At 44.1% G+C, this 72,089-nt stretch overlaps 1 protein-coding gene across 1 annotated transcript; it reads left to right on the top strand.

Annotated features, from left to right (window-relative positions):
• The first annotated feature begins 21,970 nt into the window (after positions 1-21,970).
• On the top strand, positions 21,971-52,715 carry LOC102573888 (ADP-ribosylation factor-like protein 8B). Its single transcript, XM_059725922.1, has 7 exons — positions 21,971-22,195; positions 28,158-28,238; positions 43,991-44,064; positions 45,306-45,399; positions 47,769-47,836; positions 50,152-50,222; positions 52,329-52,715. The coding sequence occupies exons 1-7, from the start codon at positions 22,073-22,075 to the stop codon at positions 52,376-52,378; spliced, it is 561 nt and encodes a 186-aa protein (XP_059581905.1). The 5' UTR covers positions 21,971-22,072; the 3' UTR covers positions 52,379-52,715.
• The last annotated feature ends 19,374 nt before the right edge of the window (positions 52,716-72,089 follow it).

Below are 72,089 nucleotides of genomic sequence, written 5' to 3'. Positions count from 1 at the left end.
GAATGGTTAGCAGTGAACAACTTATTCAAAAATGTATCTTCCTTCTGTCCTTTTATAATATTTACAGGAGCACTGAGATATATCCAATAATTGGATTTATTGAATGACTATTTTTCTTTTAAAAAAGTATTAATTTTACCTGATGAAAGATTGCAAACTATTCATGTCAAATATTTTAGATGTGTTTGTTTATTGTGACTAGTCATAAAATCCACATAGTATTTTTATTCCCTCATTGGATGAGTTAGTCTCATATTCACAAGGATGGATTAAAGAAGTAGCTAGATCTTTGAAATTCCATGGAAAAGAGAACAGGTAGGGGTGAAGTAGGATTGGGGAATTGTTAACCTTTTCTTTTCTGGGTCTCTGCTTTTGCTGAAGCATTGTTCCTAGAAAAAAAAGTGATTAACATTTAATGCTTGGGCACATACATTAAATTTAATTTTCTCTCTCAGATTCCCAGGTGACTGGTACTGGCCTGGGATGGGTATTGTTCAATGTCTGAACTAATAATTTGAAGATGGAATTGAGCTTGTACTTAGTACATTTAGAAACAAAAACAAAGTTGGATAATAGCTGTAGTGATCATTGGGTTCAAGTAAATACAGGCATACAATGAATGAGAAGAACTAAACAACAAACTTTAATTGTCAAATATTAGGCAACTTCTACAGGCCCTTTGTAACTCTAACTAGCTAAATGCTCCCTAACTGAGGAATCATCTCCTAATAGCCAACTCCCTCAATCCCCTGTTAGGGAGCTGTAGCAAGGTGTGGGTTCCAGGGGTAGCTATAACACCCTCTGGTGACCCTTGCACTCCTCTGGCTCTAGGGTGCCCTCTCCTTCTTGCTTTCCTGCTATGCCTTAATGTATTTGTTTGATCAAAAGGGAGGTTGTCTAAGAGTCCTAGAGTGAGCCCAAGTTCTTCTGGCCACTGGCAGGTCCCTCCCAGACCCCACTGGTCTCAGTTCTGCCCCTCTTGGGCTAAATGGGCACTCCTGACCATCCATGCCCCACAGGGTACCTGTAACATTAAGACTTCATAGACTTCATAGACATTAGGGCTGGAAGAGACCTCAGAAGATCATTGAGTCCAGCCCCCTGCCACAGGGGCAGGAAGTCAGCAAGGGTAATAGGATCCCAGCAAGATAAACATCCAAATTTCTCTTGAAGGCATTCAAAGTAGGTGCTTGAACCACCTCTGGTGGCAAGCTATTCCAGACCTTGGGGGCTCAGACAGTAAAGAAGTTCTTTCTTATGTCCAGCCTGAAATGGTCATGGAGGAGTTTACGCCCATTTGACCTTGTCATTCCTTGGGGTGCTCTGGTGAACAAACGTTCACCCAGATCCTGATGAGCACCCCTCATAAACTTATAGGCAGCCATCAGATCACCCGAGCCTGCACTTTTCCAGGCTGAAGAGTATCATGTCTCTCAGCCTCTCATCATAAGGTCTGTTTTCCTGACCTCTGATCATGCGTGTGACTGTCCTCTGGACTCTCAAGCTTCTCCACATCCTTTTTGAATTGTGGGGTCCAAAACTGGATGCAGTACTCCAGCTGCAGTCTCACCAAGGCCAAGTACAATGGGAGAATGACATCCTGGGATTTGCTTGAGAAGCATCTATGGATGCACACCAGCACAAGGACTATTCACAGCCTCCAATCTTCCCTACAGCCATGCCCATGCCTTGCAGGTGTAACTGTACAATCACTCCCTTTTTGGCAGCTTTGGCCTTCTTGGTCTCCACCCCTTTTCTGTAGCTGGGCCATCTAGGTTGGGCCTACTGTGCTGGACCTGGTTTCTAGGATCCAGTTCTTGTCTCAATAACTTTAGTCTTGGGGCAGAAAAAAGAAAAGAGGAAAAAAATTGAGGTCTAGAAAACATGACACATGAGGAAAGGTTGAAAGAATTCTGTAGAGGGGAATGCTGACAGCATAATTTGGTAAGTCTTCAAATACTAAAAGTGTTGTTACAGAGAGGATGGTGATTACCAATTCTCTGTTTCAGCAGGACAGGTCAAGAAGCAATGACTCTAAATTACAACAAGGGAGACTTGTGGCAGATACTAGGGAAGGGTGGTAAGTATTGAAACAGATTCCCAGAGAAAGTGTAGAACCTGCTATTGGAAGTGTGTAAGTGCAGCTTGTACAACTACAGTATTTGTTTTTATCCTTTAGACAGGAATGCTTTTGCCTCATGTGTAGGAGGGTTGGAACTGGACTCAGTGGGTGTGTCTACATGAGCTGCTCACTGTGCAGTTGTTATTGAGCTGTCATTTAGTACTTGCATTTCTAAATAACTGTGTAGTAACTGGTCTTACTACACCAAGGCTATTTATTTCATATTGGGAGCAAATATTTTCAGATTTTTTTTCATGGTACAGCAAGACCTACTTCACATTAATATTATATAAATTATTACAACAATTACAAAAAATGGCCTCCAAAGATAATGAAGGTTGAGAAGTTAAGTACTCAAAAGTTAGAGAATGTCAGAATCAAGGTTACTTCTGCATCCTTAATTTGCCCTCCTCTTTGAGGATATCCACAGTTTTTAATTATATGTTCACATTATATTAATGAGATCAATAATTTATTTTAGCTTCAACATTTGATATATGACCCATTGCCGTATTTATTGCACATTAGACCTGCTCTAAATACAGAATTATTTTTTTCCTCATGGACCGTTCTGTGATGATCCTCCCTCTAGTATCTTAGTGCTTCAAAAATGTTAATGCATTTATTTTCACAAAATCCCTGTCAGGTGGGATGGGAGAGACTCCAATTTATAGATGGGGAACTGAGGCACAGAGAGATGATGGTGAAAAATGCCCATCAATTTGCTTTTTTAAGTGCCCTGTTTGTGGTGACTAGCACCTTCATTTTCAGAACCCTTAGCATTATATACTTTTTAATATGATGAAGGCAGAGTTCTCTTATATCATTGCAGCATGAATGCTTGGCCCTTTTTCAAAGCAGATTTTTAGGACTTAGTTGTACCAGAGGCTATGGACAGGCATCACATTTATGCTTGTAGAAAAGTCTTTTTTTCCTGGCACAAAAAAGAGTATACAGCCATTTTAAGGGGTTTCTTGTAGAAGAGAACTGGCTCTTAGCAAGAAGGTTAGATCACTTCCAGCCAGAAAGAGCTCTCTCCTCCTACACTAACTTGAATTGCTGTATGCTTCTCCAGGGCAGTAAGGACCACCAGCATCCCATAGTTCCTCATTCTTCTTCCCTCCCTCCAAAGGAGAGAGAGGGAAGAAGGGCCCTGAATCTTTTGTAGCCTGCCCAGAAGCAAGATGTCAGGGAGCCCTATGAGTCCCCTGTTGTCAGCGTCAATAGCTGCCAGCCACCGAACAGACCTGGGACACATTAGGTCTGTGCAAGGGTGGGGGGTATTTCCTGAGCCTGGAAACACAAGTGCCTGGTGCTTCTTGAATCTGGGGGGGACATCCGCAGAAGCCGCCGCTCTGTTGGGGGGGCATCAGTCCTGCCGACAGCATCGGTGTCAGCCATCGGGGGGGGCACCGGCCCTGTTGGGGGGGGGGGGAGGGACGTGCACCCCTGTGCACCTCCTACCAGTCATCTATGGCTGGAAAATGTACCTCTGAGAAAGTTAAAGCAAACCTCCTGCACATTCTGGATCAGTCCAGCTGTGTACAGGCTGCAGGATGGGTCTAACTGTGCTGCTTCTGCATCCCGCTTCCTGCACCCTCTGGGGTGAATCAGGAGGATGTACAGAGCAGGGCTATCCTCCTGCAGCTGGAACCACTCTAGAGCAACCGAACAGTTTGAACTGTGGGAGAATACCCACTCCTCTTCCCCCCAGCTGATTGGAGGGGCATTCTCCCAAGGCTGAACCATCTCTGTCTGAGATTCCCAGGTGATTGGTACTGTCCTGGGATGGGTATTGTTCAATGTCTTAATAACTTATCTCTAACTAGCTAAACGCTCCCTAACTGAGGAATCATCTCCTAATTCCCAACTCCCTCTGTCTCCTGTTAGGGAGCTGTAGCAATGTTTGGGTTCCAGGGGTGGCTGTGACACCCTCTGATGACCACACAACCCTTGCACTGCTGGGCACATCTGCCCTGGGCACATCTGCCTCCTGCCTTGTGCACCTATCCAGGGTGAATGTGAGGGGTTCACAAAGCAGGGGCCTTCTCCTGAGGCTGGATCTGTCCAGATGTTCAAAGGAAACATGGGGTTGTGTGGACGGAGAGAGGGATTATTCCACAACTGCACTGTCTCCTTCCCCCTTCATAGCTCTGAGGGCAGGGGGTAGAGGCAGATTGGAGACAGCCTGTCTGCCCTGGGAGCAGAGGGAGTGAAGGAGTAGGTCCCATATCACCCCCTGGCTGGAGAGCTTGCCTTTGAGGCAAAATTGTTGCTTTTTATCAAGAATGCTGCAATATTTGTACACTCTGTCTCTCACCAGGCTTTCAAGTGCTACAAATTTCGATAAAATTGGCAGTGCTGGAATTTGAATGCTTGCCTATACTCATCTTTGCAGAGCCACATGCATGAGCACATTGCAGAGCCACAGCCACATGTGTGTAGCCATGTTGTCCTGTCAGAAGCTCACGACATTGTGTCTTGATGAGACCTGACACTTGAAGACCCCCTGTATGTAGGGTAGCAAGAAGGGTTTCTAAAAGTATGTTAGCAACAAGAGGAAGGTCAGGGAAAGCATGGGTCCCTTACTGAATTGGGGAGGCAACCTAGTGACAGATGATAAGGAACAGGCTGAAGTACTCAATACCTTTTATCTCAGTCTTCATAGGCAAGGTCAGCTCCCAGACTACTGCACCAGGCAGCACAGTTTGGGGAGGAGGTCAGCAGCCCTCAGTGGTGAAAGACCAGATTACGGACTATTTAGAAAAGCTGGATAAGCCGGACATGTACGAGTCAGATGCATTGCATTCAAGGATATTGAGAGAGTTGGGTGATGTGATTGCAGAGCTGCTTGCCATTATCTTTGAAAACTCATGGTGATTGGGGGAGGTCTTGGACAATTGGAAAAGGGCAAACATAGAGTTCATATTTAAGAAAGGGAAGAAAGAGGATCCAGGGAACCATAGACCAGTCAGCTTCACCTCAGTCCCCAGAAAAATCATGAAGCAGGTCCTTAAAGAATCTATTTCTAAGCACTTGGAGGAAAAGAAGGTGATTAGGAACAGTCAGCATGGGTTTGCTAAGGGCAAGTCATGCCCTAGTATCATAGTATCATAGTAGCTAGGGTTGCCTGACCAACCTGATTGCCTTCTCTGATAAGATAAATGGCTCTGTGGATGTGGGGAAAGCAGTGGGCGTAATATACCTTGACTTTAGCAAGGCTTTTGATACTGTTTCCCACAGAATTCTTGCAAGCAAGTTGAGGAAGTATGGGTTGGATGAATGGACTGTAAGATGGATAGAAAGCTGGCTGGATTGTCAGACTCAACAGACTCAATATCTAGCAGGCAGCTGGTATCAAAGTGGAGTGCCCTAGGGGCCAGTCCTGGGGCCAGTTTTATTTAATATCTTCATTAACAATCTGGAAGATGGGATAGATTGCATCCTCAGCAAGTTCACAGATGATACCAAGCTGTGGGGTGCAGGAGATAGACTGGAGGGTAGGGCTAGGATTCAGAGTGACCTAGACAAATTGGAGGTTTGGGCCAAAAGAAATCTCATGAGGTTCAACAAGGACAAGGGCAAAGTCCGGCACTTAGAATGGAACAATCCCATGCACCACTATAACCTGCAGCAGCTCTACAGAAAAGGACCTGGGGGTTACAGTGGACAATACGCTGGATATGAGTCAGCAGCCTGCCCTTGTTGCCAAGAAGACTAACAGCACAGTGGGCTGCATTAGTAGGAGCATTGTCAGCAGACAGAGGAAAGTAATTTTTCCACTCTATTCTGCACTTGTGAGACCGCATCTGAAGTACCGTGTCCAGTTTTGGGTCCCCCACTATTGAAGGGATGTGGGCAAGTTGGAGAGAGTACAATAGGGAAAAACAAAAATGGTTCAGGGGCTAGGGCACATGACTTATGAAGAGCAGCTGAGGGAATTGGGTTTATTTAGTTTGGAGAAGAGAAGACAGAGTGGGGATTTGATAGCAGCCTGTAACTACCTGAAGAGGGGTTCAAAAGAGGAAGGAAGCTAGACTGTTCTCAGTTGTGGAAGATGACAGAACAAGGAGCAATGGTCTCATGTTGCAGCAAGGGAGGTTTAGGTTGGATATTTGGGAAAATGTTTTACTAGGAGGGTGGTGAAACACTGGCACAGGTTACCTAGAGAGGTGGTGGAATCTATCTTTGGAGGGTTTTAAGGCCAGGCTTGGCAAAGCCCTGACTGGAATGATCTAGTTGGGGACGGTCTTGCTTTGAGCAGGGTGTTGGACTGGATGACCTCCTGCGGTCCCTTCTAACCCTAATTTTCTATAATTCTATGTAGAGAAAGTACCCACTGCTACTTCAGTAGTGTGCTGTGAGCATTCCCCTCCTCAGCCAGTATGGAGCTGGGATAAGTTTATGGAGGGGATACAGAATGGGGAGTTCTGACTGTCCAGGAAAGAGTAGTGTGTGGAATTATGCTTACTGTCTCCAGGTTGCAGAGCAGAATGGAACATGTTTCATTTTCCCTTGCTTCTGGGCTTTGCTGGTTGCCACATGGGGCTAGGAAGGAATTTTTTCCCCTTTCTACAGGTGTCAGGGGTATTTTTTCCACTTTTGTCAGAAGCAATGGGGGTTGGCTGCCACCAAGACTGAGGATGTAGACTCAGATGTTCCAGTACTGCTGGAACTAAAACCTTAGAGGTTCCTGATTAGAGGGTCCTGCCCCTCCACTCAGGCTCAGACCAATCACCACGTTTTGGATCAGAAATGAATTTTACACCATAAGGTCAGTATGAACTATGGGTGTTTTTACCTTTCTTTGTAGCAAGGGGCTTAGTCCTCTTCCTTGGATTTCTTAAGTGCATTTTAACAGTCCCCGCAGCAGCAGGACACTGACCGCTGTCATCCCCCTGTGGTTGTATAGCAGGATGGATTATTTTAGTTTTAGGAATATATTAGACAAGGATTTGCATTTGGATAGCGCTGATCTTGCCTCCAACAGGGGGTTGGACTAGATGACCTCTGAAGCCCTACTTTTCTGTGATTCTATAAATTTCTTGATTTAAGGAATTTGAATCTCTAGTAACCTCATGTAAAGTCTATGTTGTGAATTTGAGTATGATTTGTTTATAATCAGTACTAACATTAAAGGCATGCAACTGCAGTTTGTTTATAATAATATGGTTTACTGTATTGTTATGCCAGTGCTTGACTGATGAATCAACTAATAGATGAAGGAAGTATAGCCACTGGCATGAATGAGTTAAAAAGAAAGGTAGTGTATCTGAAACTACCTGCAGCCTACATAAATCATTACCTTCCATTGATACAACTTCCTTCACTAATGGAACTTTCAGTGATATTGATATAGTAGCCCTTCATTTAAAAAAAAAGAAAAGAACTAATGCTTAAACCTAGCAAAAAATCCATATCATTCTTACAATCCATTGCCTTCAGATTTTCAGGTTGTCAATCCTAAGAGACGTGCAGAAAAATATAGGGAAGTTTTAGATTTAATATGGATAAATAATGTTCTTATGGCTTTTGGACAGCAAGTTATCATGACCAACTGTCAACTTTTCCATTGCAGCTAAGGACTTGAGTCTACCAGGCAAAGGCATTTCTGTCATTAATGTTCCAAGTATAATCATGACTTATATAGTATAGTGGACTGTTAGACAGAAAATAACTCGTGGTCTCAATCAGCCTCTGGACAAATATACTGACTTCAATGGATTCTTTAAAAAGGTCATTACACCTTGAGTGTGTGGTAGTCACAAAATATCTGAATTTATTCATGCTTTCTAGAAGACAGCCTCTATCTCTCCTGTTGAGAAATCTATCCAGGTACCATCAAGGCGAGTTTTGAGGCATGAAATCTCTCAAACCTCAAATAATGGACATTTAACAGGTAATATTTTATAAGCCATAGACAAGAGTTTCGGAATGTCCATAGTTACATAAAAGGCAAGCTACAACAGCAGTTCTTTATCACACTTAAAATTCTATACCGTCCTTACTTTGTATCTCCCTTGAAAACACTTTTCATGTTGACAATACTGAGGGACATGAAGAAGCTGTGTTTAATCTGGGAGGATGATACAGTTTGAAAGGATGAGGCCAACTCCCTTGCTCACAACCACTGTATTCAACTTTTTAGAACGTAATTGCCACTCTATCCAGAACATCTGGATCTATTTACAGCACTGTTTATTACAAGGCACTTTTAAGGGAGGTGGCTGTTGGTATTTAGTAGAATGTGGGGAGAATTTGAAATTGGAGACCTATGACTGCCTTACTGTCTCTTGATTATTTGTACTCAAAATAAAAATGTATACAGAAATTTTGAGAGACAAAGGTCAATAAGACCATTTTGTAGACAGACTTGATGTGACTAGCATCTCAAGAATCCCAGGACAAATTGTCCCTGCTTCTTCATTCATATTGCAACATTTTGTATATACAGCAGGAAAAAAAAAAACAAGGAAAAATCAGAAACTAATGAAATTCACTTGAATTAAGGTCCCAATAAATCCTATAAACAGATTAGATCTGTATGTGCATCTACCCAGATTAAAACTACATAGATTAATTTTAAGCACAATAAACAAGGTAAAAAGGGCTATTTTTTCATAAGAACCATTCAAGTCATTAAAAACACATGGTATTAAAATGCTATGAAAAGCAGTTTATGCCCCAATCCTTCAAGATGCTCTACACTGGCAGATACCTGTGCTGATGAAAAATGGTTTTAAAAAATTGGATCATAGTTTTCCATTAAAAAAGATGGTAGTCATGCACCAAGAACTTCTATTATAGGGCAAAGAGCAATTATCATTTTACTAAACAATTTTCACTGCCCTGAATAAAGAGATTTATAGCTAAATTAAAACAAAAAGAAATACAAATCAGTCAATATTACGAAAACTATGCAAGGAGAGGATCCTCTCTTAAAGTAATACTGTTATTCAATCCTCACACACCTAAATCTGCACAATCCCACTAACATCAGAGTATACTTTCTGTGACATCTTTAGAGTAGGGCTGTGCAAAATTTTGCCAAGTGTTTCATTTTGAAGCTGTTTCAACATGTTTTGAGGTCAAAACAGTGAAATTGAAACAAAACAAAAAGCTTTGAAACCATTTCAAAATGAAATGGGGGCACTCAAAATGTTTCAAAACTTTTGAAATGTTAAAGTTTTGAAGCAGCTTGGTGGTGCGAGAGAGGGGAGAGCCAGGGCTGAGCTCCGAGCAGCTCTGCAGCTCCATGGAGCTCAGCCTGGCGGCGAGGGGTGGAGCGCAGCCCTGGCTCTGCCTGCCTCCCGCTGCCAGGCTGAACTGCGCAGGGCTGCGGAGCTGCTCAGAGTGCAGCCTGGCAGCGGGAGGTGGGGAAAGCCAGGGCTGAGCTCCAACCAGCTCTGCCAGCCTCACAGAGCTCAACCTGACTTCTCAGTGCTGCCAGACACCTCCCAGGGGTGGGGACCACCAGATCTGCACACTGGAAGACAGGAGGCTGCTGCTGCTGCCTGGGGCCAGTGGTGACATCAGTCTTCCCTGGTACTGGACACGAGCTGTGCCCAGCACCAGTCCCAGGTAGCAGTGGCAGCCTCCTGTCATCTGACACAGATCCAGGGGCCCAAACTCTTGGGAAGAGTCCGGCACAGCCCCACAGCCCTCCAGGGGGTGCAGGCCCCTTGGATCTGTGCACCAGATGACAGGAGGCTGCCGCTACTGGCAAGTGTCACGAATTTTGCTTTGAAGAGTTTGAGGTGCAGTTTCCCTTGAAACATGGCAGGCTTCATGCCCTCAGAAGGGGCTCCCATCCCTGTAATTTGTATCTGGATCAGGCAAGAAATGACAGAGTTTTACGCATTTTCATAATTCCCCATTATAGCCTATGGGTGGAATGTCGAACTGTTCAAACAGTTTCAATGAAACAAAACAGAACAGTGCTTCAAAACAAAATGAAATGGTGAAACGAAACACTGTCCCTTTGAAACGGTGAAACAGACATTCAAACGAAACGATGGTGTTTTGCACAGCCCTACTTTACAGCACCATTAACCTCCAATGAGATCATTGAGAATATAAACCAAAGATGAAGGATTTGCAGAGATGCACTCCAACCACTACCCCATGCTCCTCATCCATGTGGGCACAAACAACATTGCTTGGAGCAATCCGGGCAAGGTTATGAATGACTACAGGGCTCTGGGGGTGGGACTCAAGGGGTCAGGGGTGCAGGTAGTTTTTTCCTCAATCCTTAATCCTTACGGGTCACGGGCATGAGGGAGAGACAAATCGATGAAGTCAATAGAAGACTGTGGCTCTGGTACCATCGTGAAGGCTTCAGCTTCTTTGACCATAGCCCACACTTCAGAGGTGGCCTATGGTCAAAGGGATGGCCTCCACCTCACTCCAATAAGGAAGAAGTTCTTTTTGGCCAGAATGGCTGACCTACTCAACAGGGCTTTAAACTAAGCTTGCCGGGGGATGGGTGGACAACCATCACTGCAAGGTCACCAAGCGACAACCACAGAATTAGTAAGTTATGAAGCACAAGGGACACAAGTGAATTTCCAGTGCAACTCACTCCTACCCCAGCACAGGGACAAGACTCTTCTAGGAATGCTGGGAAGCCTAGGACCTCTGATGGCAGGATTATTTCCCTGTACACAAATACCAAGAGCCTGGGGAACAAAATACAAATCAATACAATCTCATAGGAATAATGAAGAACTGGTGGGACTCCACCTATGACTGGACCACTGGTATAGATGGCTATACCTTGTACAGGAGGGATCAAATTGCTAAAAAGGGTGGGGGTGTAGCTCCCTATGTGAAGGAATAGTACACTACCCTACAAGTGGAGTTTGGCACCCAAGAAGGGCAACTTGAGATCCTTTGGGTTAGATTACGAGGGGAACCTGGTGAAGGGGACATATTGGTAGGAATCTACTACGGGCCTCCTAACCAAGAGAAAGAGCTTGACCATGCATTTGCAAGGGAACTGGCAGAGGCTGCATATGCTTGGTGCATGGTTGTCATGGGTAACTTCAAGTACCCTGACATCTCATGGGAGGGGGACTCCGCCAAATCTGATTGGTTGCATAGTTTTCTCACCTGCATTGATGAACTCTACTTGTCTCAAGAAGTATACAGGCCAACAAGAGGTAAAGTGCTCCTGAATCTGGTACTGGTCAAAGGGGATGATTTAGTGCAGGGGTGGGCAAAATGTGGTCCGCAGGCCAAATGCGGCCCGCCAGGCCATTCTATCCAGCCCGCAGAGCCCCTAAAAAATTTAGAAAGTTAATATTTATCTGCCCCTGGCTGTCTGTCATGTGGCCCTTGATGCCTTGCCAAAACTCAGTAACCGCCTGAAATAATTGCCCGCCCCTGATTTAGTGAATGACCTGGGAGTCGAAGGAAAGCTGGGAGACAGTAATCATGAGTTGATCACTTTCTTTATCCCTTGCAAAGCTGCCAAATCAATCGGGAATGCAGAAATACTCAATTTTAGGAAAGCTGACTTTCATAAGCTCAGGAAGTTGGTTGCTGAGCCTCTGAGGAACCAGGATCTAACAGAGAGGGGAGTCCATGATGAGTGGTCACTCCTTAAGGTTGTGATCCTTGAAGCACAAAGAAAGTCCATCCCAGCCCATGCGAAAGGTAGCAAAAGGGCTGGGCGACCACTGTGGCTCAATAGGGGACTCATGGACCTCCTGTATCTGAAAAGAGAAGCCTACAAGGGTTGGAAGTCAGGTAACATCACCAAGGAAGATTATTCAGCATTGGCCCGCACCTGTGGGGAGCAAACTAGGAAAGCCAAGGCCGAAACTGAACTCAAACTGGCTGCGAGAATCAAGGACAATAAAAAAATCCTTCTTCAGGTATGTGGGTAGTTGGAAGAAAAACAAGGGCAACATTGGATCCTTGCTAAACCAAACGGGGCAGCTGACAAGTGACACCCAGAAAAAACCTAGTCTCCTTAATGATTACTTTGTGTCCACCTTCCACTAACCCAAGTGGATCACCCTGCCAAATAAGATGCAGGATTGCCAGGGTATGGACACATTCCCATCATTGGTGAAGATCTTGTGAGGGAATACCTTGAGAGGCTGGACATCCACAAATCAGCTGGCCTGGATGGAATGTATCCAAGAGTGCTAAAACAACTGGAGGACATCATAGCATGGCCAATGGCAAGGATATTTGAGAACTCATGGCACTCAGGTGAGGCTCCTGAGGATTGGAAGAGGGCCAATGTGGTGCCCATCTTCAAGAAAGGGAGGAAGGAAGATCCAGGGAACTACAGGCCAGTCAGTTTGACCTCAATCCCTGGAAAGATATTGTAAAAATCATCAAAGAAACCATTAACAACAGGCTAACAAAATGCAACATTCTGAAAGACAGCCAACATGGCTTTGTTGCAGGTAGGTCTTGCCTGACCAATCTCATTTCCTTCTAGTTGGACCAGCGCTCATTAACATATTTGTAAATGATCTGGATTCAGCTATCAGAAGTGGACTGGCTAAATTCGCTGATGACACCAAACTATAGGGAAGTGTGGTCACATTACAGGATAGACTGGCGATTCAGGACAACCTGGAAAGGCCTGCAAGGTGGGTGGATCAAACCTGATGGCATTTAATACTGAGAAATGCTAGGTGCTCCACCTTGTGGGGAAAAAAAATCCACATCAGACTTATAGGCTCGGCAGTGCTATGCTCACTAGCACCATGACCGAAAGGGACTTGGGGGTCATGATTGACCACAAGATGAACATGAGCCACCAACATGGTGCCACAGCCGGCAAAGCAAACAAAACCCTGGCTTGCATCTATAAATGCATCTCAAGCAAGGCCCAGGAAGTCATCCTCCCACTTTAGCCTTGGTGAGGCTGCAGCTGGAGTACTGCATCCAGTTCTGGACTCCGCACTTTAGAAAGCATGTGGAGAAGCTTGAGAGAGTCCAGAGGAGAGCCACATGCATGATCAGAGGATAAGAGAACAAGTCTTATGAGGAGAGGCTGAGAGGCATCGGACTCTTCAGCCTGGAGAAACAAAGGCTCAGGGAGGTCTTGGGGCAACCTATAAGTATATAAGGGGTGTGCATCAGGGTCTGGGAGAACATTTGTTCAACAGGGCACCCCAAGGGAAGACAAGGTCTAACAGTCACAAACTCCAGAAAGACCATTTTAGGCTGGACATAAGAAAAAACTTCTTTACCGTCCGAGTCCCCAGAGTCTGGAATAGACTTCCCGCAGAAGTAGTGCAAGCACCTACTCTGGACACCTTTAAGACCCACTTGGATGCTTATCTTGCTGGGATCATTTTACCCCAGCAGACTTCCTGCCCCTTCGGCAAGGAGCTGGACCTGATGATCTTGCAAGGTCCCTTTCAGCCCCAATGTCTATGAAATCTATGAAACTAAGAATATAATCTAACTCTCACAACCTTTCTGATGATGATTTTGCATGATGAAAAGAGCCAAGCTTGACTCTAAAAATTCAGGATTCTGATTACAAACTTACAATCAGTGAAACCCATCTATGATAGGATTTCTTGATGCCAGGTTTACAATCATTCTTTATGGTAGAATTATGCTTTAAGCTTAAGCAAACCATAATAAATAGAATTTTGAAGAGTAATTTGGGTACTTGAAGGCATAATTTAATTGATAGTCTATGGCCAAGACCTGGTGTAGGGAGCTACAGACAATCCAGATCATAAAGCTGTGGGAAACCAGTGAGACTGCTTAAGAAGTAAATTACTACTCAATGGCGCATCTACGTGAGTCAGTTACTGTGGAGCAGTCTAATTAGCTATGTTGTAAAGTCTCAGCTTCTACACAGGCAGCCCCATTAGGCCACAGGAAACTAATTACCTCTGCTGCAGATTAGTGTTTATCAATACAAGTACTATCCTATGGTAGAGTTCTTTAGTGAGCAACAACACACATGTTGATGTCAATGGGGCAGGCTGGGGCATGAGGGTGCTTGAGTGTGGGGCTGCCTACCAGCTAGCCATGCACTGAAGCACCCTCATGCCCCAGTCAGTCTCACTGCAGCACACTGAGCCGGATTGGAGCATCCCTGGGCTGGCAACCAAAAGGGCTGCTCCAACCCAGTTCAATGTGCTGTGGTCCCAGGCACACCTGAAGACGTGGTGCCTGGGAGCAATAAACTCCGGAATGATATGTTCCAGAGTTTATTCATGAGCATTAATTTCATGTATAGATGGGTCCAATGGGTATATCTATACATGCGCTTAGCTGTGCAGAAGACTAATTTGCTGCTGTGTGAAGTGTCACAGTCTACACATGTAACGCTGTTAGACTGCAGCAAACTCATTTTTGCCACTTTAAGATAGTACTGCTGGGGACAGTACTATCTTACAGTGGTAAAAATAACTGTCCCTAAACACATTTGTAGACAGTGATCAGGGCTGGCTGGGGCATGAGGGTGCTAGTGTGGGGGTGCCTGCTGCCTAGCTGTGCACTTCAGCACCCTTGTGCCCCAGCCAGCCAGGCCCTCCACTGCCCAATGCTGCCACCTGGAGCCCAGGTCTCACCCTCCAGACCCCTTCTAGCCCAGGGCTGCTCTGCTCTGGCTTAGACTACTGTGGTCCTGGGCACTTGTGTAAATGCTGCACCTGGGAGCAGTTGACTCTGGCACAAATTGTGTTGGAGTTTATTGCATTGCACTAATAGCACATGTAGATGCACTTGCTAGGAATAAGCATATGGCCTACAATCCAAGCGTAGGCACTTAGAAATGAAAGGAGATTCCTGGATATTGAGTCCATTCCTTGTGTTTGCATGTGATCATTAACTGAAAGAACATCCAAAATTACCTCTTGAAATCCTCTCCTAAAAGTACAAGGAACAATATCTGAAATGCGTAGAACACCCTATTCTCAGGCCTTTTCCAGATCAAAACCAGTTTTCAGGTTTTTCTTCTGTCTCCAACCAACAAGTCAAATATTTTGGCAACATCCCTTAACTGTACCTCAGTTTGCAGAGAACAGTGGCTGTCTTGAATTCCATTTTGCTTTCCTTCCTGATTTTCTAGACTCCTCTTGCATATTCATAAATTATTGCAGAGAATATAGAGAAGCCCCAAATCTGTCAAACTCTATTGAAATCAAGAGAGCTGTTGCTCTTTACACCAGCTGAGGATCTGGCCTTTGGAGCAAGAGATCCCAGATGCTGTCAGCATTGGAAAAGAGCAGTTGTTCTCCACTGTAGTTGTTTTCAAGATCAAAGAGCACTTCTCTCTTTATTTTGAAATTGTATGCCTTGAGGATTGCAAATGCTTTTGACTTACAGTGCTGCCCCATTAACTCTCCTTCCCCTTCTGTCTCTTTTATGTAAATTGTACCATTCTGTATCACAATTGTAGTTTTGAGAATCACCTTACCAGGTTTCATAAGCCTTACTATGAACTCACTATCTCCATCCATTTATATTGTTTCTAGTTTCTTTGCTTCATGGTGATTTGATGTCAATTTTCAATTTAAATACACATCTTAGTTTCTAAATATATACATAGTATTTACTGACTAATATATTAAACATCCAGACTACAAATTAATATGAAGCATTAATTTACATACACAGCAAACACTTTGTTTATGATACAGTGCTACTTTTGTATACGATTCTTCAGTGCTGTAATGCCATAGATAGCTGCACGTGTGCAGGAACAAACTGATAAAATATGTGTATTTGACATAGCTGTAAGTGCAGGTATCAACATTTCAAACTATAAGCACACAAAATAATAATTGTATCTTTCCTACAGTTCCTGTTCCCTTAAGCTCCAAATAGGCAGATTTTTGTTAAGGTTGTCAGTGTCCAGAGATGTTGTCTTAAGAGAAAGCTCATTTACATGGAGGGGGATAGCATCCTTCAGGTTCACAAGAAATATATGGTTGATATCTCATCAGCAGAGGGTTCCGTATCTCACTGCAGGACTTGATCAACAAGAAGGAGCTGAGTCCTAATTCTTAGACTTTAGGCTGAAGCATATTCCCCCGTGCCAAATACAGTTTTCATGAGGAAAACTGCATGCATGAGCTGCAAGACGTCAGTTCCCAAAATAACTAGCTTTTGAAGTACTGGATAACCTGACTTAGTATCCTATGATGACAGCTTTTATGTCCTTTTCCAGTCCTCCAGCCATTGGAGAAGGAAAGAAATGAGAAAGATGGAGCATGTTAAGGAGGCTCTGACATTCCAGCCAGCAGAAGGCATGGATGAAGCACGTACGCACTAATCACTAGGTTACAAAGCTCTCAATGATAAATTGAATAAAGCCTCTCTATTTTCTTTAGCAAAAGCAACTGCCTGATTTTTTTTTTTTTGAAAAAGAGAAGTGAGAACAAGTCGCAGGATAGAGCATTGTCTCATTAGTAGAAAAGTATATAGATTACTCTGCAGAATTTTTCAAACATCTGTTATTTCAAGACAAAAACGGAGAGAAAAAAAAAATCAACAAAAGAACCTAGGACCCAGATAAATCATTTCTGTTCATGTTGGCCTCCCTGGAGAGTATGTTAAGTGACAGTTTTATTTTTATTCAGATCTTCCCCTACCCAAGACACAGAATTTGGATTTAGATTTTAATTTCCCCAACTGTGCACGGTGCTACAGGGATATGGATTCTACACCACTTTGAGACTGTTTTTTGATCTGGGATTTTGGTTTAGGGCCAATTTTCCTTTACTGTATATATGTGTATTTCATCATCATCATTTAAAACTTAAAATGTCTTATTTGAAAGCCTTAGCATACACATTTCCTTTAAAAAACCTTGTGACTGTCTTTGTAATTATCTCTGTGTAACACAGAAAAGAGTTAGCTGCTTTATTATCATTATAGTGATTGTGGTGATGATTACAGAGCGCTTAGAGGACCCAACTGCACATACACATAATAAGAATAAGCTTCTGCTCTGAAGAGCTTACTGTCTAAATAGCTAAGACAAAGAAAGTTTCATTTTAATGATGGAGAATTGAATCAAACAGTGATTAACTAACCAGCTCAAGAACACACAAGATATTTAACCAAGAGCATCTGGGTCCCAGTTTGGTACTTTTATCCACAAGAACAACATTCCTCTCAGCTGGTGCTGACGCAGCAAAGTACCAATACTATTGTTTGTCATACCCTAAGTTAAAGAATCTTACAGCTAGAATTTATGTTTAAAAAAAGAACTCAGATAAACCATGAGAACTTTTCATACAAAATTAGATTTATGCATCACATTATAATTCCTGTGGGCACTGTAAAAGAATATACGCATACATAGACCACTCCACTTTCTGCCAGTCTTGCATGAGCATATAGCAAAAACACTGTCTTCATGGGGTTCTTTCTCAAGCTGGACTGTTCCTGTAAATCTGTTATGGTTCTTGGCAGCCCCCATGACAAGGGGTCACTCCAGTATTTAAAATGTGTTTTTAGAAAAACTCCCCCCAGGTCATCTGAATTCAAACTGCTTCATTTTACATAATCTCCTCTTTGAACCCAAACTGCAGATTAACTCATACAAAAAGCTGCAAAGAGAAACCATTATGATTCCCATGGCATCCAGCCCTTCCATCCTGAATCCCAACCTCTACATTCCACATATAACACACCTGGGATGGAACTAGCTCTATTTCATATGATTAGAGACAGGCACAATATTTTTAGAAACTCATTTATTTGGCAAATGGAAATTTCAGTGCAGCTCAGTCTGTTCACAGAATTCAACCTGAATTTACAAATAGTTTCAGCAGAAGGAAATATTAAAAAGTAAGGAATGTTAAAACAGTTAAGAATTTCTGAAATGATAGATGTTTAGGTTTGGGGGCCAGATCCACAAAGATTCAAATATTATTTGCAGAACTGAGTAGGTCATGGTACTTCACTACTTGCAACACAATGGTTTCTGACACTCAAGTGGGAGACAGGTAGCCCAAATTTAAATCCTCTCCTTGCTGAATTTGCAGTAGCGGCTCCACACCCAGTTCTGACATTTGCAGGAGAACTCTGATCAGTTGGTTGCAGGGAATTCTAGGGTGAGGCATTCTCAAGCGCTCTCGTTGAATCTATTTCACTTGATAAAAGTAATTGAATATTAATTTGAGTGGGAACTGAAACATGGGAGTCCTCCCAGGTGGATGTCTTAATTGGCAGATAGCAGCAGTGATTCTAAACCAGTGTGACGTGACACTTTGAGGTGCCTTGAGATCCTTTCAAGGGTAATCCAGGGGTGCCACACAATGTTAGCACTGTAAAGTATCCAAACATAATTCAGAAGATAAAATCAGAGATTTTATGTAGGAATCCACAGCGTTAAAAACCTTCTAACCTGATGTTTCTTGTAATTTAAGTTCTTTGCAACAGAAAAAATGCTCAATTATTTTTCTGTAGTCAAAAAACAAGTGAAAACTAAGAGTTGTTATTTTCTGAGGGGTGCCTCAAACCTAAAAAGGTTGAGAACCACTACTATAGAGCAAATAACACAGACACACTGCCTGGGCCAAAGTCTTGAAAACAGCTAAGCAGAAACCAAGGAAGTCATCAAAGTATTTTCTAGTTTGGGTTGGCCATTCTCTGCCAAGTGCTTTGTCGTCTTCCCCATGCTTCACTGTAGCCGCATAATGGTTATCTTCCAGATCCTGCTCTTCCTCTTTTTCCTCTTTTCATTTGCACTTTCCACCTTGATTCCTCCTCATTTAATGTCTCCTGTCCTTTCCTTGTCTTTTCATTTAGCACATCAACTCTTAAACTAGACTCATCTAGTTCATATTTTAAAAAGAAAAACTGTGGAACTGACTTGACCTTTGTAGGCTATTACACTCTTCTTGTCTTTTGCATTTTTCAACTCTTAAGCCCCGTCCACATGTGCATGTAAAGGGGCAATGGGATCTAAAGCACGATTCACACAATTGTGCCTCTTGCCATACCGGCTAGATGTGCATGGCAGGAGGCATAATTGTGGGAATGCATATTAGATCCCATAGTGCCCTATTGCCAGTGCAAGGGGAGCCCAATCCTCAGCTCCTCCTGCATTAGCAAGAAGCAAGTTGTCCCAGCTGGCAGCCCCCAGCTGAGGTGGGGCCAGGGAGATTGCTACTGTAGCAATCTCCCTGTCCCAGGGGTTTCACATATCCCTGGGGCTAGAAGATCACAACCCTGCCCTGCGACTGAGCTGGCACTGGGAAGCACACTGCGGGGATCCAGCAGCTGCGACTGCTGCCAGGAACCAGAGTCTGTAGCTGATGAGGCTGAAAGTCCCCAGCAGCTGTGGGACTCCCAGCCCCGGCTGAGCATGGTGCACTTCTGTGGCTGGGAGCCCACAGCTGACAAGGCTCCTGGCCACAGGGAAGATCCTGCTACATATGCACATTAAAGCTCAAAAGCAACCAGCTATAAAGTTAGTACACATTTTCAAGGTGCAACTTCATACATGGTTGAAGTTTTTCATGGCATGGTAGATACTTTGCATGTGTAGTTGGTCTCAAGGTAATTGTGCAATTAACTAGTTAACGTAACATGAGAGGGGGCCTTAGACTGTAAGCTGTTCATGCATTCTGTATTACTCGGTACTTACTAGAGTGGGGTTGTTCTCAATGCATTACCATACTGAACCTAAATACAATAATTAAGGATAAGAATGTCATCTCCTTAATGCAAACCCTACCAATCAAGCAAATACCAAGGAAACTAAATATAACATGCCACTCTTTCAGTTTAAGGCAGAATATCAATTACAGTTAAGGCAGAATATCAAAAAGTATACAGTATTAACATATATACCCAGGTTAAGTGTGTGTAGCATTTGCGTTTACATGAAAAACATAAATTGTGCAGTGCTGTGACGCAGGATAATTTGTTGAGTTTAGCATGTTAACTATCTGTTGTATGCTAAGGGATATTTCTTGTAATGATGTAGAATCTGTCACTACCACAGAAATTGGACACTGTCCAATTAACATATGGTTAAGCAAGGCTACTGTGTCACTTCAAATAGACAGCAACCAAAAAATTGAATCTTTAAGAAAGAAACTGAATGGCGAAAGGATTAACTGTAGTGACCAAAACTGAATGGCTGGCCTATAAGCAAGGCACAAGCCTGAAAAAAGACACAGATAGTTGGGGAGGTGAATAACTTTGGCACCAAGGCTAACACTACTGGCGGAGGGAAGGGGAAATTCCATTTATAGTCTTATTATGCAATGACCCCCAAGGACACAGCCCATCATCTCTCAAACACTCCTGCAAGTCAGGAGTCATGCTCTCATGGCAACACACTTGTGGACCAATAGGCTGCCTCTGATGTGAAGTCTCCTGAGCAAACCCAACCTATCTTCTCTCTCATGCCCCCTCCACAGAACCTCAAGTAGCAGCCTGATGGTGATGGCAGTCCAGCTTGTCAAGTCACATGAGAAGCATGCACCGATCCAGCCCCTCTTTTCTCACACAACTGTCTCTCCTGCAGAACTAGCCGGTTGCCTCCCATATGACACCCCCATCCCATATAAAGCTAGCCTTTTGTGTCCCCTTCTGGATCAAGTTCATTACTAGTTGTGTATAATGGCTGGCTGTTTGCCATGTGACAGTCCTGGGTGGAACCAGCTCTTGAAGCTTGCTGCCTTCAACTTAGGCCCCTTTGCAGAACTCTTCTCTCTTGTGGTGCGATCTGTGCAGATGCAGCCTGTCATCCCCCAAGTGGCTTCCTATGCAGGGACCCAGCCACCCCCCCCCCAAGTGCCACACACCATGGCACTTCCAAATCACTGCCCCTTGCATGGGACCATCCTGTTACACCCCAAGGGACTTCCCCTGCAGGAAACCAACTCCTCTCCTCCCAAGTGACACCCTCTGAAAAGACCCTGGTGCCCTTCATGGAACCAAAACCTTGCCTCAAAGAAGCATGGAGCAGCAGGGCTGGAAGGGACCTCCAGAGGTCACCTAGTCCAGCCCCCTGCCTGAGGCAGGATCAGCCCTTTCCAAATCTATAATCTAAACTCTTTATAAAGCTACCCGCGTCAACGCTGACATAGCCCCAAACCTGCCTTGCGTCAATCAGGGAGACCACAGCTGCCACCATCCTGCTGCTGCTTCTATAAAAGGTTAACCTACAGTCATGAGATCCCAGGGAGAAGGCTGTGCTCCCACCACCCTACCACAGAAGAAGGCAACCCCCCCCCCCGGTTTATACCAATAGACCCTCTAGCCAGGCCCCTTCTGCAACATGAGCTGAAGTCCTCCAAGAGCTATACACCCCGCTTGATGTGGGGGGGTCACTAAGGGCACATCAGCCATCGCTCGGGACAACACAAAGACAAAAAGAGGGACCCGGGCAAGGGTCGTTGGTTCAAAACAAGTGCGGGGTGTGGGGGGCACCGAAAATAATGTGCTGGGTGGTGTCCACTGGCCCTCAAACCCCTCCCAGGAGCTAGCAGACACTGCCCAGTGAGACTGCAGGAGATGCAAACGGACCGGGGGCAGCAAAGCGGCCCTGCAGCCTCTGGAGGTGCCCGACCACAACCCCCCTCCTGGGCAGGCAGATGGAGGACCCCAGCCAGCAGGGTTTGAGTTACGGGGAGGTAACACCCCCCCGTAAGAGACAACACCCCCTGTAAGATTTGAAAATCCTCACGCGGGGGGAGGGGGCGATCCGAAAGGGCAGCCAAGTATTTGCAGACCCCCGCGCCGAGCCAAAGTGCAGTTCGGGCTCCCGACCTTTCCCCAGCACCACCCCCCGCTCCCGCCGGGTTGGGACCCTCCCCGTGCGCAGCCGGGCCCGAGCCAGGCGGAGCCTGCCCCGCCCCGCGCCCCGCCCCCCCGCCGGGCGGGGCCGTCACGTGAGGCCGCCGCGCCCGCGGCCCAGCTGAGCGGGTCTGTGCCGTGCCGTGCCGTGCCGTGGCTTGCGGGGCCGTGCCGTGGGCCGGGGTTCTGGCCGCGATGCTGGCGCTGGTGGCGCGGCTGCTGGACTGGCTGCGCTCGCTGTTCTGGAAGGAAGAGATGGAGCTGACGCTGGTGGGGCTGCAGTACTCGGGCAAGACCACGCTGCTCACCGTGCTAGCGGTAGGAGGGGGCTGCGGCGCCGCGGGGCCCGCACCGCCCACGGCCACAGCTACAGCTACAGCCGCGCTGCCGGGGCGGGGGGCGCTGCCCGGCCCGGCCCGGCCCGGCCCGGCCCAGCCCTGCACACGCACGTGCCCGCCTGGCCCTGCTGCCCCGCGGGCTGGGGCTGGGGCTGGCCGGGCACGAGGGGAGTGGCTGGGCCGGGGCAGGCCCAGGTGGATCGGGAGGGGGATGGGCCTGTTTGTCCCCCTTTCAAATCACGTGAGCCCAGCCCAGCGCGTTCCTCATTAGCCTCCTTCAGGCGGGGAGGCTACAGGAAAAGGGGACCAAGTAGTGCAGAAAGCAGTGGTGGGAGTGCTGGTCATCGGTTCAAAACAGATAGGAGGGGTGCTTGGGGAGGATATGGGCCTTAACCAGCAGCACCCTTGCCCACAGGGTTGGCCTCCAGGGGCCTGGGCAATCCTAGCTCTGGCGCTGTGGGGTGGCGGGGTAGCAGCGGTTTAATCCCCGTGTTACTTGCCCTGCCTCTGAAAGCTGGGGATCTTCACGTGTACATCCAGCAGTGGGACAACCAGCTTCCATGGGGTTACTGCTCCTGCTCACCCTGCTGCTGCTGAGAAGTGCCCCAAAGGGGCTCTTATTTGGGAGACTGTGTGGGAGGGTGAGTGGCGGCAGCATTAACCGCCCAGGTGCTGGCTGCACAGCATGGTGGTCCTGGCGGCTTCAGGAGTTAGCTGCTACCACTCATCTTCACGCAGAATTTCTGGCCTGACCAGCCGTGGTTTGGCCACTCCCAGGCTACATGTGGCCAGTGGGCTGCCATTTGGACATCCCTTGTGTAGATCATGCCACTCTTTTCACTGCAGCTCTCTAGTGACTCTCTATCCATCTAATTAAACTTTAGTCCTCTTTCTTTGATAGCTCTCCCTGCACGTATGTCTGGTTTAGTCTTTTGGTGACTTCCTCTCCTTTGCTCTTCACATGACGGTGACCTTTCACGATTTCTACTTAGCATGACACTTTTCCATGCTGTCCCTATGGTTGAATTGGTATGGTACCTTTCACTTTCTAGTTTTCCCTGCCATTGTTCTCGTTCCTAGAGATTTGCCTCCTTGATGCTTACTGAATATCCTTATACATTTACACAATTCATCATTCCTTTTGACTTCCCTATGCAACCCCTCTTCTCTGTTTTGCCTGTTACTTTTTACTGCTACTTTATATTAGAGCATTGTCTACCAAAGAACTAGATGCTTCCAGGCATGCTTTGAAGGCTGTTTGTACCTTGAAAAAACTAGCATTTTAAGAAGACAAAAACCAGAGAAAGCGTGGGGAAAGCAGTTCAACATGTAAGCAAAGTGATTGAAATGATGATAGAAACACATCTATGGCCTCACAATAGCTAGCTTTAGTTTATAGTGCAAGAGCAAAGGTGGGTAAAGGGAGTGTGTTGTGAGTTTGTGGGAGGAAGGAAGAGGAGAGAGATGGAACAATGGAGAGCAGCATGGAGGGCAGGGAACAGGAGGCGGCAGTGGAAACATCATGAGAAGGAACTACAAATCAACAAGAGAAAATGTATGAAGTTCAAATGGAAAAGGCAGTGGGCCAAAACAACATGTGTCTAAGTGTTGCTGATGACCTGGGTCTTACCACCAGTGCTGTCAGCCTAGCTCAGTTCAGGGAAATGGCTCTCAATGGCTTACTCAAAGCTGTGGGAGGAGAGTGATTGCCATTTGCAAGATTTGTAAAAATTGGAGTCTTGCTGTAAGAGGAAAGGAAGAGGTATAATACTTTACCAAGGCCTGGCTGATCCAGTAGTAATGTGTTTATGGTGCTGGGTACAGGGATCAGCAGAAACTTCAAGCCTACTACTCTAAACTAGAGAAGAATAAGTTAGTGGAAGGGCTGCTGCTTTAAGGTTTTCAGTTGTTTTTCCATTAGGAAATGTCCCACTCGTGTATTACTGCTGCAGCTTAACTAGTGGTAACAACTTTGGAAGGAAGCAGGCAGGACTTTCAGCTAGGGTGTACCGATAAAGATTTTCTTGGCCAGTATCAATAGCTGATTACTAACTAGTCATATCAGCTGATACCGATCCTATAGCTGACTTACAGAAATGCAGCTGGGCAGTGTGGAGAGCAGCACCCTGCAGGTAAGTCTGTGGAGGGGAAGGGGCTTGGGGGAGGGACAGGGCATGAGGGGGACAGATCAAGCTGAGGGAGAGAGTGGGGCAGGGGCTGTGTCTAGGAGCACTGCCCAGCCAGAGTGGTGAATGGGAGCCTGGGACTGGGCGGGGAGCGGGATGGAGCTGTGGGCGGCTCATCCAGGGGGCATGGGGAGTGGCTCCCTGCTGCTGTGCACACTCCCTTGGGGAGGCAGGTGTCCCCCTGAATTTGCGGGCAGAACAGATGGGGGCTTGGGGCCAGGGGTGATGCTAGCTTCTTCTCAGTTGTGGGGGCTGGGCCTGGAGAGGGTGAGAGTGGAGTGGGTTCAGCTGTGTGGAATGGGTGGTGGTGGCCGTGCTGGGAGGGATGGCTTCAGGGGAGCTAAAGCGAATTCTGGGATGACAAAACCTACTCTAGCACTGGCCTTGCTAGGGCATTTTGCTGTGCAGTCTTTCCCTTGGGAGCCCCATGCTGTGGGGTGGGCAGGGGGCATGTGGCCAGCATGGGACTCCTGAGGGAAAGGCAGCAGAGGGGAGTGGCCTGAGCAGGAGTGGCGTTGGGAAGGGGGGCTTGAGAGGGCTACAACTATCCCAAATTTTGCCTTAGCACCCCCATAGCCACCCTTCTCAGTGCTGCTGCTGCCTGCCCCACTCAGTTGAGCCCAGCCCCCGCAGGGGGAAGAGGCTAGAGCCACTTCTCCACATGAGACTGGCCTTGAGCCTGCAGTGGGCAGCCCACATCCGCCCCGTGCACAAACCCAGGGAGGGCACATGACCCCCCCCCCCCCCCAAGTCTCCCCTGAGGGGTGGGCAGCCATGGGGAGCTGCACCTCCCGGATGAGCTGCCTGCGGCTCCAACCTGCTTCCCACCCCTGGCCCCGGGGTCCCATTCGCTGCCTTGGCTGGGCAGTACCCCCAGCCCCTGCACCACTCCCTCCCACACCTTGGGGGGCCTCAATCTGCCCCCCTCCCCACAACGCCCCTTCCCCTCCACAGACTTACCTGCAGGGTGCTGCTCTCTATGCTCTCCAGCTGCATTTCTGGCTACATGTGTGCTGCAGCTGTGCACTTGCATGCCTTGTCTGGGGACTCTGGCCAGAAGGCATATTATATTTATCGGTGACATTATTGGCTACAGTGGCTAAAAAAGGCCAATAAGGTTAATTTTCCTTTTATTGGTGCCAATCCGATATGTGACCAATATATCAGTATGCCTCTATTTTCAGCTCTTTGTCCTCATGTTATTTAATTCAACTCAGAGTATGATTAGGCAACAAATGCAACCTACAGCTTCCCCCCCCATTGCTATCAGCACCTGAGATGAGTTAGTGAATAATAATGTGTTTCTGCCACTAGGCAGTGGCTTAAGAAGGAGGTTATCGGAGGCTGGTTCTTTACAGTGTTTTCTGACATAGGTTGGGCACAGGCTGCAGCCATGGCAAAGCTCCTTTATTGTGCTCTTCAAGTTTGAGATAAGATGTCATGATAATCATCAGAGAAGGATTCTTTTGAGTCCAGTTCTCAGATAAATAGTTCAGGATAAAGTAACACACAGACTAAGGAAGGGGGAGGAGGGGGAGAAAATAAACCAAAGGAATGAGAATCTTAAATGCAAATTCTGATGGACCATAAAAAAGCATGATAAACAGTTGTTCAGTTTGTGGTAGAATCAAGAGGTCTGAACTTAGGATCAGGATCCCATGGTACTATGTACTCCACAAACACACTTTTGGAAAGACTACTCTGAAGAGTTTGGTTAAGATTGTCCTGTTTCAACAGTGTAAATGCAGACTAATTCCACCATCTTTAATGGAATTATTTTGGATTTTAGTCAGCATAGTAAAGCAAGATATCCTATTGTTAATAGTGACTGGTAATAATAACACCGGTGTTTACAGACATTGAAAATGTTAATTTCAAAACTCATATATTTTCAGAATGTTAAGTTTGTATTGAAATATAATAGAATAAGAGTGTATGATTCTACCTCTTGAATATCTGTAAGTGCAAGATACAAATTGTGTAGGACTTTCCAAGCAAGCAGGATCTGTTTTATCAACTCTTTTTTCTTCATTTCAAGGTTGCTGATAGCCCTGTACAAATGCTGTGATCTGAACATTTTTCTTGACCTCCAAAAGATAGCTTAGTCACTTTGTCCTCCTCCTCCATTATTTTTCAGCTAGAAAGTTCCATATTGTGTGTGGACAATAGAACTGTAAAGTAATGTTGTCTAGCTTGTCATTAATTCCTTTTAATCATAATCAAAAGGTCTCAGAAAGATAAGACAGCAGATCTATAAAGGAGACACTAGCTCTTTGAGGACTCCAAGAGACCTCCAAATGCCAAAGTAGTTGTATATCATAAAAAAGCCATATCTTTCTATCTAACATGATATCTAGATTTAATAAAAATAGAAAAAATATTTTATTTAGGTTTATTCAGATAATATATTTATAGTAAAAGCTCCATTAACTGGCACCTTACAAGCTGGCATGTTCTATTAACTGGCATGCTCTGGCTTGTAAGGTAAAGTGAAACTGGAAGTGCCCACCATGACGCTTCCAGTTTCTGCAAGCCCCAACGGCAGGCTGCGCGGGGCCTACCTCCCTGTCCCTTGGGGCCGTGGGAGGGTCAGTGATGCTGCAGGACAGACAGCAGAAGTGGCAGCTCGAACAGGCAAAAATGCCTGTTTGGGCCTCTCAATTAACCAGCCTATTTTGTTATCCCCCCTTCCCCACCCCCATTTCCCGAGGGTGCCAGGTAACAAAGCTTTTACTGTAATAGGTTCCTGATGTATCTGTCAAGTTTTTCCAAGATTCCAGTGTTGAACAATAAATAATATCACTGGTTTCTAGCTTCCAAATGTGTGCAGTATAAAAATAAATATTGAACAAATGAGTCCAGTGCCTGCATCATACATTGAAACTAACTAGATGCCTGAGTCGGCTCAATTTCAGACTTTTGCTATTTTTGCTAGGCATGTGGTTCTGTAAAGGAGCACAAGTACATTTCTGTTTAGTAATGTTTTTTCCTCTACTGTTGGAGATATTTAGGAGACAAATGAAAATGCACCCTGCTACTCAAGGAACATGTCTACACTGCAGCAGTGGTGTGAGTGCCCAGCCCAAGCTGTTTCTTAGCTCAGCCCACTAAGCCAATCAAACTGCCATGTTCCAGGTATGGCAGTGCTGTGGTGAAGATGCTCTGTGGCTGTTTTCAAGCCCTCAGTCATTGGCATACTTGAGAATGGCTGCTGGGGTTGACTCCAGGATATCGTCATCAGTGTATTTCTAGGAGTGTTCAGGGGGCAGTTGTGGATCAGGTATGCCAGTGCCATGATGAGCTTGGTGTGCTACTGCCATGGTATAGGCAGACGTATCCAAGATGACAGTGCCATCTGCAGTGCTTCCTATGCCAGTACTCTGTCACCTTTGTTACTGTTGGGGCTGAATTGCTGGCAGCAGTGGTGAGGAACTTTGGGGAAAAGCCCTGGTGTTGGCAAGTTCTCTTCAAGTTCTCTTCTAGTTTCCAGTGCTGCTCCCAGATTTGCAGCAAGACTTGAATTAAACTTTATGCAAGGGTCCCTGGCTCTGCTGGTGATGAGTCCTGCCAATCCAAGGAAGAAAAGGCAGGATACACAAACTGAAGCACAGCTTCTTATGTAGCCAGAGAGTTAGTTAATGAATGTATTGGTTCTTATAAAGAATGAACATGTTCAGTTCTCAAAATGAAATATTGCTGATGATAACAATTAATTATTACTTGCATTAATTAGAACATTTTTTGTTTCCCCTTTAGTCAGGGCAGTTTACAGAAGATATGATCCCTACAGTAGGCTTCAATATGAGAAAAATAACAAAAGGAAATGTTACTATAAAGGTAAGTGAACATGCCTGAACTATGATAAATAGAAAATAACTAGTAAAACAACATTTTTTAGCTTGAAATGCAAGTGTGAGGAAACTAGCTGCATTTAGCATACTTGATCAGTCTTTCTTTTCTTGTGTGAAAGAATGGAGTATTCCCTTTTTGAATATGTGGCTTAGTCAGTCAGTCAAATAATCAATAAAATATGTTCAGTTGTATCAGGGAGGGCCCATATAACAAGTACCGTGTTGTTAATGAAATAGACTATGCAAAACTTAGTCTACTTTAAAAAAATGTGTTTTCTATGCTTGTCCTTGCATCTTTCTGCCAGTGTCTATGGTATTTCAATCACTTTTTAAGTCATGTACGTTTCCACAACTTACTTCTGCTGTTCCCTTGGTGTGTGAAAGATGGAAGAGATTTATTTGGCAATACATGAAGTGAAACCAACTATGCAAAATGTTATCAAATGGGCAAAATGAGCTTAAAGATGGTGTGTTTTTCTCTAATCTCTTATCATGCCTTAAAACAGCAATTAGGGAAAAAATAAAAAGTTCCTTAAGTATTCAGTGTTCCCTTTTATATTACTTAGCTCAAAATATGACGACTTATTTTCTTTTAGGAACATATTTTGTTTTTACAAGAGGCAAGGTTTTTTTGGGGATATCTTTTCTTGGATCAATGGCATAGAATTGTTGGACAAGCTTTCAGGCATCAAGGCTGCTTGCAGAAATAATAATAAAAAAAAATCCCCCAAATACCAGAGGAAGCAGCACATTACTTTGACTTGGATCTGCAGTATTTGTATAGGTCAGATGCTTCAGTGGGGCTTTTTAGAGCCTTTATCTAAAGCAGAGTCAATCGGCTATTGAATAAAAGTGCCAAAAAGCTCCACTAATGCACCCGATCTATGCAGACTTTGGGCAAGCCGGATTCAACTAACGTGCTGCCTTTTTTGGGCATGTGCTGGACCTGGCGCAGGTGCATACCAAGTTTAAAATAAAGCACTAGTTTTTTGTTTGTTTTAATGTCTGCAAGCAGCTCAAGTGTCTTTCCTAATTTGATTTACGTTTTTATCGCATGATTTAACTTACTACTAAGATGTATGTTACACCAAAACTTCCCCTTTGAGCACCTTCAAGGGGGAGAAATTAAAAAATATTGGGATGGACTGAGAGACTATATTTCTTTTTTCTTACATGTCAGTCAGTCTTAACCTTCTATTCAAATTAAATCAGTATCCAGTGTATTCAAATCAGTGGCATAACTAGGTGGGGAGAACCAGAGCAACAGCTGACTTAGGGAGGAAGTGGGGTGCAAAAATAGCTGCACCGCAGTTGGCACTGCTACATGCTTGGTGGCTGCCCACGACACACGGGACCTGTTTACATCACTAATTCAAATGATTGTTCATCTGAAAATGTAAGCAGTTAACTTCTACCTCTTATTTTCCTTGAATCTGTCCTTTATGTTTACCTCCATTCTTCTTCCTTCAGTTCTGGGGATTTTTGTTCTAAGGTTTGGATTTTGATTTATGGGGTACCCACTTCAAAGTTTGCTTGCACAAGAAAAATTTTGAGGGGGATAAATGAAGTTTTAATGAATTTAAACAGTGATGGTTGTTATATTGGTAGAACCCTCCTTCATGTATGAATGATCTTATGCCAATGTAAGAGTACCTCTTTTAAGAGCTCTTCCCCTGTCATTTGAGAATGCTTTTCAGCTAAACCCCAAAACAAGGCAAAAATAGGAGCTTTCATATGATAGAGTTACTCTGATTTACCTATACTGGTATAACTATTAACGTTTTTCCATGTAGAGAAGACATTAAACTTTGTGCTTTGATGCTGTAGCTATTGTATCTCTTTTTGAGTTGCATTATAAATTATATAATTATAATTATATATTAGGGTGCCTAGCCAATTCCATTATAAAGGATTCTTGCCCCCTTTTTTTGAGAGAGGTGTTTGCAGGAAGTCTTTGAAAACTGGTAGAGTGGAAAAGTCTTCAGGCTACCGAAGTGCGCTTTTTTTGTCCCATGAAATTATGTTCAAATTTGCCTGAGATAAAAACTTAAACAACATAATTTTCCTCTGTGACTTGTGTTACTTGGGAAACTATTATTAGTATGTCCAGATAACATACAAACTTAAAGTTTCAGAAAAGTCCACATCAAGTAGCAGCAGCTTTCAGCAATAGGAAATATGAGATCTCTGATTACCAGTATAATTTTTGTTCGAAGACTTTGTGTATGTACTTTATCATAATGTATTTAATTATAATATCACCTTTTTCTAGCATAGGACCTATGCTTCATTCATTTTTCAAGATGGATGAAGCAAGGAGTATATTAAAGTTGCACAGGCAACTGGAAATCTGGTATTTCCTGCATGTCAAGTGTACGATTTTGAAACTTAAAAAACTTTTCTTCAGCCTAGGTTTATTTTATATAATACAACTAACACAAAAGGCACCCTCAAAGGATGAGACAAATTTTAATGCACTCCATGCTACAAGATAGGGAAATGCCTTCCTGGAGTAAAACCTTGAACAATCACCACTTTCTGTCATAATATTTAAAATATCTGAGCAATATTAACTACTATAACTTTTAAATAAAATATTTGTATTAAAATATACTCCAATAAAGAGCGTGTATTATGGGGAATTATAGAATATCAACTCTTGCCAAATGCTAGAGAAGAAAATATACCTTGAATCTCTCTGCAGACACTGGGAGTAGTCCAGGAAGAATTTCTTCCCAAGTCTCCTAGACTTTTCATGTGTTCCTTACAGTTGGGCTAGAGACTGGTTGGACTGTTTATAACTCTGTGTATGAACATGTGAGATGCTTTAATTGAACAGTATTTCCCCAGAAATCAGGTTTTTTTCCAATACTGTTGTGCACTCTGCTTGTACCATTATGTTTCAGAGCATGTCTTTCTAATAATGTGCTGCCAAACAGTATGAGGCATATATGTGATAACTGGTGGCCACTTGCACAGGTGGTATCAGATGTCAGATAAACGTAGTCACTGTGAACCATGACTTTCTGGTGTGTTAGTAAAGATTAGCATTATTTGGAGCATCGAGCAGTGTAACAACAAGATAGAGGCACCTAAGGTCTAATACAACAAGGCCTGCAACAATTGCCTTTCTGGCTCATATTGGGTAATCTGGAAAATGTGTCAATTCTGTGGTGAGCTGGACCTATTCTTCCAATGGAGAGTATAAAGGTTTCTTTCAATGCACTGGAGAGGGACAAAGAGGAACAGGAAGTGCGTACCAGCTCGATAACCCTGAGGAAGAAGCCAACTGGGAGATTCCCTCCCCCCCACAAACACTGCCTGATGTATTTTTGTGAAGTCAGGGTCCAGACACAGCAAAAGAAATGGCAACTAAGCTGTTTGGCAAGAAAATAAATGGTGGACAAGAGGCCTCTTCTCTGTACAAGTTATGCAGCTGTTCATTGTAAATATGTAGTGGGAAGACTAATTATTCTAAGCTTTTTGTGAGAGTTAGCGTTAGTAGCAGTAAGCAGTAAATTATAACCTTACATCACGGTGCAAGTTAACTTCTTCTTTCCTTCCTTGGCCTTCCCTGCCTACAACGCAAGCAGCAGCTGCCAAGCTTTTCTTCATTTTCAGTTGGCTCAGTTGCCCTAGCATGAGCACCATTCTTGCTGATGCCCACCCTTTGGCAACTTGAGTTGTTCCCGATGATGACAAAATTGCCCAGATAACAACTGCTGTGCATATTGATGTCAAGTGACTCAACTCAAAATGAAGAACAACAAGAAAAAATTGCTGAATAGAAACTGCAAAAGACAAACTCTAATTAAGAGATTTTTTTGCAAGAAACTTTATAAGGTCAAAATATTTTCATTGCATGCAACAGGCAGCATGCCAGATCATACCATCTCAGTAGTCCCAATTCATTATTTTTGTTCTATACACAAATAGTTTTAGGCATTCTGAGAATCAAATACAATTAGGGTGAACTTGTTAGGCCTTTAGGCTGACTGGCTGACATCTGTGCAAGTCCACAAAGATTTAAAACCCAGGATGTTTATTGAAAGAAATATGATGTGGGTCTGCTGTATAAATTAAACAAAAATAAAATCAAGAAAAAGTTATTAAAGCTTTGCTACTGTTAAGCCTCAGCTAAATTGAAAATAATGAAATAGCTTTCAAATCAAAATCAAATCCACCAGTTAGCTTCCATATTGGGTTGGAATTAAATGTTCTAATTAATGAAATAATCAGATTAATATAATCAATAGTCAATCTGAGGCGGTAGCAGTTTGAAGCCAATAATTTTATCCAAGTGAATCAAATATGTAATTTAGAGCTGGATAAATAAGTAATACTGAAACCAAATTATTTAAACAATTTTTAAACCGTGACCTCCAAGTCAAAACTTCCTCCTTTATGTTTAGTATTTTTCATGACCAACATATTCCTCCTCCTTTGCTCCCACAAACAGAGAAGTTTCAAAAGAAGCTTTGAAAGAACACTGTGATAATGGAAGTTGGCAACTTATTAAGCAATCATCAGATGACTCTCTCAAATGCTGAGCACAACACGCATTGAATGAGTATCCTTTTGAGACTGTGTAAACCTGTCACGTTCCCTTTGTGGACTTTATAAGTGCTCAGATCCACACATACATACACAAATATACATGCTTGAGGAAAGTGTTAAGGCTTTTGGATGAAAATGTAAAATCAGATGATATAATTCATTTTGCAAACAAGACAATTTAGTAATCTTTATTTTAGAATCAAGCCATACATCAGCTTATCTCTGAAAAGGTTCTGAATAGAGAGAGGTTATTTTTTAAAACTTCACAAGAAAATAAAACAAAGAAAATACAGTTGATAAAGTCTGTAATTCCATTTATAATATTTCTTTTACAACATCTATTAGTAAAGTGACTGAGGCCATGACTTTTGGTTGGATGAAATGAACTGCCTCTTTGGCTTGTCAGTTTTGCTGACAAAAAACAATACTTTTTTGAAGAAATCTATTGGCAAGACTAACATTATTTTTCCCACGCTGTCCATGGTTGTATCCTAGAACATTACATAAAGCAGAAGCTTCATCCTTGCAATCATATCTGAGACCAAGGCAAAGCTGCTTCTCCCCACAGAAACTCACATTTCTCCCTTCAGGGAAGCTAATTCTGCAATATTATCTCTGTGAATAACTCTTATAGAAACTTACTGACCTTCCCCCCTACTCATCCCTGTGAAATTGCCTCTTCCCTTTCAAGCAATTTCTCCAAAGAGGGCTTCAGTGCATGGATTATATTTGCTTTCAGTAAACAACCTCTGTTAGTCTGGTTACACTAATCACCAGCGGCTCTCCCTTTTCCCTCTCCTTTCATAGATCACATTTTAACAAAAATCTATCAGTCCCAATTACATCTCTAAATGCTATCTGTTAAGTATTATAATAGCATACCCTCCTAGGCCTTGGAGGTTAGCACTTTGGAAGTGAAAACTAAACAGCAGTTGTTGCTCTTTCAGTATTTTATGAACTATGGTTCACTGGTAATTTCCTTTTCATCGTAATGGTTATGGCAGATGTGGACTTCTAGTAGTGTGGAATAACAGATGTAATGGCTAGTGGTGAAACGCTAATGGAACTGGAAAAAATTAAAGTAAGGAAGACATTCTTAGCGCATTGCAATGGCATGGCTAGAAACTCATATTGGATATTACTGTTCAGTAAATGAAAACTATATTGGAGGTAAAAGGCAGGCTCAGGCAAGAGGAAAGGGGAAGGGAAGGGAAGTGAAGTGGAGGACAGATGTTTCTGTCAGTGGATGAGAACTCAAGAAAATGTTGTTGCTTAAGTTGAAACAACGGGCTTATATTAACTGCCTGATAAGACAGTGTGAATCAGAACACTGCTGTGAACTGTCTAGCTCAACCATAATTACCATCCGTGCATGAGAAGGGGGCCGGGAAATCTGGAATGCCCATGAGATGCACATGGAGTTGTAAAGTAGTATCTCTGCTGCTGCTGCTGTTGTAAATGTGTTATCTTGGTTTACTGTCACAGCTGGTCTGTGTGTTCATTAGTGTATAATAAAGTATAATCTGGGAGAAAAATCGATGCAATTAGCACATCAATCATACTGCTCCTTTAATATCAATAACATCAGCTCAGTGTTCCATAAATTTCCTTTCATAACTAATAGAAATCATGAATTAACCATAAGGAGAAGGAAAGCTTCAAACCATCAAAAGTACATCATTCCTAACAATATTTTATTAAATATTAATTTTTGAAAAAATATCATTGATTTCACTGATCCATTCTGAATCCTTCATTGTGTGTGTGTGTCCCCATGCCCACAGGGTAATTCTAATTTTAGCAACACACTGACAACAGGCTGTTAGTCATGATAAAAGTGGGGGGACATGGAGAAATATTCATCTTTCTCTGCTAAATGCAGAGAGTACTTTTGCTTCCTGTCTCTCTCGTCTGAGCAACACGCATTCTCTGTCGTAGCACTGGTTTGATGATTTTTTGATTTGTCTAAAAGGTTAGTCTCCTCTTATTCCCAGCATCAGGGAAGCCATTCCCAGGTGCCAAAATGCTGCACTGCAGACTAGTTGCTCTCAACAACCTGCCTCTCCCTGGTTCTCTGAGTAGATCGACTAAAATTAAGGAAGATTTACAGTGATTTACAGTTTTACAAACCCACATTTTCGGCGGGTTTGGTTGGCGAGTTTTGTGTGGTCATGTATAGTGATTTAGCTAACTTTTAATGCTGTAGGAGCATACAAATGTTAAATCATAATAGCAGATGCACCCTCCCAAGCATGTACTCTGCTCCCCTTTTAAAGTGGCTAAAAGTTATATTTGCCCGTAGGCAAGCTCTCGCAGCTTTTCATTCTCTCTCCCGCTCACTGTTCTGGACTAAGTGAGGTGGATTAGAGGTCCCTAAGATCCGCCCTCAAAAGGAAAAGGTTTTTTGACTTGCTAAATAGTTCCCTCGTTAGGTGTTTGGACAATATGGGAACTTGTAAATATGTAGGGGAACAGGGGATATGTATGAAAATGGAGTACAGGGCATTGGAGAAGAATAACCAGTAGAACTGGAGGCTGATGTGTTGCTTGCTTTGATATTTGGTTGAGGCCAGTTACTTTGGACAGCATGAATGTTGGCCTGTAGCAACTTTGAGACACTTCTGTCAAATTGAGGACTTTATTGACTAATCTGTATCTTAAGCTCAATTGCGTGGCAAGGCAGTGCCAGTTGCTTGTGGTGTGGTCAGCCAACAGCTGCACCAGTGGTTATTTTTGCACCTTCAGTCTTAGGAGGAGGTTTGGGCAGACAGGTGATGGTTGGGGAGTTGGGTCCTTGAGTTTTGGGGTGTTGGAGAATCCTCTTTGTTGCTCTGAGCCCTTGGGATACAGGAGGATATAAAACTAATAAATGGATGGACAGATAGATAAATAGATAAATAGGAAGTCGGTGTCTGGCTGCTATCCCAGTTGCTCCTCCTTAGTTATGCTGTTCCTTATGCTGCAGTTTTGGCTGGAACAAAGCTGCTGCTGTGGGTTTGACGTCGGGCTGAAGTTCTGGCTGTCACCAGCAGGGGCCACCACTCCCCTGCATGTGCTGCTGCCTATGCATGAACCCAGAAACCTGCTGGGAACCTGGAGGAACTGGGAAGCCAACTTGGGAACACCAGGCAGCTCCCAGCAGCCCTTCTCAATCCCATTTAGTGCTGTGCAGGGATGGAGGGGCAGGAGGTGGAAGGGATTCCACGATGGTAACTTTCCATGCCCCATTGAGGCAGTTGGAGCTCCTGTTAAACTTGTGAGGACTCCAGCCACGGGTCAGGTGTGGGCCCCTCCATCCTCTCAGCTGCACTGTGGATGACTTAAATTAGTTTAGCTTTGTGGATTCCCAGGCCGCTGCATCGGTCACTAAACCCAGCGGGGAGCTAGGCTTAGCTAGGGTTTCATTTATATCTTCGTTGCTACTGAGCTCCTGTGATGGAGGGGGGCTGAGCTGAGGCAGTGTTGGCAGGGAAGGGGAGAAAGCTGGGTACAAGCTGTGCTCAGTTTTCTGAGTGGAGGAGTAGGATGTGCTAATGGGCTGGGAAAGAGGAGGATGTGGGTTCGGGGCCCACTTGGGAGATGGTGAAGGCAGAGGGTTGCCAGACGGCCCAGAAGATGGGGAGAATGAGACACAAGATAATGGCCATTAGATGAAGACGGGCTTCGAGCGAAAGGCCTAAATGAGGGGCTTGTGGTCAGAGTCAGAGGAGAAGTGTTGGAGTGTCTTATTTATCAACCTGGTATAAGTGAAAGGAGGTCCTTCAGGTTGTGTGTGTGCTGGAGGTGCACCAGGGAGGACTCCCCTCCTTGGAAGTTCAGAAAGCAAGGGGAGCTTACGAACAATGAGGGGATTCTTGGTCTAGTTAATGATTTTTGAGCTCACGGGGCAGACAGTACCGGAACAGATGGTGGATGTAATAGGAGGAAGTATGTTTAAAAGAGGGTGGATGAAGTGGAGAAGGGCAGTAATGGTGCCCAGGAGCTCCTCCATCTTTTTACTAATTCCTACTCCAGGTAGCAAGGACATTTGTGGGGGAGCAGCCAAAATCTTGGCCATGGGCACATGGGATAAAATCCCATTTCACTTTACATGCTCAAATGGCAATTTGTCATCCACTTAACTGCAATTTTAGGCACTTTCTCACAGTTTGTGATTCGACTCCTGGCACAGTGTGGACTACTGCTGTACAGTAGGTTGCGGAAGTGTTAATGTGCTAACATAAGTCTAAGGGTCCATATTGCCCATGGAGAAGGATTGTGAATTTGAGCAAGTGCCTACAACCACAGTTACACAGCTGGAATATTGCCATTTGGGCCTGTACAGTGAGATAGGATTCTGCCCTTAGTCTGCGGCAGTTTGTGGGTGGGTGGGAGGGTATGGTATTTGGGGGAAGAGTGAATTTAATTGATGGAAGAGGGGGACAGGGGAAGGTATTTAGGGAATCAGAACTGAATTGGCAGAAGAGGGGAGCATAGACTGGATGAAATTCAGAGAACACCTGAATAGACGTTCACTCTCGATCGTTTCTAGCTTCTTTACCCTGCTCAACTAAGGTGTAGATGGGGATGCATAAAGTAAATAAATCCTTGTGTCAGCCCCACTGGTGGAAGTCAGAAAGCACAGAGAAGACCACAGGACTGATTGTGAGAGGCATATATGGGTACGGTTGCAGGAGCTACTCAAGAGAATGCAAGCTGGTGTGGTAAGAACTCTCTTTTTGCAACCTGCTTTAATGTATCCCCCTGCTCCATCTCTCCTTGTCTCTCACTGCTATTAAATAAATACTTTGACCATAGACAAATTAATAGTTGTTATGTTGGTTACTAATCTGTAGTTAATAAGTTAACAGCAGTATAGTCCCCCAGATCCACACTGAACTTACATCATGCATGTGGAGTGTACTGGGATATTCCTGGGTTTGCAGTGCTTTAGGAATAGCTTAATTGAGCCATGACACGTAGATATGCTTGGTCACCCAGAAACATAGTGCGAGTAGAGGCACCATTAACCGTTAATGTTTCCTAGTAGGAACTTTTTTCTTTACTGTGAAAAGTCCAGCTCTTGAAAATTCTGGTGTTGTGCCCTATTTTCTGGCCACCTTATATACATGTTAGTGAAGATCCCCAATACCCATTTCTGTTAAAGTGTTCCTGGACAGTTTTCAGTTTCTGTACTTTTGAGACTCAGGCCTTAGGTGTGTTTTCACTTGAACATTAGAGAAGAATGTTATGATTTTATTTAATTATAGTATGCTACATAAAGAATTGGTATGCAGATATGTGCATAAAAATCTCTCATTTCTCAGAGGTAGCTGACACAAAATATCTAATTGTAAAAGTGTCAAAAATACAGCTTTATCTGCATACAGAAATGACAGCTGTGTTCTTCAAAGGGCCAGGAATTTCAAAGAGTATATTGTTCTGTGATGTATTGCCTGGAGGAAATGTAGTCATGTGAATTTTTTTTTTAGTGTATACTCAGTTAGAAGAGGAAGCCATACTGACATTTGCAAAATATCAGAGGATAGAAAGATAGGAAGTACCCTTCACAGAACTTTTGCATGTAGTGGGGTATGTATCTTCCAAAGCAGGTCATTTGTAATATGCAGTAATGCTTCTCTTATTAAATATCCCACATGGAGGCATTTTTTTGGGATATGTGCTGTTTTCTCATGTGATAAATTAATTTCGTTCCCCCCCCCCCCGATACTTAGATAATAAACCTGAATTTCCCCTAATGCAGATTCTATTGTGATAGATAAACAGTAACTGGTCGTTATTGCCTTTGCCTTGAGCTTTCTACAAAATAGCTTCATATATTATTTCAGGTATTAAGGCATCTAGGATCTCAGTAGAATGTCCTTATTCCTCCTTGCTAGCCAATTTGCAGTAAGATGCTGTCTGATATTGCTAGGCATAAGTTGTCCTGTTGGCAAGAATGCTAGAAATTTCAGTATGATCATGGCATTTTATAGGGATTTGGTCTCTTTTTGTGGAGTTTAGAGTTTCTTTCACCGTTCCTTAGGATTTAAAGGTTTTTTTTTCAGTTAACAGTATTTTTGAAATTCCTTCTGGTTGCAGAGAGAACCATTCTGACTGAAAGTGCATGTGTTTGTCTGGAGGCAGAAACTTAGAGTAAAGTGCATGTGTTTGTCTGGAGGCAGAAACTTAGAGTAGTATTGAGAAAAAAGACAATCCTTTTCCTTCCTGGAACCTTCCCATTATCTGTCAGACATGCCCACAGTAAGCACTTATCAAAAACCAATGAGTGCATCAATGAGTCCCTAATCCCTCTGTAACCCACGGCTGTCAAAACCCTTCAACATGCCTCCAGCTGTTTCCCTGCTCAGCTGCTACAACTTTCCTGTGCATGAAAGGATATAGAAAGCTTAGGAAAAAATCTTATCCATATAAAATTTAGATATTGAACAAAAGGCATATATTTTTGAAAAATTAGAAGTAACAAACAAGAAAACACCAACAGGAAAGTGACTCTAAAATGTATGGATTACCCTATCTTACCAATTGAAACATTGGTGTAATGTACTGTACTGCCATTAAGAATATAAAAGAGTCCATACACACTAAGAATTAAACACACAAGAATACATTCAAAATTATAGCAACTCCTTAATGTGATTTTAAATCTCCTCTTTAGCCTCTCACCACCTAGAAATGTAGTGTGAAAGAAGCTTCTTCCCTGGTTCATTTTGGGCATCCTTCAGGGCATTTCCTATATTTTCAGTTGAGCTGGTCAACTCGGGATACAATTGCCTTCAAAGCGTTATGAACATTTAAATCATGAGGGGCCTATGGAGTGTGCAGTAGTAACTTAAAGTTTAAGCTTTTTTTTAAAGATCTCCTAGACATTGATTTAAACTTTTCATACCTGGCTATATCCCCTGCTATTAAGTCATGACTTCCCTCCTCTATTAATACATCTCCTATATATATTTTCCCTATACAGTAAATACTGTGCACAAAAATAAATGATGTACCAAGCATGTAAGATACAGACTAGAATATTATTCCAAATCCCATGTTGTTCCCCTCCCAGGGGCATGTTATATACTTATTTACCTAGCAGTTTCATTGTTTTGATTGTAGGATGTATGTAAGAGACCTCATAAAAGACCTAGCTCAGTGGTAGGTTTTATAAAAGCATAGGAAAGATGCTATAAGTATTAACACTTTTTACATATTATTTTAATTTGGCAAAAAGATACAGAAAGCAGTTCAGACAGCATTCATTTTTTTTCTAATTTATCAGTTTTAACTCATTTTTTTCACTTCTGCAGATGACTTCAGTGCCTCAGACTCTAGATTAAATGGTTTCCAGATCCCATCAAATATGTTTGTTCTATTTTGCATCTTGTATGTCTTTTCTTAATGGTTAGTTATCAGGTTTATTGAGAAAACAGTCATCCTCACTTGGAGATGACCTATCTTGTCACCATTTCAGAATGACTCTTTCTGCTAATTAACATAATACTCATCCAGGGTTTAGCTGAAGAAATATCCCATAGCTGAAACCTATTGTATCATAGAAAAGGCACGGCCTGTAGCACTAGAAAACCATCCTGTAGCCTGTTCCAGTTTTCAAAAAGAACTAATTGCTGTGCCTAGTTTTATAACATCTACTTTTAGCACTAGTTTCCCTCTCCTCCTTTCTTTTATTCTAAGCCTGTTGGGAAAATAGCTTCCCCCTGCCCCCAAACAGATGTGTACCAGATGGTAAGGGATATTTTCAAGGTCTTCATGACTTACTGTGATCATTAGCTCTGGCGTGAAGTTTGTTATCTACATAATATTGAACTGTGTACCCATCCCTTGTCATGCTTTATAAATAAATAGTTTATTTTTTTAAGATTTTCTGAAGCATTTCCCTCAAATGTCAGAGGGAATAATAATTGGTATAAATTACTGTATTTAATGTGTAAAATTTTCAGTCTTATAGGGGGGACTATATTATGTTAGAAAGAGCAGTAGGATAACAATTGGGGAATGATTTTATTGGTGAATTGGGAAATCTGCCTTTCTCAAATATGAAATCAATGTGTTGAAAATGAGAAATGAATAGATGAACATGATCTATGAACGATGGTATAAAAAGCAGTCTCTGTTAGTTGGAAAAGACTTAATCTGAAGGATGTATTAAGTTGTACTCCTTTATGTGTATACTTATCACTGTGGCACCTTAAATATGAATGGATTTGGGAAAAAATAAATATGAAACATCTTTTAAGGAAAGGCATACTCTTTTGATATCATATTTTATTTCCAAATGCATTTTGAGCTACAATGAATACACCTGCTACTTTTGATATAGCTCTTCTTACATTGATACCATATTCTGCCTAAAATAAAAACTAACTACTAGAGAACAAATGCATTTCTTTGGTTGATTTTTCAGTACTTATCAGTATTTTAATAGGTATTTCACTTGTAATATAATGTTTGTTTTCTTGCGTCTCTGAGCTCCTCATATGTGACCACGTTATTTAAATCCTTATAGTGATACTTCAATCTCAGCGCAGTTTTGGCTCAAAATGACTTAATAAACATTAGGGCTAAATTCCACATGGATATAACTCACCAGTACATTAACCAAACCAGAATAAATTACTGGAATGCAGAAAACTAAAAGCCTGCTTTAGATTGGTCCCATAGGCATCTAAATGGGACCTAGATAGAATTTAGGCACTTAAGGTGCATTAAGTGATCCAAAATAGCTCTTACATGTTTACATTTATTTAGTACCCACATTTTAGATCTCAAAATCCCTATGTGCCTAGGCTTCTCTTCATGCAGAGAAATACTCTAGTTTGAGTACTTATTTTTGCCTAAGTTCCATTGCAGTTCAGCTAAGAGAGATCACTGTGCTTAATGCATGCCATCAACATTGTTTAACAGCAGCCATGCTGACTAACTCAAAAGTGCTCTTGATGGTGCCACCAGCTCTATTTTATATGATACCACACCATTGAGGAACATTTACCATTCAGGTTTATTTTTTATTTTTGTCTAATGGTTCTTAATGTAAATGCATAAACTGTTCGGGGCGGGGAGGGTGTAAACAGAGTACTTCTTTGTCCTGGCTGAGTGCTCATAGAATCATAGAAAAGGGACCACAGGAGCTCATTTAGTCCAACTCTCTGCTCAAAGCAGGACCATCCCCAGCTATTTTATCCCAGCCAAAGCTTTGTCCAGCTGGGTCTTAAAAACCTCCAAGGATGGAGACTCCACCACCTGTCTGGGTAACCTGTTCTAGTACTTTACTGCCCTCCAGTAGATTACAGATTCATGCTCTCTTGCTTGTCCTCCTTTACCTTCAAAACTCTTGTATTTTCAGCTGCTTGTTAGTCCAGTTTTAATGGGGGTCATGTGTAAAATGTCCTCAGCTAGACTAGTATCTTGTTTGGTGATTTAGAGTACTTTCCTAGGAAGTGGGAGATGCAAGTTCTGCAGGCTGAAGGCCCATGAGCCAGGTCTCCCAAGGTTTGGGTGAGTGCTTTAACTACTAGACTATCAAAATAGTAACTATTAAAAGGTGGTCAGCATCACTTCACATCACAAGTCCTGCTTCTATAGGCACCTATGCCCGTATCTTTGTTTAGACACACCTCATACTGAGTTCAGTCTCCCTGACTTAGCTTTGGAGGCACCTGTCTCTCCACATTCGCTGTACAGGGAGCCAAGGTACCTATCTCTGTTTCTCTGAATCTCCCTCTTGGGGCTAAGCAGCTAAGTTTTAAGAAAGGTGGAGACTTAATTGGAGGTGCCTAGCTTAACAAAGCGTGTCTACACTGTCATTTAGTCACCCCAGACAGTCTGTAGTCAAAACCTGGAGCTATGTATATTAAAAACCTCTTAGTTGCCCCCTGGAAGCAATCCAGTCAGCATCTGGAAGCTGTCATGGACCATGTCCAGACAAGCATGGCCATGCAGCACATAACACTGCAGACACATCTGTGGCACTACATACCACACATTCAGATGTTCTCTGTGCTGCAAAGGAGCAAAACAGGGTGGGGGGAATCCCCAGGCAAAAAAAAACATTGCACCTGGGGGCAATGTACTCTGATCAGAATTGGAGCCTGGCTGGCTGGAGCCACTTTCTAGCTGCTGGCCAGGCTCCACATGGCAGAATCGCTGCTGCTGTAGCCCTTGAAGACCCCCAGGTAAGGCTGCTGGGGCCAGCACAGTGCTGGTCCCAGCCTCCCCTACCCCACCTGGGGTAACCTGCCGCATGCCAGAGGGCGTGTGGCACAAGTGTTCCCTGGGAACAACTAGCGGTGGCACAAAGTGCACCACTGGTAGTTGCCCCAAGGAACCAAACATTCATGCACGTGTGGATGCAGCCATGAGCATCATGGTCCAAGTTAAGCTTCCCCATAGCCAACGCCTCTCTGCTTTGTGTTCAGAACTCATCTGAACATCACAAACACAAGCAACCTACCAGCACCTGGCTTCTGTCTGTACGGTAAGCTGTTTTTACTGCCAGCAATCAAAGCCAAGCACAGGAGGAGGAACAAGTACTAGGTTGAATGATTCCTAGAAGGGCAGTACCCTTAAGCAGAGTCCTTCTAAGAATCAGTCTGCCCACTTTTTGTCTTCCGTGTTTGGCAAGCAGCTGAAGCAAAGTAATACAAACGTGGAAGGACAGCTTATGTGTCTTGGGCTACTTAATACTTACTATTGATACAAAATAGGAGTCTAAACATAGTCTAAGGGGACATTTTGGATGTTTATCTAATATCCCAGACCTGTAAACATGTTAAGTAGCAGTTTTGATGAAATGAGTGATTAAGTTTTTGAATATGAGTGAGCAAGGCAAAGTGATTGTTTTAAACTATTAATTTATGAAGTAGAAGACACACACATTCAACTTTTTTTTCCCTTTTTGGTTTTAAGTTCAGATCTTATCACTGAGATTGCTACTTAAATTTTGCAGTCAACCCATTTTCTTTCTGGTGTTGATGATCTAGACCTTCATGTTAAACAGTTCTCCAGTGAGCAAATCTGAAGGCTATTGAACCCTACTATTGAGAATGTTGTAACTTCTTAATATGACTATGGTGCTATGTCCTGATAGTAAAGTTTAAATTTAAGTGAGAAATCTCTGTCCTTATTATCCAGGTACACAGAGTAATGAGGGGTGCTTATATTTCTGGTTTCCAGGTTTGGGACATTGGAGGACAACCAAGGTTTCGAAGCATGTGGGAACGCTATTGCAGAGGAGTCAATGCAGTTGTGTAAGCTTGCTTGTGTATCTCTTAAAGATATGATTAAATATAGTCTTTTAATATTGATTCATTTAACTTTCAGGCCACTCATCTCCATAATTTGTCTCCTCCATATATATGATAGCATCCTGGCATGGTAAGGTGTTAAGTTTAATATAAAGAGGAAACTTAAAATGTGGAGTAGTCCTTTTCAGAAGCTGATAAACACAGGGAATTCTCTGGTTTAGGAAGTAGAACTCCATAGAAGTATGATTTTAGACACTAACATGAACATCATTTGGGTAAAGTTTGAGACCGTTTTGCTTAACGTAGTGATTCTTGTTCATATACTGTTGCCAAATTTGGGGGGGGGGGGGGAGAAATGAGGATTTTTTCTGTCATTGTTCATTGAAAATGATATTAAAGTATTAGAATCATACATAATTATAGAAACTGGGGCTTTGATCCAGAGCTCTTTAAAATCTATGGTCTTTAAGTAGATTTTGAATCAAGACCTGGATTGAGAAAGCCTGCTTAATTATTCATTTGGTCCCCTAACTTACAGGGTTATTCCTTACTCTTCAAATATTCTTGGAGAACCCCACTATCACATACATATTTTTCCAAGAGTGTCATGACATGTATCCATTTGCCTATTATTGTTTAGTAGGTGGCATTACTTTATGGCAGGGGCAGGCACTTTTTTTGGGCAGAGGGCTGCTTACTGAGTTTTGGCAAGCCATCAAGGGCCACATGACAGGCAGCCAGGGACAGATAAATATTAATTTTCTAAATTTTTTAGGGCCCCCATGGGCCGGATAGAATGGCCTGGCGGCATCCAGCCTACAGGCCACATTTTGCCCACCCCTGCTTTATGGTAATAGAGAATAATACTGCACTTCTGCCAGCTGAGAAGAGTATTAAAAACTCTCCATTAATTTGTTTAGGTCTGGCAAGTGATTCAGTAATAACATCTGGCACACACATGGAATATTTTACATGTCCAGCATCCCTTGTAAGAGATCAGTTACATTTTCCAGAAGGTTTCCAGCTGATGTCTGTTTCTGCTGGGTTGTTTTGGTTTTTTGTTTTTGGGGGGGTTTTTTGTCAGGGGGGTTACATATTCTTAATTACATGATTTTTACTCTCCAAGGATATTATAAAATAAAATGATCAGTGAAAGAGCAACATATCTGATGCATTTAAAATATTTTTAAAATACAGCTTTCTGTGTGCAGTAGGAAAATTATAAGTAATGATTTCACATTTAGTTACATGGTGGATGCAGCAGACTTAGAAAAAGTGGAAGCTTCAAAAAATGAACTGCACAACTTAATAGACAAGCCACAATTGCATGGAATCCCGGTAAGTGACTGCATTTTTGTATTGATCTCATGTTAATGTTGACCTATGTATAGCCTACACACAGTAAATTTCAGTGAGAATTAAGTGTCTGACTCCTTCAGGCTCTTTTGAAAATACCAGCCTTGCAGTGCTCAACATACTTGTTATGAAAATTGTTGCGATAGTTTTATACAGGGGTGTGCAACTTATCCTGTAATATCTGTATCACATTTATATGTTTTCCAGTGTAAGGGTCGAGTTAGATTTGAACCAAATTAATTTCATGTAAGGCATTACCAGATGGTGATAACTGAGCCTAGTCTTATAAAGTAAGCCAAAGAAACTGCGAATTTGAAGAACCTGTGTGACTATCATGATGATCCTGTCACTCAGTGAGAGAGGCAGGTGATTAGGATCATGGGAAATGTAGTTCCGTCAGGGATGCTGGCCTAATGGAAAGAATTGGGAAATAGTCCTTCAGCTACAATTTCCATGAAGCAGTGCTGCCCAGTAAGGAAATTCACTCAAGTCAAGTTATAGTTTAGCTGCTTTAAGCCTGCATCAACCATGGCTAGTAAGATTTTTTACATATTGTGCTTCTGGCATGAAATTTACTAAAATTTAACCAAAGTTGCTGAAATTGTAGTCTCAGTGCTAACTTTGAGTAAAAACTAGTGTTGGGAACCCTTGACCTAGTGACCCAGATGTTAGTGACAAAATCTTAATATGGATAAGATGCATCTTTGGAGGAATTGGCAGGCTTTGAATGTCAAGTAGTTCTTTGCTTCTACAGGTTACAGGAGATTTGGGTGCATTCCGCCAAATCAGAATATAAAAACCTGAAAAAAATGCAAAAGTAAATCTGTTCTCCTACAGGAACTTGAGTTTGGTAAAGAACAGCGTGAACTGCAGAAATACCCTTTAGTCATTAGGGAGGTGGAATGAAATGTTGTTTTAATAAAAGTAATGAGCACTTTTAGCATAGGTTATTTTCAGCTTTATATCATCCTTCAGTCTTGGTACTCGGCAAATGAAGGCACAGGCCTATCCCACAGCCAAGTTACAGGAAGGAGAATGGATGGCCAGAGCCATCACAACTATTGGCCCGGCCCCTACAAGTATTGCCTGGCTCCTGGGTGTTTTCTTTAGGCACGTACTTTCAGCTAAGTAAGGTCAGTGACATATGAAAGGGCTATCAAAAGAAGAGCCAGCTGGGAGGGATAGACAGGTGACTAATCATTATTGAAAGTAATATGCGTCAGACCTGAGTATTCTGATCTTTCTACCTCCTGACGCAATAAGAATTCAGGAGATCACTGACCTTAACTTCAAAGGCTCGCAGCATATTATTGTGCCAATAGGCACCAATTAGGAGAGTGGTGGCAGGTCTAGTCAAGATGCACAGACAAAAAGCTAGGAGTTTTTCACATACTGTTTTGCCTCTCCTATTTACCTTTTCTGTCTCCTCCCCTCATTCTCATTAGGTAGTTAAGTTGTTAGCAGTGTATACTTGAAGTCAGCTTAATTTTGTGTATTTTAGAATTCACTTGACCCAGCCAAATCATCATGGTCGTTTTCAAGTTGCAGTTATGTGGTTTTCTTTTTTAGCTATTATTTTATAGAAATTAACTAGTTTTGTTCTCTTTATTTATTATACTTATTCTTGGCATTATAGATTTGAAGGTAGCTTTATTAAGTTGACAAAGATTACTAATGAATTTTAATATGTTAAAGATCCATGGTGGCTGTAAAGTAATCTTGACTTTAACTCAAAACTGAGATGCACATTAAAAGCAATAGTGCAACCATAATTTCAAAGACGGTGTCCATCTCTGACTATTTTGTAAAAACTATAGAATACAGTTATCTAATGTTAAGTTATAACATACACTGGGTATTCTTTACACTAATGGGAGCCATCATTTTTGGCAGACGTAGTACACGTAACCCCACATTCTCCCAGAGTGTCACTTTAGCCTCCTTCCCCTTCTAGATCTGCTCTGTTATCTGTTCCTTACCCTCTATTCTCACCCAATCTGCTGCTGTGCTTTCTGCTCCCTACTCTCTATGCTCTGCTTCATTTGTTGCTGCTCTTTCTATGTGGGATAAGGAGAGAGGGGAAAAACGAACCACAGGCTGCTATTTGGGTGCTCCCTTTTTAGAGTGCTTATTTTGAAACACTTTAAAATAGCAGGTGGGACTTCAGCACTGTGAGATACTTTATGGTGTCTCCAGTCTTGTGCTCTAAATTAAAAGTTATTTTTGCAAATGTAGCTTACCATGTCTTAAATAATTAGGTGTAAAAGGTAAGGGAGTGAACCCTTTGATTGTAGGTTCTTAAAAGTAAGTGACAAAGTTTATGTGTCTTGAAAATGCATTATTTCTCTTAGGTGTTAGTCCTTGGAAATAAAAGAGATCTTCCAGGTGCACTGGATGAAAAGCAGCTAATTGAGAAATTGTAAGTAGCTGGCCTATCTAAAAAATTGGTGTGCTCTGAAAATCAGTTTTCCAAAAAAATAAAAATAATTTTTGTTTTTCAAATAATTCAGTTCAGGGCAGTAACTAGCTGTGACCAGATTTCATTTCGTGTCTCAGATTCTCCACTTTTGACTGTACTGACATCTAACACAGCAATCTTGTTTAATAGTTCAACAAAGCAGTGTCAGATTTTTCTTTATTATTGTTTTAGTCATATAAATTGTTTCAGATATCCTATTCTCCCATCAGTGAGGATGTAACTATTGTAAAGAATAATGTTCTCACTTGCACTATCCAGAGTGTATTGTAGTGGCAGTTTTATGCTTGACTGGCATTAAAATAGAATAATTTGAAACTACTGTCTGTAAATTTTAAGCAACTCAATTATTTTTGGCATGCAACCAAAGTATGTATTTCTGGATTACCGAAATTGCTTCAATTAATACATTTGGTAATAGAAATCTCCTTTTGTACAAAAGAATCCAGTAGTAATTTTGCCTAATATATTTCTGTGCATCACACCACATCACTTCAAACATTGGGATGTAGCACACGTGCATGGGAGAATGGGCAATTTGGGGGACTGGGTAGCAGATCCAGTCACTCCCTTTCAACATGTCAGAACATGTAGAGCTTGGGATCGCAATCCTGGGTTCCAGCTGCACCAGCAAGTTGAAAGCTATGTACAGTGTAGTCTTGCCTGGTGCTACCTGACACAGGGCTCTGCAAATGCCAGGTAGGAAGTGGGGGGAGTTAATGTGGAACACCTGTAGGTGGTCTATATTGTGCTTTAATTTGAATCTGTGGCACATTAAAGCTGTGCTACGCAGCCTTATGTTGATAGTACAGCTTTAAGCTAACCAGTGTGGGGGGAGGTCAGCAGCTCTTTGCACATGGACACCAAAAGCTGCACTATGCAGCCCAGTGCTGGGCTGCATGGCGCAGCTTTAAACTTGCCTCAGAATTGCCAGCACGGGGGAGCACATTGACTTGAAAGGACTGGGCATGTAATGGGATCTCAGGAATCATCCCAGATCCCAAAAATTGCATGTTCCACCATGCCAGATCGCAAACCTCTGGCATGGCAAGATTTGGACACTTGGGATCCAGGATAAAATTCTTCAGATCCCATTGCAGATTTTAAATTAACTTCTGCCAGGGCCGGCAAAGTCTGGCAAGCACCCCTTGCCCACGTCACTGTAGCCAGTTTCCATGGAGACCCCAGGAGCGGCAGGGCTGTGATAGCATGGGACCAGGGTTTCCATGGAGACCGGATCCAGCAGCTCTAACAGGTCAGGGAGCTGCTCTGGGGCCGGGATGTTGTGGTTGTGACAGAGTGGTTGAAGCCAGGGCAGAGCTGTGATTCACTGGCCACACACCCCAGGGAGGCGTGTGCAGGCAACGGATCACAGCTCTGCCCCAGCTCCGGACCATGCTGTCACCACTGCAGGATCCCAGCCCTGGCACCGGAGCAGCTCCCTGCCCAGCCGTGCGCCCTGCCAGTGCTGCTGGGGCTCGTCTCCATGGAAACCCTGGCCCTGTGCTGTTATGGCCCTGCTGCTCCTGGGGTCTCCATGGAAACCAGCTGCAATGACGTGGGCAGGAACTACTGGGAAATGGATTCCAGCCACCAGCTGGATCCAACATTTTGCCCACCCCTGCTTTAGATCCTCCTATGTAAAATGAGGAAAATATAACTTCTCTGTTTCACAAAATGACAACATCAGAACTTGTGAAATGCTCAGAAACAGTGGTAGTGGAGGCCATATGAGATGTAGAGTCTTCCTCACCACACACAGTTGTATTAACAGATATATTAGAATCTTATTTCAGCCACTTTAATTCTCAATAGAGTAAACTTAGCATGATGTGGGGAACCTCTCTGGGATTAATATTGTGCTTCTTTAAATTTAGTTTTAAAATGTTACAATTCATAAAAGCATTTTTTCTGATACAAGAAAATGAAAAGAGACATTTTAAAGAGAGGGTCTCATCTCCCAGTTGCTAATAACAATATCATTTGGATGCCTATTTTTTCTAATTTGCCCTATTACACTGGCTTAATCAGAAATCTGAGTTTTGATGTAATGACTTTACAGCCTTTTAAATCTCTAGCACTTAAAAAAATTCACTTACAGGGAGCAATAGTAAATTTCTGAAGTTGCGTATCAGAGGTTAGAATTTGGCCCTCTGAATACAAAATAGCAAGCATGTAATGACATGGATTATGTGGAAAATGCTTCGGTCAGGTTTTGTGAAATAATAAAACTACTTAATGGAATTTTCTTTCTATAGAAACCTTTCAGCCATTCAAGACCGAGAGATCTGCTGCTATTCTATTTCCTGTAAAGAGAAGGATAACATAGGTAAGCACACAATTTTTACAATGCCTTCTGTATGTGACATGTTGAGATTTTCAAAAATTTTAATGAGGATTGAGCATCCAATTCCTTTAGGTGCCAACAGAAGGCGACAGTGGCTTGAGGAGGACAGAATCAAATTGCATTTAGGCCCCCTCTACCTGTTAAAGGTATTCTGCAGTTAACTGGTTAATTGTGCAATTACCTTGAGACCAGCTACAAGTGCAAAGTAGCTATGACACCATAAAAATCTCCAACCAGCTATAAAGATAGATTTTGAAAACGTATACTAATGTTATAGCTGGTTGATATCAAGCTTTAATTCGCATGTGTAGCAGGGTGTATCCTGCAGCTGGGACCCCCGTCTGCTGTGCGCTCCCAGCCACAGAGGTGCACCATGCTTAGTTGTGGCTGGCAGTCTGGCAACTGCCAGAGACTCTCAGCTTCACCAGCTGCAGACTTTGGGTCCCAGAAGTACCCCATAGAGTCTAAAAATTGCAGAGGAGCTTCAAGCCATGGAGGCACCCCAGACACCCCTATGACTGGGAGATGCAGCTGCTACAATCTCCCAGCCTTAGGGGTGTGTGAAACCCCTGGGGTAGGGAGATCACTACTACAGCAGTCTCCCTACCCCAGGGGTTTCTTGCATCCTGGTGTGGGGGAATCACACCAGCAGCAATCTCCCAGCCACAGGAGGAGCACAGGGTGCCCCTGTAGCTGGGGTCCCCTAGGCTGAGGCTACACCCAGCTGAGAGAGCTTGCTTCTTGCTAGTTCAGAGGCATCCCAGGATCAAGCTCCTCATGCACTAGCAATAAGGTGCAGTGGGATCTAATATGTGATCTCACACTCGTGCCTCCTGGCATGCACGTGTGTCATGGCAGGAGGTGCAGTTATGTATATTGTACATTAGGTCCCATTGCGCTTTTACTTGGGTGTGTAGAGGGGGCCCTAGGAACCTAAAAGTGGCTTAAGTGCCTTAGAGGTGAAATAGGATTTAGGCCTCAGTGTGCACTGAATTGAGAGGTGGCTTGTTCCATTTTGAAAGTGAAGACAAGGCATAACTGACTTCCTCTGTGGTGTTAGCTAGTAGCATTTCTATTTAGAATCTGAGTATTTGATTCTGCCTTGATTAACTACAGTCCAAAATCCCTTTGTATTTCTATCCATATTATTAATGACCTTTAAAGAATGAAGCCATCTCATTGTCATATCCTTACTGAATTTAAATCCCTAGGCTCCTGCCCTTGTTTACATATACCCTTGTCAGTCGGTCAGTCTCCACCAGCTCTCTTCCTAGGTGTTATATCCTGTTGTCTTTTTCTGTCATTCTCCACTAACCATAACCTTTCTCACCTGTTGACTTGTTGTCTGTAGGCTGGTTTTGTACAGTTTAGAGCAGTGTAGGGATACCCAAGCTAACTCTAAGTATGCTAGCTTGAGTGCTGTAAACCATCGAGCTGTAGTAGCAGTCCAGGTGCTTTACTTGGACTGCTACTAGTACCCCAGCTCTCTTGCTTGGCGCTAGCTCAGGTATCGCTATGTAGTAGCCGCATCTACATGAGTGGTAGACTGTGCAGTTGGTACTTGCTTTTGCTTTTGCTACTGCACAGTAGCATTGCTGGACAGTAAATGTGTGGTGATAATACTGCTCAGTAGTAATGAATAGTAACAATATTAGCTTTCTTGATTGCTCCAAATATAGCTTTCAGTCTGTTTGCCGTACCAGGCCGGTTTTCTTGTTGTTTAATGATCAGCTCTTCAACATTGATCATGGATTCCTGCCTCAGTTGTGATTTCTAGTCGCACTTATTTAATCCCTGTCTGGACTTTACAGTTCTCTTTTTATATTCATTTTAAATCTTAGCTTTTTACAACTGTATCTGCTCTGTGACTTAAAGGACTTCAGTTTCCAGGTTGTCAGTTATCACTTTTCATGAGCACTAAATCCATGTAATTAAAACAGAACAAAATAAAAATCCAGGCCTGAAGTAAATTTCATTTCTAAATGACTAGACACTACTACATGTTGAGCTTTTTATTACAGTGATCTACTAACAATCTCTTATGCCTTAATAATGTTCAAAAATTGTCTGTTTTTTTTATTCTTGCAGACATAACATTACAATGGCTTATTCAGCACTCCAAATCAAGACAGTTTTGAAGAAAGCTTTTCCTGAAAATACTTTTCTTTCGAAATCATGCTGATCCTCAGCTGCTATACACTACTGAAAGGATAAAAGCAAAACTGCATACTACCAGGACTCACCTTGACCAGATTCATTAACAAAACAAAAAAAAAAACTTCAGTGAATTAGGGCCTTTAAAAATAAATCCAGATTTTGTCTGTCTGTGAGATTCCTACACGCCTTAATATGGGACTGAAAAAAATTGGTACTTTTTCTGAGCTGAAATGTTTTGAGTTTATGCATGTGAATTGTCAAATATTTAGTAACACTTTTTTTAATTTGAAGCTGAATAAACTGCTCGGTTGAAACTGATGTGACTGAAGTTTCTGCAGAAATGATACAAATATTGGCACAATATTTTTAGAGTCAGGGCTAGTTCTGCTAACACCTATGTAGGATTTAGGTAAAATTTAAGCAAGGCCCAACTGCAATAGCAGTGCAATGAACAGTAGCCACAAAATATATTAGGTGCCATGTATACATTTGGTACTTCTGTTTTGGACTGGATGATTGCCTAGTCATCTATAGATCTTGAAGATATTCAGAAGATATCCAGTTTGAGCCCCTAGGTGACTAACTTCTGCCTAAACTTCATTGTGATAGTTGGGTGCTAGGGAGGTTCACATCCAGGTCCAATCCCAGAGCCTCCCAAACTATTAGGTGTTCTAGAAGCCTACCGAACAGCAGCAACATTAAGGTGAGTACAACATGCAGCATCCATAGTCACAAAAAATTGGCCAGTTATGGTGCTGATATCCATTATGTTCATATTATCCTTCTGGCTAGCGCACTTATGGGATACCTGGGGTTATAGTCCATCTTTAAAGCATGAGAGTTGCCATGCTGAGTAAGACCACAGTGATACAGAATGGATGAAAAGAGTCTATCAAGACTCATCTGTCCCCTGTCCTTATTTTCCTTCAACTTCCAGCACTTAAGAGACTTAGTCCTAATTTGGAGCTTGCACCCATAACTATAATAGTTAATACCTGCTTATAGACCCATCATACAAGAATCTTAAATTGGTTAAACTGTCAGCTTCTAGAACATCTTGTGACAAAAATTTCTATAGATTAATTGCATGTTGTGTGAAAAATAATTTCCTTTTGTTAGTTTAAACCTGCTTCCTAATAATTTCCTTCTGAATCCCTTAGTTCTGGTATTGTGAGAAATGGCAAATCCCTATTTTCTTTTTCCACACCATTTATTATGGATCATGTAATCGTGGCACCAGTAACACGGCTTGGAGTGCTCCCAGCCGGGTCATGAGGCGCTACAGAGATTTGCAAGTGGGGCTAAAGGGTCTGGGGGTACAGGTGGTGTTTTCTTCAATCCTCCCAGTCTCGGGGTATGGGCTGAGGAGGGAGAGGAGGATCCAGGTAGTTAACCAAAGACTGCAGCGCTGGTGTCATTAGGAAGGCTTTGGCTTCCGTGACCACAGCCTGCTCTTTGGTGAGAGAAGCAGCGAGCTGCTGGGAAGAGATGGCCTCTACCTGTCTCCACTGCGGAGGAGGCTTTTCTCAGCCAGACTGGCTGACCTGCTTCCTCGGGCTTTAAACTAAGCCCGCTGGGGGATGGGGGGACTACCACCACTGCTGGCCTGCTGAACAACCCTTGCAAAGCCAGCAGGCCAAGGCACTTAAGGGAGCCCACCCCTGCCCCAGCCCTGGAACAATCTGTGGGCAAGGCAAGAGCCCCCAAGGGGACACTTGCCTGCCTGTACACAAATGCCAGGAGCTTGGGGAATAAGCAGGAGGAACTCGTCCTCCTGCTTAACACAAATAATTACGACATCATAGGGATAATGGAGACCTGGTGGGACTCCACCCATGACTGGAGCATGGGTATATATGGCTATACCCTGTACAGGAGAGATCGAGTAGATAAAAGGGGTGGGGGTGTAGCTTTTTATGTTAAGGAAAGCTATGCGTCCCTGCAAGCTGATATTGGCGACTAGGGTGGATGACTGGAGACCCTCTGGGTTAAAATCCATGGGGAACACAGCACAGGGGACACAATGGTGGGAGTCTACTACAGGCTTCCCACCCAAAGTCAAGAGCTTGACCAGGAGTTCGCCCGGGAACTGGCTGAGGCCACATGCTACAGGACCATGGTTGTCATGGGTGACTTCAACTACTCGGACATCTCGTGGGAGGATCACTCAGCAAAATCCGAGCGGTTGCAAAGCTTCCTATCCTACCTGACTCAAGAAGTGTACGGGTCAGCGAGAAGTAAAGCGCTGCTTGAACTGGTACTGGCAACTGGGAATGACCTAATCGGCAACCTAGTGATCGATGGGAAGCTGGGTGACAGCGACCATGAGTTGATCACTTTTGCCATCTGCCAGAAAGCTGGCAAGTCAGTCAGCAACACTGAAGTTCTTGACTTTAGGAAAGCTGACTTTGACAAGCTCAGGAGGCGTGTCGGTGAGGCCCTAAGGGACCATGACCCCAGGGGGAGGGGAGTTCCCCAGGGGAGGAAGAGTGATTGCTCCCTTGAGCCTCAGTGCACAACCTAATTCTATTCTGTCTCGGAGGAAAGGCAGCAAGAGGGCACAGCAGCCCCCCTGGCTCTCCAGGGATCTAGCAGACCTCCTGAGACTAAAAAGAAAGGCCTACAAAGGATGGAAGGACAGGGTTCACCTCCAAGGAGGAATATCCTGCACTGGTCCAGTCCTGCAGAGAGCAGACCAGGAAAGCCAAGGCTGCAACTGAACTCCAACTAGCTTCAAGCATCAAGGACAATAAAAAGTCCTTTTTCAGATATGTGGGGAGCCAGAGGAAAAGCAAGGACAACAATGGACCTCTGCTAAAACAGATAGGACAACTGATGCCCAGGAAAAAGCCAACCTACTAAATGGGTACTTTTATCAGTCCCATGGGATGCCCATGTCCACTACGGGACAGGGAGGTCCGGGTGAGGGAGATCCCCTGCCCTTGATCAATGCTGACCTCATGAAGGAACACCTTGAGAGGCTGGATACCTTCAAGTCAGTCAGCCCTGACAATCTACACACCAGGGTACTCAAGGAGCTGGCGAGCATCATAGCCCAACTCCTGGCACAGACCTTTGAGAACTCCTGGCGCTCTGGTGAAGTGCCCAAAGACTGGAAGAAGGCCCATGTGGTGCCTATCTTCAAGAAAGGGAGGAAAGTGGGTTTGGCAAACTACAGGCCCATCAGCCTGACCTCTATCCCAGGGAAGGTCTTAGAAAAGTTTATTAAAGAGGCCATCCTTAATGGACTGGCCGACGCCAACATCCTGAGGGATAGCCAGCACGGGTTTGTTGCGGGTAGGTCTTGCTTGACCAATCTCATTTCCTTTTACGACCAGGTGACCTATCATGTGGACAAGGGGGAAGAGATTGATGTCATATATCTTGACTTTAAAAAAGCTTTTGATCTGGTATCCCATGATCACCTCTTGGCGAAACTGGCCAACTGTGGCCTTGGGTCCACCGTGATCCGCTGGCTGGGAAATTGGCTCCGTGGTCAGACCCAGAGGGTGGTAATTGACGGAAATCAATCGCCATGGTGCCCTGTGACCAGTGGGGTCCCCCAGGACTCTGTCTTTGGACCCATATTGTTCAACATCTTCATTAATGAGGTGGACATTGGAGTCAGAAGCGGACTGGCCAAGTTCACCAATGAGACCAAACTTTGGGGCAAAGCATCCACAACTGAGGACAGGAGGGCGATCCAGGCTGACCTGGACAGGCTCAGCAAATGGGCGGACGAGAACCTGATGGTGTTTAACACTGAAAAATGCAAGGTTCTCCATTTTGGGATGAAAAACCTACAGCATCCTTATAGGCTCGGCAGTGCTATGCTGGCAAGCACTATGGAAGAAAGAGACTTGGGGGTCATCATTGACCACAAGATGAACATGAGCCTTTAATGCGAAGCTTCAGCTAGTAAAGCGACCAAAACGCTTCTCAAGCAAATCCCAGGATGCCATTCTCCCCTTGTACTTGGCCTTGGTGAGGCTGCAGTTGGAGTACTGTGTCCAGTTTTGGGCTCCACAATTCAAAAAGGATGTGGAGAAGCTTGAGAGAGTCCAGAGAAGAGCCACGCGCATGATCAGAGGTCAGGAAAACAGACCTTACAATGACAGGCTGAGAGCTATGGTGTTCTTTAGCCTGGAAAAGCGCAGGCTCAGGGGTGATCTGATGGCCACCTATAAGTTTATTAGGGGTGCTCACCCGTATCTGGGGGAATGTTTGTTCACCAGAGTGCCCCAAGTGATGACGAGGTCGAACGGTTATAAACTCCTGCAAGACCGTTTCAGGCTGGACATAAGAAAGAATTTCTTTACTGTCCGAGCCCCCAAGGTTTGGAATAGCCTGCCATCGGAGGTGGTTCAAGCACCTACATTGAACACCTTCAAGAGAAATTTGGATGCTTATCTTGCTGGGATCCTATGACCCCAGCTGACTTGCTGCCCTTTGGGTGGGGGGGCTGGACTCGATCTTCCAAGGTCCCGTCCAGCCCTAATGTCTATGAAACCTATGAAATATCCCCCCCCCCCCCCAAGTTGAAAAAGCCCTACCCTGTTTAGTTTCTTTTCTTACGGAAACCTCTGTACTGCCCCATCATACTTCTTGTCCTTCTCTGTATCATTTCTTGTTCTTCTATATCGGGGTGGGCAATAATTTTGAGTGGAGGGCCGCTTACTGAGTTTTGGCAAGCCATTGAGGGCCGTATGATAGGCAGCCAGGGGCAGATAAATATTAATTTTCTAAATTTTTTAGGGGTCCCATGGGCCGGATTGAATGGCCTGGCAGGCCACATCTGGCCCCCAGGCTGCATTTTGCCCGCCCCTGTTCTATATCCTATTAGAGACAATGGGAACTAGCACTATAAGAACTGTTCAAAGTGTGGGCATACAATGGATTTATAGAATGGCATAATAAATTTTCTGTTTTGTTGTCGAGCTCTTCTTAATAATTCCTAACATTTTGTTTGCCTTTTTGACTGCTGCTTAGCATAGGGCCAATGTTTTCATAGAATTATCCACAATAACTCAAGATACCTTTCTTGAGCTGTAACAGCTATTGTAGAGCCCATCATTGTGTATATGCACCATGGGTTGTTCTTCGGGGTACAGTTATATATTGCACTTGACCACACTAAAGGCACTTCAAGCATAAGCATCTGCACATTAAGGTTTGTTAACTTATGTAAGTGTCCTCTGAATATCTTCATGTTATACCATGTCAGTCAACAGTTAACTATGGGCTGTGCTACCGAGATCATGTTCACATAAGTTAAGTCTGCTTCTTGGAATTGAAACAAGTAATTTGCAGGTCTCCAGCAGCCCAGGATGCGCTACTTCCAGCCCCCTCCCTCTACCCAGAGAAAGGATAGAGCCCAGGTGTCCTGGCTATGCCCTTGCTTGCTAGCCCTCTAGTGGCAAGTCAGAGCTGTGCAGGCAAGAAATGGTAGTCCTTTATATGCGACTGCTCACAGCACATTGGGTGCCCGTAGACATGTGTCAGAGCAGACTCAATTAATACCAGACTCATGGTAATAATTACCAGACTCAATTAATACCAGACTCATAATAATTACCGTGTTCCAGCCAGTCTCTGTATCTCATATATCAGCGCCCCACACTGTGATGGGGGTCCTTGAAGTAAAGCTTGTTGAATGAGCTTTAGTTCAAGCACTCCTGCTGCCATTTTGAAGCATGGGGTCACTGATACAGGAGAGGCTGCAGCGTTTTAATTAGAGTGGGTCTTGGAACCACTCTAATTAAATTGCCCCCTCCCCCCCCGAGCACATGTCGAAGTGCCCATTCTGATTTTAACACCATTTAATACTATACTGACTGTTTAACATTGAACTGAACATTCTACTGAATTGAGTGTGGTCTAAGTGCAACTTGTATTTCACCCTCATGTGCATCATTTTGCACTTACCTACCAATTTGTTGCCCTTTCACTCAATTTTATGAGGTCCTTCTGCGGTTTTTCAGTCAACTCTGGTGTCACTTGCAAACTTCAGCATCTCACCTTTCCCCTTCTTCCCCCACTTTCCAAATAATTTTTGAATGTGTTAAGCAGCACAGGTCCTGGCAGAGACCCTTGATGTCTTGTGAGAACTAAGTATTTATACCTAGAATTTGCTTTTTCTGTCCTCTAGTCAGCTCCTGATCCACAAGTAGATCGTGCATCTAATGCCATATCAGCCTCATTAAGAGCCTTTTGTTACTTTTGTGACTTTCGAATCTCATTGAAAGTCCAGATATACTATATCAATTGGATAACACAGATCCCCACATGCTTGTTGATGCTCTCAAAGAACTCCAGTAGATTGGTAAAGCATGGCCTTCCTTTACAAAAGCCATGCCAACTCTGCCCCAGCAAGTCCTGTTCATCCATGTATGGTCATTCCTACTTTTTTACTAGGACTTCTAACAATTTGCCAAGAACAGAAGCTAGGCTCATCAGTGTGTAGTTCCCTAGATCTTATATGATGCTTTTGCTAAAGATGGGTATTAGATTGGCTATTCTCTAGTCTCCTGGTACAGAGCCTGCTTTTAGTGATCGATTAGATACTAAAGTATAGATCTGTAGTTTTGAATTTAAGCCTCTTCAGGACTTTTGGCTAAATACTATCCAAGCTTGCTGACTTTACACTGTTTATCTTATCTATCTTCTTCAGGGTGATGGGATTCACTTTCCAGGACAGGCTAAGTGATGGCACTCTCTACCTGTCTGGTTAAAGCTGAGCAGAAATGTGTAAGATCCATGGGGCCAGAGAAAAAAGCAGGCAACAGACAGCTTGACGGGGGGGGGGGGGGGGGGGGGGGGGGGGCATTGATCAGGGAGAGGGCAGGTTCCCTGCTGCCAGGCTGGTTCCTTCTATCCAATTGTCTAATGTAAAATGTGTAAATAATATGGGGACCAGGGACCAGAACCAAGGCCTCTCCTATCTCAGTTGAGAGAAGGAGTTAAGGCACGCCCCGTACTTAACATATTTTCTTGCATACAACATGTCCTGGAATCAGATATACCCCCTGTTTTAGAAAGGCAGAAAAAGAAAAATCTTTTCTTGTAGTAAGTAACTGAGTCAGCAGCAGCTAGGGAGCCATGCCTGTTTATTTTTCTGCTCTCTGGAGACTGTCAGCTTTAATTTCAGTTTTCCCCAGAAAGTGGCAAAAGCTATTCTTACTATATTTTTCAAGTTACCAGAAGCTGGGGTTTAAAAAAAAAAAAAAAAAAAGGTTTGTGTTGTATGTGACAAAATATGCTGTTATTATCTATTGGCTATTTCCATTCACCTTCTTAAATCACCATTTGGATGCCTTTAACTTTTCCCATTGACTATATAAGGAGCTTACCCTTACCCCTGAATCACTCCATGTAGGGGCTCAAGTCCAGATTGACTTTACAAGGATGGGAAGCCCCTAGCCTTGTCTATTTAAATCTCCCTCCTGGGGCAGTGCACTGATTGCAGATACTCATCAACAGGTCCTTGGGAGTGCAGTGAGCCTCTGTGCCTGCATGGGGGGCCCAGCACTGCATGTCAAAACTTGCTACTTCACTCATGGTTTTGGGAGGCTTGTGGGTGGTAGAGCGACCTGTATGTCCTGCTAAGCAACTCCTGTGCTTGTTGCCAGGTAGAAGCAACAGCAAAGCCAGTCCTGTAAAAGTGGCAAGTGTGCGGAAAGACAATGCATGCTTTCAGTCAAATCTCCTTGCTTAACCTTCATTTCTTTACTCAGACAGGGAATCCAAGGGCTTACTTATTATGTGCTGCACATATGTCCCTTTAGAAACTGAAGTTGGAGCCTCTTGGGAGGAAGCGGTTCATGTTTACAGCCACTTGAATGCATTTCAGGGAGCAGGGGCCATGAATGAGGGATTTTATTATTAAGAAAGTCTCATGATGCCATGCACACTCCATTCCTTTCCTTCTCTTACTGCGTGACCTTGTTTCTGAACCCCAGACAGCACAGTGTAGGCACAGCACTGACTTTGCATTCCCTATCCAAAACATCTTGGCTATTTTTCAGCCATCTACTTTAAAGATAATTTTTCAAAAAGGGTTTACTCTTGATGCACTTTTACTGTCAAACACAGTAGCATTACTACAGAGACAGAGTGCATCTGATTGTTGAGACTGGCATCTTATTTCTGAGAGTGCATACAGACATAAGGATCACGCAGGATAGGTAATCAGACATACTGTTGCAGCAGCAAGTGTTTTAAAGGCATTGAAAAAAGGCTTCTGAAAGTACTGCTTGTGTGGGGGTCTCCCAGTCAGCACAGAGTTGATGTAAGAGCTGTATCCAAGCCCTACTGCCAGCCCTTAGAACAGGAGCCATAGAAGATGTGCTTGAAGTGCAGGGGGAGGAATATGGTGGGAGTGCACTGTCTGCTTCTGAATCCATAAGAGACCATGAGGAATTGATTATAAATTAGAGCCACCTTGAGGTTGTTCTCACTTACAGGATCTGGGCACACTTTGAGGGCTGGACAAACAGCTGGAATAGCCCCAGAATACCAGAGCACAAAAATTACTTAGACATATTTCACTTCCCTCGTTGCCCCAAGTGTAAGAACAGAATAAGTCAGAATTTTGCTCACATGCATCTATGAAATATTGCATCTTTTTCCTGTTTCTGCTTATTGCAAAGTAGTCTTTTTCTGTATTTCTCTTCTACTTTGTTTATAGATATCATATAAAACTACCCTGTAAACTTAGACTATAAAGTTGCAGTTTAAAAGATATAGCAAATCAAAGAAAAATCAAGTACTTCTGAGGCACACCAAACTACCCTGTATCTTTATTGCAAAGAGCAGTGACATGTAAGTAATTTGTTCCTGAATAAGCCATTTTGTAAAATGCTCATACTGCAGTCACCAACACAGAATACTAAATGGATGACTTTGTTCTGTAACGTAGGACAAGGTGTCCTAATCAACTGCCAGTGGTCCTCAGAGCAGACCTGTAGGATAGATACTAGGTTTGTATGTATTAACCAAATAAATCCCAAGATGGGACGCTGAGGGATAAAGCTTGGCAATGATTCTACATGACAGATCTCAAAAGCACTGCAGCTGCAATGCAGGTAAGTTGTTTTTCTGAATCAGAGATTGTCAGACTTTCACTTTGCCCATTTTTGTTCACATAGAACACATTTGATAACTATAGCAGGCATTTACATGGAAAGTAATATTGAGAGAGTATTCTGTGTACGTGTAGCTGTCTCAATGCAATTAAATAGCTAGGAAAAAGGAGAGTCTGTAGGCATGTCTATGCAAGATGCTTTACTGCACAGTAGACTAATCTCTGGTGCAGTAAAACGTCACTATGCAACTGCACTGAGCAACTGCGCAGTCAAATAGGCTAATGTGCAGTAAATCTACCACCTGTAATACCTGTAAATCTACCTGTATTTACAGGTGGTAGATTTACTGCACATTAGCTAATGCACAGTAGTGCATGTGTAGATGCTGACCAGGAGCAAATTTGCTCCTGGTCAGACAGACCAGTAGGGGGCCAGTCTGACCCCTCTGCTGGCTGCTCCCTGGCCCCTGGGCACCATGTCCCTGTTGTGTGGGCATGTGCCAGCTCCAGCAGTCCCGCAGGCCACTAGCTTGACCCTCGGGACCTGTGCCTACAGCTGCCTGGCCTCTGGGCACCATGCCCCTCTGCTGTGGGTATGTGCCCAGACCCAAGGGCACCCAGAGTCCCTCCTAGGTGCAGCACTGACAATGGTAGCATCCCTGACCTCAGGGAGAGAAGCCCAAAGCCCAAACGGGGCAGTAGAGGAGACCACCAAACTTATAGTCTGAGGTGAAGCCAAGGTCCAGAGACAGTATGCCCTTCTGAAGACTCCTGCTAGCCTGAGCCTGTCCCCCCTGGAGACTCCTGCCAAACTGAGTCTACCCCTGCTGGAAACCCCTACTACCTGAGCAGCTGCATTTGGAGCCTGCATCTACCCCTGGCTGTTGCAGGGGGGCAGGGCAGGGCAGGGCAGGAGCAGGAGCAGGCCTGGATCTGCTTAACCCTATTAGGAACAAATCTGCTCCCAACAGGGTGCACATGTAGACATCTTCCCAGGCCAGGTTTACTGCACAGTAAATTACTGCACAGTAAGTCTAAATAGCATTAATTGCACAATTTAGTTGGTTACACTGGATGCATCTACATCTACATTTGTAGATGCATCCAGTGTAACCAACTCGCTTTCTGTGGACTACAGAGACCTATAGACCAGGGGTGTTCATACTGTGGCCTGTGGACCAAATACAGCCTGTGGAGGCCATTGGTATCCAGCCCATGGGGCTCCCCACAGATCAGGACATTTGATAGTTGGGGAGCAGTGGAAATAAATACAGCCACCCTCCACCGCTTCCAAATTCCTAAACCCCAAGCCCTGTGCAGCAGGTTGGGGCCAGATCAGGGGTGGGCAAAATGGTGGATCCAGCTGGCAGCCAGGCTCCATTTCTCAGCAGCCCCTGCCTGCATGGCTGGGGCTGGTCTCCATGGAGATGTCAGCCACAGCTGCGCTGTGATAGCACAAAGCTGGGGTTGCCATGGAGGCCGACTGCAGCTGTGCTGGCAGGGCATGGGCAGGGCACAGCAGGGGGCTGCTCCAGAGCCATGGGGATCTTGTGGTGGGGACAGCTTGGTCGGGGCCAGGGCAGAGCCACGATCTACAGCCTGTATGCAGCAGATTGCGGTGCTGTCCCAGCTTGGGACCATGCTGTCACTGCTGCAAGGAGCCAAGGCAGAGCCACGATCTGCAGCCTGCAGGCTCTGGGCAGGGGTGCTCAGGCAGCAGATCTCAGCTGTGCCCCTGCTCCAGACCAGACTGCTGTACAGAATTGGGACTATCATCTGTATCCAGCCCACAGATGGCTTGGGGCACTAACCATCTGACCTGCCCGCCAAAAAAGTTGAGCACCACTGTTATAGATTATTGAGTGACTGCTCTGTATGATACCCTGTTTCAAATTAGGGGTTTGCAATACCGTGCTGGAGTGGGTGCATGATAGTCTAGCCACCTGTTGAAATTCTACAAGTGAAGTGAAGAGAGAGGTAAGCAATTTCTCTGTGTCTGATGGCTCACCCCTTCCCAAAATACTGCCTTATCTCCAGCAGAGACAGCTAGCATGTAGATAATACAGCCATGTTTGGAAAACTTTCTGTGTCAAATGGCAGTAATTTCCTAAAAAGATTCAAAAGGAGTGTAACTCAACTTCCTTCCAGTTGTGCAAGGTGAATATTACTGATACATATATTATTTTTCAGCAGCAAAGTATGAACATTTACAACAAAGTCACTTAATATCTGTTGATTCAGCCACATTGCTTGCCACCTTAATTATTGTTATGTACAGATTATGCAAAGAGTGTTTTTAAGTGGAAAACAAATTAACAGTCTTCTTCAATCCCTCACCAATTCTGTGCGCCTAGGACATTGTGTGCCTTGTACATATACTAGGAATTGGGAGAGCTTCCTGTTGACCATATTGGCATCCATCCCTAGATTAGGGGAGGCTGTGTGCTATAGTCATTCCAAACCAATATCTAGCACAAATGATATTCCATCCTTTATGTCAGTTTATTTGGTTTAATGGTCTTCATGGCTGCAGGGCACATGGTATACATCCCATCATTGCCTCTTCTCTCCTTTTCTACCTATCCTTCTCTCCTTGTAAATCTTGGATATGTAGAAATCTTGGGGACAGGTGAAAGCACTGTGCCAGAGTGCCTTTTCTGACAATGATGGAATGGCTTTGTGCATCTGAAGTCATCTCGCTGAATGATATTCAAACCTCTGCAGTCATGGAACTACTAGGAAGTGAATGAGCATGTCCAAGACCTAGCTTTTATTCTGAAAGAATATGTCAATCAAATATTTGCACGTACTCAAATGTGAGAAAAAGCTTTGCAAGAATTTACACATTGATAGTAATCTGCTAACAGTTGCATTACACGTATGCATTTTCCCATTACAACTTGTATGCATTTTCCATTAATATATAACCCATTAAATATTTATACACACACACACCTCTCTCTCTCTCTCTCTCTTTCTCTCTATACACGTATGTATGTATGTATATCTGTTAATGTACAGTTTACAGTGTGAAAAACTAGAAAACTTGCATACAAAGCACCTCTTGGCAGGAATAAGCTGAGAGTTGCTTAGTTTGTAAATTTGCTCTTAAGGGTATGGATAAAGTAAGAAGGGTATGGATAAAGTGAGAGTTTAGATTAACATTCATCTGGCATAACCTGCTCTTTCAGCCATGTGGGATGAGTGAGCTGAGTGCTGATGATTTATTTTTTTTAATTTATATTTAATCCCCATGGGCCATAGTTATACGCCTGGGTCTACATACAGATGAATGTGTAACTACTGTACACTGTATGCACAAGTATATTCATTATGCATGTGCATGGCTAGTTGGGCACTTGACTATACATAGGGTGGGTATTAAATAGTTGTTTTAACAATTTAAGAGAAGGCCTTTGGCCACCCTTCTTGAAAATATGGTTTCTATGTGGAAGAACCTAATGGGCATGTCCACACAAGTGTGCACATGTGCTTTGTGGCACCTCGGAGGCTTTTGAGGTGCCACAAAATGCATTCCGCACATGTGATTTGGTTCTCTGTGCTACATATTTGCAACGTGGAGTCAAATTTAGATACAGGAGAATCCAGGTATCAAAAAAAAAAAAAGCATGCCGAAAAAAAGCAGGGTGGTGCACATGGCAGCAATGTGCACCACCTGAAACCAGAGCCTTGCCAGCCACAGCCATGCTCTGTGTACCTGGATCACTGCTGCTACAGCCCCAGCAGGTCCCCTTGACTCCAGATAAGGCTGCTGGGACTAGCCCAGGTGCTGGCCCCAGCTTCCCCTACCCCATCCAAAGCAATTTGCCCTACACCAGACCACGTATGCAGGGGCATTTCCCAGGGACACAACTGTGTGCTGCTGCTACTTGTCCCCAGGGAAACACACATGCGCGCTCGTCTGGATGTGCCTGGTATGTCTTCTCTTCTGCAAAGATTAATGCAGATTTACACTGCGATATAAATATTTGGTACTGCCAGTCAGATATTTCATTTATAGTCAGTCCATAAAAATAAACCTGCATCAAAATGCTGTGACTGCATTTCCAGTATTTAACATGCACAGTGCCACAAAATGCACTCATTAAGTGACTGACATTTTATTGCTTTTTCTATGTTGCATCTTGAGATAAAACTCTACTACTCAACCTCCATGTTATTCCCAAACCATCACTCATCCCCTTTCCTGAAGGTGTGGTAGGCTGTTGGTGGGATAGCTATCAGATCCCAGTCGCCACACTGAGGCAGAGCTGTAAGTTCCAGAGGCATATTCCAGAGATCATCATCCTGGCAGCACCTGCTTTCTATGATCTTCACTGCAGCATTACATCATACATCTGCTCTTCAACTGTGAGTTTTCCTGCACTGTACCACACAATAAGCTGTCACAGCTGTGAGACAGACTTGGAGCAATGACACAGCTGAAAGTCATATGAGTGCATTAAGGGGCCTCACACAGCATTTTCTTTAAAGCCATGAAATCCTGCAGTCCGTTTTAAGGATTGTGGAAATGGCTGTGCCAAAACAGGACCATTGACCACTCCCACTAACTTGCTTCCTTTCTGGAGGCTTAGGGATTATGCATTACTTTGTATTACATAGTAAAGCTATCTTGGTGATGAAAAATGAAGGGAATTAATTCTCTTCTTGGTTTGAGGCTGCCCAAGAGTCCTGTCTCCCATCTTCATCAGCTAGAAGGGGATTTTTTTTCAGAGTCCAGATATCAAGAATAATGTGTCGGTAATACGCCTTATCATCCTTTTATAATATGAGATCCCACAACTGTGGCTACACTCAACCTTTCCCACAATCCAGGACTACTTCACTGTTTATGGCCCAGAATGTGTTGTGTTTCTGGGACCTTAACAACCATAAAACTTGGGCTTTGAGAACTAGATGAGGTGTGTTTTGGAGGTTGATACTTCTCTAGACATGCTGAATGCAGAAAAAAAAAATGTTACAGTGCCGCAATCATCCATGCCTGGATATGCAATTAGTATGAAGAATATACAATGATCAGCATACAGTTCAAGAGTCATTAGTGCTTTCCCTGCAAACAAATGCCAGCACATAAATACCATGGTCTATATTACCAGTACAGTTGAGCTCTATTGTAATGGGTCCGTCCGCCACCCCATTTTATAGAAAAAGGGGAAAGAAACATGACTCTTAAGAGACATGACTCAGGCTGGGAGGCCCCACCCAGGCAGGGATAAAAGGAAGCCATCTGGGAAGGGAGCAGGTGGGCTTCAGTGGTCATCTGTCCACTAAAGAAGGCTTAAGTTGGAGTGCAGAAGGGAAACACAGGAACAGGAGCAGAGACTAGGTGTGGAGAAAGATAGTACGGGGGGAACCCAGCTAAGACTGAATAGACTGGGAGAAAGATCAGTGACTAGAGGAAGTTTATGGGGAAGCCAAGTCCTGGGAGGCCCAACAATAGATAGGAAATATTGCAAGATAAGGGGTGGCTATAAAAAGGAGACATCTACAATGCCCCCTCAGGGGTGTGTGGAAAGGGATGACGTAGGTGGGGATGCTGGAGAGAGACCTTGACTGAAAGGGAACCCCAAACACCTTGCTTCAGCTTATGGCAGTACCAGTGCCTGCCCGTATTCTATGCCAGGGGTTCTCAAACTGTGGTATTTGTACCCCTGAGGGTACACAAGACCTCTCTGGGGGCTACATGGAAGAAATTCATAGATTCATAGATGTTAGGGTCGGAAGGGACCTCAATAGATCATAGAGTCCAACCCCCTGCATAAGCAGGAAAGAGTGCTGGGTCTACATGACCCCAGCTAGATACTCATCTAACCTCCTCTTGAAGACCCCCAGGGTAGGGGAGAGCACCACCTCCCTTGGGAGCCCATTCCAGACCCTGGCCACTCAAACTGTGAAGAAGTTCTTCCTAATGTCCAATCTAAATCTGCTCTCTGCCAGCTTGTGGCCATTGTTTCTTGTAACCCCCGGGGGCGCCTTGGTGAATACATACTCACCAATTCCCTTCTTTGCCCCCGTGATGAACTTAAAGGTAGCCACAAGGTTGCCTCTCAACCTTCTCTTGCGGAAGCTGAAAAGGTCCAGTTTCTCTAGTCTCTCCTCGTAGGGCTTGGTCTGCAGGCCCTTGACCATAAGAGTTGCCCTTCTCTGGACCCTCTCCAGGTTATCCGCATCCTTCTTGAAGTGTGGCGCCCAGAATTGCACGCAGTACTCCAACTGCGGTCTGACCAGCGCCCTATAGAGGGGAAGTATCACCTCCTTGGACCTATTCGTCATGCATCTGCTGATGCACGATAAAGTGCCATTGGCTTTTCTGATGGCTTCGTCGCACTGCCGACTCATGTTCATCTTGGAGTCCACTAGGACTCCAAGATCCCTTTCCACCTCTGTGCCACCCAGCAGGTCATTCCCTAGGCTGTAGGTGTGCTGGACATTTTCCCTCCCTAGGTGCAGCACTTTGCATTTCTCCTTGTTGAACTGCATCCTGTTGTTTTCTGCCCACTTGTCCAACCTATCCAGGTCTGCCTGCAGCTGTTCCCTGCCCTCCGGCGTGTCCACTTCTCCCCATAGCTTTGTGTCATCTGCAAACTTGGACAGAGTACATTTCACTCCCTCGTCCAAGTCACTGATGAAGACATTAAAGAGTATCGGTCCAAGGACCGAGCCCTGCGGGACCCCACTGCCCACACCCTTCCAGGTCGAGACCGACCCATCCACCACGACTCTCTGGGTGCGACCCTCCAGCCAATTCACCACCCACCGGACTGTGTAGTCATCCAAGTCACAGCCTCTTAACTTGTTCACCAGTATGGGGTGGGATACCGTATCGAAGGCCTTCCTGAAGTCTAAGTATACGACATCCACTTCTCCTCCTGTGTCCAGGCGTTTCGTAACCTGGTCATAGAAAGAGACTAGATTGGTCAGGCACGATCTGCCCGCTACAAACCCGTGCTGGTTTCCCCTCAGCATAATTTGCCCTGCCGGGCTCTCACAAATGTGAGCCTTGATAATTTTTTCAAAGATTTTACCAAGGATGGAGGTGAGACTGACTGGCCTATAGTTGCCCGGGTCCTCCTTCCTCCCCTTTTTGAAAATGGGGACCATGTTAGCCTTTTCCAGTCCTCCGGGACTTGGCCCGTGCGCCACGAGCGTTCGAATATTCCCGCCAGTGGCTCTGCAATGATGTCGGCCAGTGCCTTCAGCACCCTCGGATGGAGCTCATCCGGGCCTGCCGACTTAAAGGCATCCAGTTCTTCCAAGTGACTCTGCACCACCTCAGGATCTACGTATGGAAGTCTGGCGCCTTGCTGCTGCCTCTCTACAACCCCAGTGAGAGACTTGTTGTGCCCCTCACTTAGGAACACTGAGGCAAAGAACTCGTTGAGGAGTTCAGCCTTGTCCCCCCTGTCTGTCACCAATTGTTTCTGCCCATTTAGCAGGGGTCCTATTCCTCCCTGGGCCTTCCTTTTACTCCCTATATATCTAAAAAACAATTTCTTGTTGTCTTTTACTTGGGTTGCCATCCTCAGCTCCATGGTAGCTTTGGCCCGTCTAACTGCCTCCCTACAAGCACAAGCAGAGGAGGTATATTCGTCTTTAGTGATCTCACCTTGTTTCCACTTTTTATCTGCTTCCCTTTTGGCCCTTAGGCTGCCCTGGATTTCTCTGGTCAGCCAAGGAAGCCTCCTGGCCCCTTTCCCTCTTTTGCCTCGCTCGGGGATCGTCTTGCTTTGTGCCCGAAGGATCGTTTCCTTAAGGCACAGACACCCTTCTTGGGCTCCCATCCCTTCAAAACTCCTACTCTGCAGTGCGTCCTTGACTAATCGCCTGAGTGCATTGAGATCAGCTTTCCGAAAGTCTAGCACTTTCACCCTACTAGTTACCTTACCTACTCGACGTCTTATGTTGAATTCTATTATTAGGTGATCACTGTCTCCCAAATGGCTACCGATCTGGAGGTCCCCTATCATGTCATCCCCTGTTGCCAATACCAGATCCAGTATGGCATTCCCCCTAGTGGGACCATGCGCCTCCTGTGTCAGGTGGAGGTCCTGTACACAGGTTAGAAACCTGCGTGAGCGATGGGACCTTGCTGTCTGCGTCTCCCAGCAGATGTCTGGGTAGTTTAGGTCCCCCATGACTACCGCCTCTTTAGCTTTTATGGTCTCTGAGAGCTGCCTCAGGAGCCCCGCATCTATTTCTTCCCCTTGGTGTGGGGGTCTGTAGCAGACCCCTACCACCAAATCCCTTTCTCCTTGCCCCCCATGTAGCCTAACCCACAGTCCTTCTACTTCCTCAACCTTGGATTCTGTCTTGATGAGGGTTGATGTATATTGCTCACTGACATAAAGTGCAAGCCCCCCCCCCTTTCTTCCCCGACCTGTCCTTTCTGTACAATCTATAGCCCTCAATATGTACCGCCGAGTCGTGGGATGAATCCCACCAGGTTTCTGTTAGCCCCACTAAGTCATAGGTGTTTAGTGCAAGCAGGAGCACTAGTTCATCCTGCTTGTTCCCCATGCTCCTAGCATTAGTATATAGGCACTTGAGCCCTGCGACTGGTGCCTTTGCTGCCCCCCCGCTCCGAGTCCCAAGGGGCCCATTGTTTCTTACCTTCTTGTTTCTTACCTGTTCTGTAGTGCTGGTCTCCCCATGGCTTTCAGGTTCCCAATGCTCTCTTTCTTCAGGCTGGGCTGTCCTTGTGGGTGCCACATGGTTTGGTGGTCCACAGCTTCCCCTGCACTCGTACTCCCCTCCGCCCGACGAGCCTAGTTTAAAGCCCACCGGAGGAGATCCACCAACCTAGTAGAAAAGACACGCTTACCTTTGGGGGACAGGTGAAGCCCATCCCAGCTGAGCATGTCCCTCATCGTGATGTGCGGGTCATTGTCCAGGAAGCCGAAGCCTGCTTCGAGACACCACTGCCGAAGCCGCCAGTTGGTTTCTTGGATGCAGTTCTCCTGCCGTCTTCCTCGTCCGGTCACTGGTAGGATGGAAGAGAAAACCACCTGTGTGCCGAACTCCTTCAGCACGCCGCCCAGAGCACTGTAGTCCGCCATCAGGTGATCGGGGGTTCTCCTGGCCGCATCATTAGTACCCACATGGACTAGGACCATGGGGTAGTAATCGGTGGGCTTGATCCTGGCCTGGATTACCTCCGTCACATCCCGAATCTTTGCTCCAGGGAGGCAGCATACCTCTCATGCTGAGGGGTCCTGGCGACAGATGGGTCCTTCCGTACCTCTCAGGATGGAGTCGCCTATGATGAGCACTCGTCGCCTCCTCCTCTGGGTCCTTGTGGATCTCTTGAAATTGTGTAATGGCAGATTTAATTTTCATAATATTAATAATAGTAATCATAATAATAATAATTAGCATTTGAGGGGTTAAAATATAAAGCATATGCTACTAGGGGTATGCAGGCAGCTGGTAAATCTGGAAGGGTGAATGCACTAAGAAAAAGTTTGGGAACCTCTGTTCTATACCTTTTGTCTTTCCAGTATAAAACTACCCCAGGATCAAATAGGTGAAAGTTAATAAGTGAAACCTAAAATAGAATTGCATGGGATTGGGAAAAGTTCCTGCTTAAACAGTTTTTCATCTTGGAGGGGGAGCAAAGGCATAACTGGAAATGTTGAGTTTACTTTTGCTGCTGGGTGCTAAGCAGAGGAGAACTGGTGCATGGGGACCTTGTGCTGCAACAGCTACTGGTGGCAGCAGTTGAGTTAAAACTCTTCCCCACTCTGCACACTTGTGCCTCCTCCCCTCCTCTGTGCTGGCCAATTTGTAATGACCAACCCAATCACACACACATGCACCCCCTCTTCCCTCTTACAACTAAGAAGGTTTCCAGTCACACATAGGGAAAAGCCATCTTTCACATACTTGACAAAGCTGCATTACATGCCTCATTTGTACCAATTATACAAAAAGCAAAGATAAATGGCTCATAAATACAGGCCAAAGAGTATCGTTGATATTGCAAGGGAGCAGTATTTAACCAACGTAAGACAGAACGATAAGTAGTGTTAGAGCTAAATCAATTATTTTTTAGGACAGCTTGGTGCATTATAATGGCAAAAGAACTAGCAGTGTGCATCTGCTTATCATTGAGCCTAGACATTACTGAAGAAATTAATTACATGCCCCTGTGTAACAGGGAGCCCAGGGCTGCTTTTACTTTAAGGGAGACACTGCAGCAGAAAGAGACCCAGGTAGTTGAGCAGGGGTTAGCTGCAGAAAAGAAGTCAGCAAGGGAACAACTTCAGCCTAGGCAGTAAGCTGCCCATTAAGGAGAGGGGACACACCTGCAGCTGGTCAAGAGAGCATGTGACTGGAAGGGGTGGAGGTCAGGGGATATAAACCTAGGTTCCTGAGACCCAAGGGTAGTGCAGACCTGAGCTCTACAGAGAGCGGAGCTTTTTCTAGCTTAGGCTGGTGGGAAGCGGGAGCTACAGGCCAGCACAGATACTCCCAGGGCAGAGAGAGCTAGAGAGTGGGTGGGTGGCCTGGCAGTGGTCTGATAGCCTAGAGAGGGGACTTTGAGTCAAAATGGTTTCTGGGATTTTTGTTCTAGTTCATACCAGTGGACT

This window comes from Alligator mississippiensis, chromosome 4, assembly GCF_030867095.1.
Source record: "Alligator mississippiensis isolate rAllMis1 chromosome 4, rAllMis1, whole genome shotgun sequence".
Classification (NCBI taxonomy): Eukaryota; Metazoa; Chordata; order Crocodylia; family Alligatoridae; genus Alligator; species Alligator mississippiensis.
The sequence above is the reverse complement of the archived record's forward strand: the minus strand, read 5'-3'. Positions and strand labels throughout refer to the sequence as shown.

What these genes read in the sequence shown, in the direction of transcription:
- LOC102573888 (XM_059725922.1), top strand. Translation starts at nt 22,073, where the DNA reads ATGCTGGCGCTGGTGGCGCGGCTGCTGGACTGGCTGCGCTCGCTGTTC. An exon ending in AAGCAGCTAATTGAGAAATT is followed by an intron (nt 47,837 to 50,151) that starts GTAAGTAGCTGG and finishes TTCTTTCTATAG; the next exon opens with AAACCTTTCAGCCATTCAAG. An exon ending in TAAAGAGAAGGATAACATAG is followed by an intron (nt 50,223 to 52,328) that starts GTAAGCACACAA and finishes TTATTCTTGCAG; the next exon opens with ACATAACATTACAATGGCTT.